This window comes from Artemia sp. Qi Xiang Cuo, chromosome 4 (genome assembly GCF_049724085.1).
Source record: "Artemia sp. Qi Xiang Cuo chromosome 4, ASM4972408v1, whole genome shotgun sequence".
NCBI lineage: Eukaryota > Metazoa > Arthropoda > Branchiopoda > Anostraca > Artemiidae > Artemia > Artemia sp. Qi Xiang Cuo.
In genome coordinates, this window is record NC_142797.1 from 81,917,413 (window position 1) to 81,983,951 (window position 66,539).

At 34.7% G+C, this 66,539-nt stretch overlaps 1 protein-coding gene across 1 annotated transcript; it reads right to left on the reverse strand.

The window, feature by feature from the left end:
• Positions 1 to 1,762: 1,762 nt before the first annotated feature.
• LOC148953511 (putative methyltransferase-like protein 25) lies at positions 1,763 to 54,274 on the reverse strand. Its single transcript, XM_089087718.1, has 6 exons — positions 54,155 to 54,274; positions 43,510 to 44,793; positions 32,255 to 32,543; positions 28,606 to 28,745; positions 4,169 to 4,342; positions 1,763 to 2,001 (listed from the first exon to the last, which is right to left on the reverse strand). The coding sequence occupies exons 2-6, from the start codon at positions 44,071 to 44,073 to the stop codon at positions 1,777 to 1,779; spliced, it is 1,392 nt and encodes a 463-aa protein (XP_088943844.1). The 5' UTR covers positions 44,074 to 44,793; positions 54,155 to 54,274; the 3' UTR covers positions 1,763 to 1,776.
• Between the last annotated feature and the right edge of the window lie 12,265 nt (positions 54,275 to 66,539).

The window sequence follows — 66,539 nt, forward strand, 5'->3', positions numbered from 1 at the left end:
GGTACCCACATGGTGGTAAGATAGATAACCTCTTAATTATTCTGTTATAAATCGAAACCTGACAGGATCGATACAGGGCGCTAGGGTATACAGAAGTACTATTATTGATGTTAAAAGTAGAAATCAAATTTTCGCAATACCTAAAATTAATTTAAAGCTTAGGAAGTGAAACTGCCTTCCAGATAGTTATGAGGTTGATAAACTACAGAATCAATATTTGAGAAAAATTTCCAAGAACAATTAGATGTGAAACTGGAGGGAAAAAATTTGATTATGTAGAAGATGGATGCAATAATAATTGGAAAATAATATGCAAAGTAGAAGAAGATGTTTAGGGAGGAAAGTTAGGAAAACAGCTACGAATATTAGTGAAAACGCTTTTTGCTTACTAGAAGAGAGAGAAGTTTTGTATAAGAAATTTCTAGCTGATAGCTCTTACAAGAACCAAACGAAAATAAGTGAGGTACAGAAGACATTATAGAGTGAATAAAGAAGACACGAAATGGAGGCTATGGATATAATTTTATTAATCTGTATTCTTATATTATAACGTCAGACCAAAGAGCATTTAAAACTGTTAAGAACGAAAAATCCAGCTTATCTCCAAGAAAAGAACACAAAGAAAAGCAATGAACATCAATAACAAATGTCGGTGAAATGGATACATTTTTTGAGATTCTAAGAGTTAAGGGTGCAAGGATTGTTGCAAAAATAAATTAAAATTCGTTTAAATCGGCAATAAATGAGGATGAAGAGGTGATGTTAGATACCGCGAAAATTCACCAACAGCAGCGCTCAAGCAGCGTTATTAGTGGGGAAGCTACATGCAGTGAAAATGTACAACAGCCAAAACAAAGGGAGTTTTTTTTTTTGCAGTGGAAAACAGTTTGGGAGAAAAGGTGTTAAAAATAAGAATAGAATGCTAGAGACCACAATAATGACAGCTGTCAAGTGAAATTGATACTTGTTTGAACTTTGTACATTAATGACATAATGTACAGCAGTAATAATGACAGCTGTCAAGTGAAATTGATACTTGTTTGAACTTTGTACATTAATGACATAATGTACAGCAGTAATAATGACAGCTGTCAAGTGAAATTGATACTTGTTTGAACTTTGTACATTAAAAATTAAGCTTTACGAGAAATATACCTCGATCCCATTGTACAGGGCTGTAATGAAAGATACTTAGGAAGGATGGGTCACACGTTAGGGATGATAGGTTGTCAAAATCGTGTTTTTTGGCAATCTCTACTGGAGCAAAAAAACGATGTCCTTGAATGGGGCGGGAGGAGGTCTTAAGTAGATTTTTAAAGGAAGTACACAGTTCATATCAGGGTAAAGAGCTAAGCTCTGAACAGTGGAATTGAGGATGGGCGTATGCAATGTTACTACCTTCGTGTAGCTGGGTCCTTCAATGAGTTGTGAGACGTCGTAGTTTGCATCATTACCGAAAAATATACTAAAAGCCATCTACGCTTTAAAATTTTCTTTTGTACCAGTGGCAGCAGCCAGTTTTACCAACGCTGCCTGCGGGGTTATTTCTTATAGGCATTTATACTTTTTTAAATTTGCTGGGTAACACCATACTATTTTTGGCACTTCTCGCACTCTTGATACCCATAATTTTTATGCGTCTCAGGGCTGCTTTATTAAAACACCATAAAAGTTGCCGTTTTAATAAAGCAGAAAAATAATCGCATTATATAGTTTCTTTTTCTGCTTTACATGTCTTAATTTTGGACAGTATCATGACAAATTAAGTCAGAAAATTTATTTCTTCCCTAAAACAGCAAAGCATCTTGGAGACATAGCAGGGTCAAATACTTGAACTATAGAAGCAGTTATTCCCTGTTCCAATAGAAATAATAATCGATCCAGTAGTATAACAGTTTCCACAACGGGAGCAAGGCAGTTCCTTAGATAATAGAACTTGAAAAAGTTAGTCTTATCATTTGAGAATCTTTTCAAGTATAGTTCACAGTCTTCCTCTGTAACCTGCAAAATAATAGCTGATCAGTGACCGTTTTGAAGATTTGTCCTGACTATGTTGAGAATCAACGAAATCTGAATTAAGAAGGAAATTGGAATTAAGGAGATTTGAGCATGAGAATAAAGGAGGGAGAGCCAGGGGTCACCATACAGCTAAAAAGATTTTTTTTTTGGGGGGGGGGAGAGTTAGGTCATGGAGGGAGGGCCAGGGGTCAGCTTCCATGATTTTTGGACTAAAATATTGTTACTAATTTTTTTCAGGGGGGGGGGAAGGGTCAGGCCATAGAGGGCCTGTTTTGCAACTGTTTCACGACATTAGTGCTTGTTTTCTATCATTTGCTCCAAGAGGTTTGGTCCTGACTATGTTGAGAATTAAGGAAAACAGAAAAAAAAAGATTACAAGCTAAAGTTCCGTCTTAAAAAGTGTCCTTTAATTAAGTGGGTTTACTTTTGCGGCATCAATCTTCATATTTTTTTTGTCGAGTTATCTTATTCCTTAAGCGTATGTAAGAAAAGTACCGCTATCCGCTTTTTTCCCACTGCAGGATTTACTTCTTGTTGCTATGTCAAATCTTTGAGCTAGTAAAAAGAGCTTAAAGCGTGATTGGTTCTTTTGTATGACAATAAGCGGATAATAAGAATGGAAAGTCTCGATTATCTGAATAAGGTCTGTTCCTACCATCCCCAAATAAAAACTAACACCTGTGTTTTCGTGAGAAAATTGTTTAACAATAATTGCTAATGAAATCCTTCAACAATGTGGAAGTTTGTGAACAAGAGTTACTGATGAATTTTCAGCGCCAAATTCAAGATATCCGAAGAATAAAAATAAAATTTTTAAAATTTTCATTCAAGAAATAACTGTAGACATACTTTGTGTCTTAAAAATTGCGTATTGAATTGTCGTACCTGTTTTTGATTTTGAAATACTGTTTTCAAGCTTTATTTACACATGAAGATCAAATTTTTTTAAATCCAATTCATAGGTTCCGTGAATTGTTACTGGCACCATTATTGAGGCGGGGGGGGGGGGGAAGGGGAGGAATAAATAAATTTTCAAATAATACCCTTTTTATATACCCTTCATAAATACCCATTTTGTATCTTCATTGAAATAAAATAAAAACCATCTTTCTTATAGCGAAGATACAATATTCCCCCATTTTGTAGATGGGAGGTTGAAACCTCTTCATTTTACACATCCTAGGGCTATATATTGGACCATCAGGGTACTCTACCAACAGCTACTTCAACGAATCATGAAAGTAATACATTTTTTACACAAGAAATATTATTTCTGTTTAAAATTAAAATCCCAAGTGCGAATTCCTTCTTGGACAAAACACACCATGTCTTCTTTGTTAACTAGTTTTCTCGCATTTGTGTCAAGGTGAAAAGATTTCCACCAAGAGATGTTAACACAATTCTTGGGAAAAAAAGTATTATTTAAAATTATTCAAAAAATGTGGGTAAAAATGCAGGGAAACATGATAATCTGATTAATAGAAAGACACTGTAGATATAACATAAGAATTTCTTTGTTTTAGCGTTATCTTTTTTTTACATATCCTAGGGTTATATCTTGGACCATCAGGGGGAAGGTTGGGGGGTTGGTCATTGCCAGAAAAAACGACCAAGACATCTGGAAAGACCATAAAATAAGGAATCCAATGGTACTACTTCTATTTTATTAAAATGTTTCCTTTAGATGCGGCCAAACACAGCAAATTTACCCCCCATTCAACCTAACCTGATGCAAGGGTTGAATGAACGCAGGTTGAGTTAAATGGGGTCAAATTAAATGAGGATTGAATTGTGCGGGGTTGGGTTGAATGGGGACTGAATTAAAAGGGGGTTAAGGTAAACAGGGGTTGAGTTTAATGTGGGTTGTGTTAAATGGGTTGAGTAAAACTGGGGAGGGAGGTTGAGGCACATGGGAACTGAGTTTAGTTTCGTTGAATCTAAAGATGGTAGTACAATATTTGTATTCACAACTATTTACCACCTACATTGAGAAACAACTTCTGTACCGTTTTCAAAATAGTAGGCCTTTAGAAAAAAAAACAAAACAAATGTAACTTTTTATGCAACATTTTGTCCAAATTGATGTTTAATTATCGAAAGGCTATAAGTATTTAACGGTATTTGAATAACCTACATTTTCAATACTTACATTAACATCAGGGATTCTGCTGCTAGCTCTTTTGGCGTAATCAAAAAAGTTTGATACTTTCTTTACACGCCCGACCTTAAAGTGGGAACGGGGATCTTCTTCTTTCAACCATCCTGCTTTTTCACAAAGCATCACTTCCAAAACAGCTCGATGAAAAATAATATCTGAACATTCCTAAAACAGAAACAAGTAATCAAAATCTCTTTCTACCCTCTTTGTAGTTAAATACTACTTTTACTACTAGCAACTCTAATAGACTACTAACAATATCTTTATTTTATGCTCTTCCCAACATCATCGTCGCTTTTCTTACAATATATACCCCCCCCCCCCCAAAAAAAAACAACCATGTAATCCCGACGGTTTTACACTCACAAAAATAACTGCTCAATAGAAACTTTTTGCTCACCAACAAAATTTTTCAGATCTATTAGATAGCAAGACAGTTTCTTTTATGCATAAAGGAACATTACTACCCAAAAACATAAGTGCTTCTTGCCTACAAAATGTTCAATAGATTAAAATATCTTTCTCTCCTCTTTGTCGTTAGATACAACTATTACTGCTAATAGTAGCTCTAACAGACTTCTTATTTTATTTTCAATCATGGTCACTTTTCTGACAATGCATAACATAGTAATGGATAAACTTTGGCTTTTCAGCCTCTCACATTATTCTTCCAAAATGTAGTAAGATGCGCCATTCTGATTATACTTCTAACCCTTACAGTCAATTTATAGTTTATTGCATGCATTTTATTTTAATCTACACAATTAAATCAAACCAGATGAAAATTATTTTAAGTGTTTCCAATTAAAAAATTTCCGAAAAATACTACAATTATTAATTAGTCACACTTTAACTGAGTACTATTGACTCACATTCTTAGTAGGGGGCCTCCCCCAGGCCACTCAGCACGGCCCCAGGTGGCGGATAGGGGAACATCCTACAGATATGTAGGATACCTTCATAGAAGGCGCGGACCTAGGGGGGACCTAGTTCCTGGGGGTCCATAATTGAAACTGGGACACCCTCGCCCGGGGGTCTGAAATACAGGCGGAGGAGGAGGGAGGCCCCTCTGATGTACACCATGCAGGACCCACTGGCGTGTGGACATGTCCCGGTGGTTACACACCTTCTCTCAGCAATGGGAAAAATTCCTCGGCGTCGCAGACCACCAAACGGGAGGATCTCTTCCTAGAGGGACTACTGTGAAGGGCAGACGATCCAGCTGCATGGACAATGGCCTCTGCTAAGGGTAGAGAGGAGTGGCTTACCGCCACCCCGACAAATTAGCCCTGAAACTCCTCCTCCTAAATATAAATGATGAAAATGGCGAACAAGAAAGTAAGAACCCGTGCTACCGCGTCCGGGATAACCCACGGTATGAGACCAAGAATTACAAATTGCGAGAATGATATTGTTGATAATGATGATAATGAAATGAATATAAATATAAATGATGATAATGAATAATGATAATGAATATAAATCTTACGTAAAGGTAAAATATAAAACCAGTAAAACATAAAAATGTAAAAATTAAAATGATACGGTAAAAAATGACAAATACCTCAAATTTGAAATACCCCAAAAATAAGATTCAAAGAAAATTATACTGTAAATAAAATTGCAACACACTTTTCTATTATTGTTCTATAACAATATGCTTTGAATGACTTCCATGTGATTGAATCACAATGTCTTATAACGTCACAACATATAGGCACAAATTCCCTTTGTGCTTTTCCTATTGTAAGTCTGTTAGCGACATTGTTGCGCGTAGAGTCAATTTGGACCTTTTTGAAAACTATTTTTTCTGTCAGTGCAAAAAAAAAAAAAAAAAAAAAAAAATAGGTTCAAGTTGTGTTGATTGTAATTTAGCGTCGATACAAAATTGAACTTATTTCTGACCCAAGTCTTAGCTACTAAAAAAAAAGCAATAAAGCAAGTAGTTGAGGCAAGGCGTTTAAAAATTTGGTAGTATTGATATGTGACACCTGGAACTGGGCCACTGAATTTTGTTTTCTCCGATGTTCTTAAACTTGCAGGTTTGTAGGCAGAGACAAAGGACCTCAATGAAGATTTGAGAGTTGAATATTAGATTAAATATTTGAGGTAATACATTGATTAAATATAGACTACAGAACATTATAATTTCAATAAATATTATAATATTATTAAAATATACAATATTATTAGAATTTAACTTACAATTATAATCTAATATTGTAATAATATTATACAATATATGACATTATTATAATTTAAATAAATATTATAATATAGTTAATTGATTGTAATTTAGCGTCGATGCAAAAGCAAACTTATTTCTGACCCAAGTCTTAGCTACTCAAAAAAGCAATAAAGCAAGTAGTTGAGGCAAAGCGTTTAAAAATTTGATAGTATTGATATGTGACACCCGGAACTGGGCCACTAAATTTTGTTTTCTCCGATGTTCTTAAACTTGCAGGCTTGTAGGTAGGGACAAGGGACCTCAATGAAGATTTGAGACTTGAATATTAGATTAAATATTTGAGGTAATACATTGATTAAGTATAGGCTACAGAACATTATAATTTCAATAAATATTATAATATTATTAAAATATATAATGTTATTAGAATTTAATTTTATAATAACATTATATAATATATGACATTATTATAATTTAAATAAATATTTGGTACGATGTTGACACAATGTATTATTTATTTATTTTGGTTTTAGACCAGGTTACTTCGTATCAAAGGAGTTCTCGTAGAAACTTCGAAAAGGGATAATTCGATTGGAAATTGAAAGTGCTAGTGCCCTTTTTAATAGTCGAAAGTTACTGGAAGGCGACTAACCCCTCCCATTCCCCAAAAATATCCAGTCAAAATTTTGAGATATTCATTTTGTTCAACAAAGTTGAAAGGTCTGGAAATCATGCTTTTGAGCATGACAACTCCCCCACAGCCCTCAGGGCACGGGTTTTAAGTTATGCCCTGGGGACAAATAAGGTTTATATAAAAAGGGTGATTGTATAAACTTCGGAGGGGGCTCATTGCATTAGTAATCAGGCATTCTAGTGCCCTTTTTAAGATTCAGAGTGATTGGAGGGCAGCTACCCCCCCCCCACCTCAAACACATGTCATAATGTTCCGAAATGCATCCAATTGAAATTTTAAGATAGCAATTTAATTCAAAAATAGTTCAAAGATCATATAACAAGGCTTTTGGGGTTGAAACAAACCCCCAGAGCCTGGGGGCAAGGGTTGTAGGTTACGCCCCGGGGGCATTTAAGATTTTTATGGATAGGATGGTTGTATAAACTCTGCAGGAGTCTTATTTGATTGAAAATTGGAAGTTATAGTTCCCTTTTAAGAGTCCAAAGCGAAGGAGGGCAACTAGCCCCCCCCCCCCACCGACTACTCTTCTTTTCACCAAACGAATCTAATTGAAATTGTGGGATAGCCATTTATTCAAAATAGTCCAAAGAACATATAACAATGCCTCTAGGATTGAAACAACCCCCTAGAGCCCTAGAGCAAGGGTTGTAAGTTATAACCTGGGGGTTTATAAGGTTTTTATTGATGCTTGTATAAACTTCAGTTGCGGCTTATTTGATTTGAAATCGGAGGTTATAGTGCCCTTTTTAAGAGTCAAAGCGACTTGAGAGCAACTTGCCCTCTACGCCCATCATTTCCCCTAACACCTCTAATCAAAAATTTGAGATGGCAATTTTGTTCAGCGTAGTTGAAGGGTCTGGACATTATGTCTTTGTAGATGACAACCACCCCATAGCCCTCAGGGCAAGGGTTGTAAGTTTTGCCCTAGGGGCATATAAGGTTTTCATACAAAGTGTGGTCGTATATAACTCAGAGGGGTTTCATTGGAAAGGTAATTAGAAGTTTTAGTGCCCTTTTAAGAGTCAAAGTGATCAGAGGGCAGCTACCCCCTCCCCCACACACGTCGTCTTGTCCCGAAATGCAGACAATAGAAATTTTGAGATGGCCATTTTAGTCAAAATAGTCCAAAGATCCTATAACAAGGCTTTTTGGGTCTTTACAAACTACAAGAGCCTGAGGGCAAGGGTTGTAAGTTATACCCCGGGGCATTTAAGGTTTTTATGGAAGGGATGGTTGTATAAACTTTAGAGGGGGCTAATTTTTTTGAAAATTTAAAGTTCTAGTTCCCCTTTAAGAGTCAAAACTGATGGCGGTCAACTAGCCCCCCTCTCTTTCACGAAACGGATCTGATTGAAATTGTGAGATACCCATTCTAAAAAAAATAGTCCAAATAACATATAACAATGCATCCAGGGTTGACACAACCCCCCAGAGGCCTGGGACAAGGACGGTAAGTTATGCCCAGGACATATAAGGTTTTTAAGGAATGGATTGTCGTATAAACTTCAGACGGGGCTCATTTGATCCGAAATTTGAAGTTAAAGTGTCCTTTTTAAGAGTCTAAAGTGATTTGAGAGCAACCAGCCCCCTCCCCACGCACATCATTTCACAAAAACAAACATCCAAGCAAAGTTTTGAGACATCTATTTTTTTCAGCATTATTGAAAGGTTCAATAGTAATGCGTTTGGGGATGTCAACCGCTCCACCCTGAGGCCTCAGGGCAAGGGCTGTAAGTTAGGTAATTTCTTCACTGTTTACATATAGTTTATGTTATTGAGAAAAAATATGCATGTTTGACTACTACTTTCCCAAAATACGAAGGGTATTAAGGCGAGTCTTTCAAGGAATGCCTAAAATAGTGCTGAACCAGATCTAAGCATGTTATGTGTATATGGAATGTCAAAAGGGCGCAACTCAGGAATCACAGGGTATATTATTTGGAGCTTTCAGGAAATGATAAAGGAGATGACCAGTTGACCAAAAAGGCAACATTTGCACGCTACTACTGCTACAACTGCTGCTGGTTCTACTGCAACCACAACTACTACTACCACTACTATCAATAAAACTACTACTTCTGTAGCAGGTACTACTAAGGCTGAGGACATTGAAATAAGCATCTGAGGAAACGTTGAACTAAATCAAAGCATATTATGTGCATACAGATTGATAATACGGACATATCAGCAATTTTTAAAACGGATTATCGTATCAAGAGGAAACTTCAGAGGTATCATGAGTGGGATATTCAGTAGACCAAAAAGTAAAATGAACCTGATACTGATATTAATACTGCTGCTACTACTAATAATAATAATACACTATTACTGCTACCACTGTTCCTACTACTACCACTACTAATATGATAGTAGTACAATTAAGGCTATGCTTATGAAGTTGAAAATTTGACAGAATATTGAGGGGGAGTTTGAACTAAATCAAACCATACTACGGGGATGCAGATTGTCAAAGGGCGTACCTCAAGAATGGATTTGGGTATCGAGTTGGAGCTTTCAAAGAATACTTAAAGGGGAAGATCAATTGACAAAAAGATAATATATGTATGTCACTACTAACACTGCTACCTTTGCTACTTTTACTAATGCTGCTACTGCTGCTAAACTACTCCAATTAATACTTCAATTGCATCAACTTGTAAGGCTTAGAGCGTTAAGATGAAAAAAATGTCAAAAGCGGGTCAAAAGTGCAAATCAGAAATATTTTTGGAATGGCTTACCATGCCAAGGTGAAATTTCCAGGGCATCATGAAAGGGATGTTCAACTGATCAAAAGGCAAGATGTCCATACTACTACTGCTATTAATACTGCTACTACTACTGTTACTACTTTACTAATGGATCATTAACACTGCAACTACTTCTCCTACTGCTACCGCAACAGCCGTGATGCTAGTACTATCAATGTTAAGTCTATGAAGGTAAAATCTGAGAGAAAATAGATGACAAATTCAAACTAACAAAAGACATTATGTGAACTTAAGACTGTCAAAAGAGCGTATCTTAAGAACTGATTTGTGTATTAACTTGGAACATCGGGTGTTGAAGGGGATGTAGAAAAAAAAAACAAAGATGAAAACTAATGCTACTACTGCCACTACAGCTTTTTCTACTCCATAAGATAAGGGTATTAAGGTGAAGCTTTCAAGGAATTATTAGGCAGATGTTGAACTAAATCAAAACGAACTATGATCATGTATATTGTGGCGGATGTTGAACTAGCCAGAAGACATTATGTATACTTTTAATTCTACTTCTACGGTTACTGTAACTAATGACACGAAGGGTAATTTAGGGAATGGTTTAGGGGGAGTTTCAATTAAAAGAAAAACTATTTGCATGCCTGTAGTAAAAGGGCATATAAACAATATTATAGGCAGCACTGCTCTATCATTACTAGTAATATCATTGATGTTTTAAAGGAGCTAATTTGACTGGGAATTAAAAGTTCTAGTGTCCTTTTTAAGAGTCAAAACTGATTTCACCTTTCCAGCTTTCCTGGAAAGGCAATCAGCTTTCCAATCCAGTTTCCCTGAAAAAGACTATGTCAATATAAAACAAACAGAAATTAAGAGAAAATAAACTTTTCTACAAAATAAGTTTTTCAAGGAAAAGTAAAGAACTCCATTTAACCAAAAATAAGCAAAAATAGAATCAAATAATCTACCAAGCGTAAAACCACCACAAATCAGTATCAATAAATAAATGAAACCACAAACGAACAGAAATTACAATAAATAACTGAGTCAAACTCAAAACGAGCAGAAAATAACATGATTAGGGGTAATAACCCATATGCCTTCTCAAGGCCAAAACATAATTTGTACTTTACTGAAAATTTTTTTAATGTTTTCACTTATATCTTTAATAAATAAAAAATTATTAATATTTTAAAGAATAAATATGAGGATATGTATAATTACAGATTTTCGATTTGTGTGAATAGTATAAATAAACAAGTAAAAAAATAGGTTAACAAATATTAAAATATATAGTATAAATTTTATAGTTTTTATTCATCATGGCCACTGGCTGAAAAGTCGTACGACTGATGCGGAGGGCTTAGCTCTGCTAGACATGAGTCTTGCTTACTGCCTAAAAAAAGTTGTTGTTGAATTTGACACTTACATCGGCCCTCATTGAACATCCAGGCTTAGTCTCTTCTTAACTGATCATTCGGATTCCTTTAGTGTTGAAAGCCATCCTTTTGCCAGCGACCATGTGGCAGTTATAGCTCGTGGAAATCTCAAAATACCTCCACCTGTAAAGCACGAGCGGGTCATCACGCAGTATCACCGCACAGACTGGGATGGTCTGCGAAACTTATTATCGACAAAGCCGTGGAGTAAATTTTTAAAAGAAGCCCAACATAAAGCAGCGGCACCTTATGAAAAAGCGATTACAGAGGCTATTGAGCAATTCGTCCCATCAAGAACAGTAAAAGTCTCATCTCGAGATAAGCCATGGTTCAGTTCTGGTTGTAGAGAGGCAATCAGGGCCAGAAAGAAGGCTCACGAGAAATGGCGTTCAACTGAATCCGACGAGGACCGGGTTGCTTTTATTAGCGCTCGAAACGAGTCTGTTAAAGCAGTACGTCAAGCTAGAGCCGATTACAAGCACAAGTCTGTAGACAAACTGAAAAGTGCCCCTGCAAAGCGGTGGTGGGGGGTCGTCAAAGAAGCCCTACCGTCATCTAAATCAACATCAATTTCCTCGCTTCATGTTGAAGGGACGATGATCCAGTCAGGCCAGGAAAAGGCAGATGCTCTTGCACAAGCCTTTTCAAAGAACTCCTAACTTGATGAGGACGGAGTCTCCCCTCCCCCTTTCCACCACGAACAGATTCAAAAATCACCAGCGTTAACATAACTATTAGGAAGGCGCTCAGAACGCTAAGCCAGCTGGATGTCACCAAAGCTTCAGGACCTAAAAGGATTCCCAATCTTATCCTTAAAAGATGTGCCCCTGAACTTGCTGGTTCTCTCGCCTCTCTCTATAGAAGATGCTTTGGAGCGGGATTATTCCCGAAAGCCTGGAAAACTGCTCATGAGGTCCCTGTTCCAAAGGCAGAGCCTGACCTTACTAATGTAGGATCATATCGTCCAATAAGTCTGCTGTCCTGCGTAGGTAAAGTTTATGAAGGCGTCATTAATAAGACCCTTTACCAATACCTTGAGTCACATCTGTTGTTGGCAGACACGCTATACGGTTTTCGCAGAAAACGGTCTACGTTAGACTGTCTGATTGCACAGTATTAAGAGTGGGTTGAGCTCCTTTCCCAGGGGCACGATATTCGCCTTCTTTCCTTTGACATCGCAAAAGCCTTTGATCGTGTATGGCACGAGGGACTTCTTTGTAAACTGAAAGCCTATGGAATTCATGGTCGACTATTTGACGTGCTTGCTGACTTTTTTCGTCAAAGATCGTTGCAATTTATCCTCGATGGCTTCATATCAAAGGACATCCATTTTTATCAGGAGTATCACAAGAAAGTATTCTTGGGCCAACTCTTTTCTTGATGTTCATAAACGACCTAGGGGACAACCTTGTGAAAAACCTCACCACTTTGCGGATGACACAACAACAAAAACATCAATCGCAAAAGACGAAGATCCCAGTGAACCCCACAAGGAGCTTTAGGCTGACCTTGAGAAAACTGAGGCATGGGCAGATGCATGACTTGTAAGTTTTAACACACCGAAAACGAAATAGCTCCTAATTTCTAAGGCGCGTAATATGAGGGCTCATCCTGATTTCGTCTTCAAAGGAGTGGTAATAACGCGAGTGGAGTCACTGCGCCTACTTGGAGTTAATTTCTCTTCGGATATCTTATGGACTGAGCATCTCAGTAAAATTAGATGGATCTTGCAACAAGAAATTAGGAGTTATCCTAAGATGCAAGAGTCTCCTCCCTGATGAGTCTATTCTGCCACTATTCAATTCGTGCATCAGACCTGTCATGGAATATACATGTCCCCTCTTCGTTGGTGCACCAAAAAGCCACATCGCTCCTCTCCAACATTTTCAAAATAGAGCAATGCGTGCAGTAACCTCTGACAACACAAAAGCTAAAACCCCACAGCTGATCCAGGAACGTTTTCGATTTGGCGTCCATGTCGGTTTTCTATAGGTACTTGTATAACCCTCCATCAGAAGAGCTATCGAAGCTCGTTCCTGATAAAACAAAGCCCTTGCGATCAACTCGCCGAAGTACAGCTCGTGAGGACCACCTTGAGCAGGGTACTCCCCGGCAAGAATATCTGAAAACAAGTTTCACTCGGCAGTCAGTTGTCATATAGCATAGACTTCCGGCAGAAATAATATTGGAGAATCCTTCCCTTGACGCGTTCAAGAGAAGGTATAACAAATACCTCAGTGTTAGAAAATGAGGTAACTACCAGGACTAGCGACAAATCATCTCTGTGATTGAGCCGTGAAGCCTGTAATAAAAAAAAAGAAAAAAAAAATAGTGAAGTTATTATTCAAAATTTATTGAACAAAACCTCCTTTGTTTGAAAATTATTGGTAAATATTTTTTTTTTCAAAATTTTATCAGATAAAACTAAAGAGTAATATTAAAAGAGCCTATAAAAGACCAAAAATTACGGATTTTCAATCTCAATTAATAAAAATCCTACTCCCCATCCACAAAAAAAGTTATAGCGAAATTATTATCGAAAATTATTGCATTAACCTACAGCTGATCAGATATTTTTACTGAATATTCAGATTTACACAGCCAGTGTCTCTATATAATGCTTCTATCGAAGCTGAACCATCCTTGGTCTTGAGTATATGTCCAATAACTAATTGAACTAATTTCATAATTTATGAACTAATTTCATAATTTACGGCAGGAAGTCAAATATATGCCCTCGTATTACCCGAGTTACTTCTTCAAAGTATCTATTATCAATATCTCGGGTGAATGTGATAAAGTATCTTGGACTTATGATTGATGAAAGATTATCTTTTAAAACACACATTCATAATATACGCTTAAAGACTTCAGGGAATGTTGGTTTAATGCGGAGGTTGAAGCATTATTTGCCCTACTCTGCTTTACGAAGTATTTATTTTGCTCTGATTCAGTCTAATATTAATTATTGTTCTCTAGTATATTTATCTACATTTAAAAGCCATATTAAACCAATACATATTTTAAAAAATAAAGCAGTAAGAATCCTCAAACTTTTTATTTCATCGCCTATTGCACTTCCAAATAAGTCTTCTACACCATCTTTATATACTTATTTAGATATACTTTCAGCTTCTCAATAATTTACTTTTGGAGCAACTATTTTCAAATTTAATTATGACATTAAGAAATTACCGCAATATTACCTCAATCAAAGTTTGTTCTCCCGATCACAAGACTTACATCGTTATAACACGCGACAAAAAAAGAGTATCTACATTGACAAGTATAGTACTGAGAGATCTTAATTCGCCCCGTTCATGTCAATAGCCCGGTGCTGGGATGCTCACAAGGATTTTATTGATAAATTTTCTTCTATCCCTTTAATAAAAAGGAATATTAAATTTCATTTAGTTCAGGATTATTTTTAATTAAGTGTCTTTTTAATATGATTAAGTTATTTGTTTGGATTTTTGTTCTATGTGAATGTGGGCCTCTCAGCTATCTTTTAGTATGAATTTATATTTAATAATATTGATCTCTCTTTTTTTTTATATATATTTATATTTATATTTGGATCCTGGGCTAGCTGCTACTTTCATATTATTTTTGTATTATTGTATCTTTGCCGTCGTAATTATCTTTGTATTGTATCGTAAAATTTTTTATTGTATCTTTGTCTAGGCCTAGTTTTTCGAGCTTGTCTCCCCATGGGCCTATGTCAATTATATACATGTATATGTTAATAATAAAATGATTGAACTTGAACTTGAACTTGAAGTACTTGTTGTGTTTTTTAATTGTTTTTCCTTGTGTTTACTGTGATTTTTTTTCTCTTTCGTTTATACTCCGTCTTATTATTTTTACATGACAGGTTTACAAGTAAATAATAATAATAATAGTTTTAGCTAACATTTTAATTACAATCCTACATCTCAGTTCTTAAGCAGAAAAACTGAAAAAAACCCCTACATTTAACCAATAGCAAAACTGAGAAGTTTTTCCAAGAACAAGTAAAGACACATTTTCCTTAATAGAAAAGAAAATACTATGAATGGTTTAGTTCTACTCCAAGAGGAGCGCCTTAGCTCCGCCTTCGAGTTCAACTGAGACAGACGCGTGCAATCAATAAATCAATCAATCATTTATTACCCACAACTACAAGACAACAAGTAGTACAAGTGGAGTATAAAGATAATAATAAAAAGAAAAACAAAAAAGAACTCAACAAACACTAGCAATTCAATTAAACTAAGAAAAGAACTGTAAAAAGACCGTGGTCAGCGCCAATATTACAAAATGCATTTGCAGAAAGCTTTTTGTGTAGGTCACCGAGCTTTTGAGTTACATCCGTAACATAAAATTTTTTTAACTAGATACCGATTTCTAGTCCATGGCGGCAGAGACAGAAGAAATTTGCAAAATTTGAAATATGTAACTTTAATCTTTTTTAAATCCTTTAGCTTAAGAACAGAATGAACACCCGAAAAATAAAGCAAAGAATGATCAGAAAATGTCGAGAATAAGCGCCCAAGAGCTCTTCTGTTATGTTTTCCACGGTTTGCTACAATTTTTGAGTAACTGAACTGAATTTTTCTTACTAAGTCAGCAACAATCTGTTTACGAAAGAGAGCTAGAGAATTAGAAACAGTAATAACAAGCCACCGAAAGGAAGAGACAGAAAGTACAGAAAATTCATTACATACCAGAGGAGTAGACGAAGACAGATTATAAGATAAGAATTCACACTTGTCAAGATTCAGGGATAGACCAATATTTAGGAAAGACTGAGAAACTAAGGAAACTATCGCAGAAAGAGCAGACTTAGTACGACTAATCAACAGAATGTCATCAGCATAGGCAATGTAAGAAACATCAGTAGAACCAGAAAAATAAGTGGCTGAGATCTTTTCCAGAACAGTAGAAATACAAATTTTGAACAGGGTTGGTGATAAAACACCTCCCTACCCAACACCACGAAGCACATTAGTAGATGTTTCTGGAGAATATTTAGGGTGGAGGGAAGAGTTAGAATATAGAAACTACAAAGGGTAAATAACTAAAAAATTAACACCAGAAAAAGTCACAAAAAAGAAAAGCTGGTTATGAACAACAGAAACAAAAGCCTTTGAAAGATCAAGTGTACAGAGATATACGCCTTTACCCTTAGAAGAATTAGAAAGTTGAATAGAAGAAAGGACACGATGAGCATGTTGGCACCCCACACCAGGTCTGAAACCAAGTTGATTTTCACCAAAGAAAGAAATATTTCGAGTTAAATTAGGTAAAAGGATATACTCGGAGACCTTGCTAATATTGCAAGAAACAGAAACTGGACGGTAAGAAGAGCAATCTGTTGGCGGTTTACCTCTTTTTAAAATTAAAATTGATTGCCTCTTTTTGGCAATCACCTAGATTGACCAAAACAACACCACTTGACGTTAGCTTTCGCTTTGATTGAGACCAAATTAAATAATGAGTGATAGTGAGATAGTGATTGGATTATTGGACAATTTAGTTGATGAGGATTATGATCGTGAGAGGCGTGGAAGGCAATATAAAGCTCACTCGCGTCGCAGAATACTCTCAAGTGAGAGTGATAGTGATCAAACAAATGGCTCTCGGAGCCCAGAGTTTCAAACTCGTGTTCGATATGGCTCTCGGAGCCCTGAAATTAGTTCTAGGAACGAAAAATATTGCTCTCGGAGCCCCATAAAAATCCATGACACAAAGCGGAAGGATTCTCAGGAAAAGCACAAAGGTAAAAGATTAAAAGAAAACACGTCAAATGACGCTCTATACAAAAAGATTTCTGAAGAACGCTCTGGTACCAAAGAGAGTCCCAAGATCCATAAGAAATTTGCCAAAGTTGCAAATGAGCTTTTTCTGAGCCTTTGGAAATAGAGAAGCTAAAAGATTTATTTGAGCACCATCCTAGGCCTGCGAATACTAAAAAAATTTTGTTCCAAAGGTGAATAGTGAAATTTGGGCTACGCTCTCATCACACGCTTGACAGAGGGATGCGAAGGCACTTCAAGTGCAGCGGAATATTGTTCGCTCAACATTTTGTGTTTTAGAGGCAGCAAATTCGATTCTTGAGCTTAAAAATGAGCATATCAAAGAAAAGGTTGTCAAAAACCTAAAAGATATAGAGTTCACATGCTTGGCCTCACCAATTGTGATCTAAGTCTAAAAAGACGTCATGCGATGAAATTTGAAATGAGTCCAGATCCCATTGTAGTATCAGACTTATGCGCTCCTGAAGTCAAAGTCACGGCATTTTTTTTTTTTTTTGGCAAAGATGTTGCTAAAACAACGTCTAAAGCCAAATCTGTCGCGGATTTGAAAAATCATTTGGAAGACCAAAAACCGTGCAAGGGGAGGCCTACCGTTATCGGCAATGGCAGAACGAGGCCCACCGTCCAAATTATCGCAGAAGGCAGGGCCAGGACCGTCAAGAGAGGTCCAAAATCCAAAAATTCCAGAAAAGGGATCGCAAATAGCTGGTACGTACTATTTAACATACCCCGCCCTTGATTTTTATGATTTTGTTGTGAATTTCAACAGGCAGTCACAATATTTGGCTGATAACTTTAAAGCGGGGAGAATTAGTAAGTACGTCTCGAAATGGCAGTCAATAACCAGTGATTTGAATATTTTGAATATTGTAGCCTCGGGCTATAAGATTGAATTTGAGATAAAACTACTAAAAGCTTTGAAAACAACAAACAAAAGTTTTACGTTTGAAGAAATACAGGCTATAAGAAAAGAAGTTGATAATTTATTGCATAAAGGTGTTATTGTTAAAGTACCCGAGTTCAGAATAAAGGAAATACGTTGTATTTCTCCCGTTCTTACGGTCCCAAAGAAAGATGAGTCTACTCGGTTTATTCTGAATGTTTAAAAATTAAAGGAAAACATTAAATATTACCATTTTAAAATGGAAAGTGTTCATTCTACGGTTCTTTTAATGACAAAAAATTGTTATATGGCCTCTATTGACCTAGTCGATTTTTATTATTCATGCCCTGTTGACTTTGATGATCAAATGCGGCTTTGTTTTGAAGTAGACGTTTGTTATGCGTTCCCTTCAATGCCAAATGGCTTATCATCTGCTCCGAGCTCCAAGGGTTCTTACGAAACTTATGAAATCCGTTTTCTCCCTGCCTCGGAGAAAAGGGTATTTGTCAGTGGTGTATTTAGATGATTCTCTCCTTCTGCGAAGGTCATATTAGAATGTCAAAACAATGTCTATGAAACAGCGAAATTACTGTCAGAGCTGGGGTTTTTGATTCACACGGGAAAGTCAGTTCTTATCCCAAGCCAACAAATAGAATTTCTGGGTTTTATGTTAGATTCACGATCAATGCGTATTTCCCTGCCGGAAAGAAAAATTAAAAAGGTCATAGATTTGGTTTAAAAAATTCTTAGTCAAGAACTGACTACGATTCAAGAAATGGCCGAAACTCTAGGCGTTCTTGTTTCAACATTTCCAGCAGTGGAATTATGACCTTTATAAGACACGAAAGCGGAATCGTTGAAAACTCAAGCACTAAAGTACGCGAGGGTTGATTTTGCGGCAAGGCTAATTTTAACATCTGATGTAAATTCGGAACTTCAATGGTGGTTGGGTATTACCAATCATGCTTCTAAAGAAAATGAGCCTAGACCAACTGACAAATATTTGTGTAGTGATGCATCAAAACTAGGTTGGGCACTCGTGGATGAATATTCCATGAAAACGGCCACAGGTGAATGGTCCTCAGAAGAGAAAAGATTTGATATCAATGTTTTAGAAACGAAGGCTGTTTATCTAGGATTAAAATGTTTTGCTCAGGATATTAAAGGCATGCATGTCCGGCTGCGTTCTGACAATATAACCACAGTAGCTTATATAAATAAAATGGGAGGATGAAAATCTGAGTTCGTAATTATTTCGCAAATAAGGTCTGGCAGCTAGTATTGCAGGGCAAAGGCTGGATATCAACAGAACATGTGCATGGAGTTGCTAATATCGCGGATAAAGCATAACGAAAATTTGATAAGGAAGAAGAATGGAAATTGGATTCTGAAATATAAATTATTTTGAGCTTTTTGGTTTGTCAGTCGATAGCTATTGATTTGTTTGCAATTAGATTAAATTTTCAGATTAAACCATTTGTTTCTTGGAAACCAGATCCAGAATGTTTGTTCGTAGATGCATTTGCAATGAGTTGGAAGTCTCATTTCTTTTATGCATTCCCCCCATTTAGTTTGCTTCTGAGGACCCTTCAGAAGGTGGAAACAGATCAGGCCACTGGTATTTTGATATTTCCAAATTGGACCACACAAGTCTGGTATCCCTTACTTCTGGTATCCCTTAACTTTTAATAGGAAGTCCCATATTTCTACCAAATGATATTTTTATTTTGTCTCTCCCACAGAAACCGACCTTGCACCATCCATTGTCCAAGACGTTACGCCTAGCGGCTTGTGTCGTCTCCGGCAAAGGCTTCACCACCAAGGATAATCTCTTTCCACAGTCGATATTATCATGGATGGATGGCGGGATTCGACAAAGCGCCAGTACAGGGTTTACATTGTAAAATGGATCGACTTTTGTGGAAGAAATACAATTCAGGCCTTGGAGGCAACTCTACCGGAGACTTTGACCTTTCTTACGGAACCTTTTCACTCAGGTGTTGCATACAGTGCTATTGATACTGCGAGGAGTGCTTTATCGGCAATTTTACAAAGCCTTCAGTTAGGCAGTAATAACATCACTAAGAAGTTCATGCGAGGTGTCTTTAATAGAAGGCCTAGTCTACCCAAGATTTCTAGTATTTGGAATATAAAACGATCTCTTTAGACTGCCAGCTTGGGATATCGAAAATCTTCAATTAAAGACACTAACACAAAAATTAGCAGTTTTATTGGTTCTATCAGCTTGTGAAAGAGTTCAGTTTTTGGCCAGTTTATCAATAAGTAATATGATACATAATGCTACTATAATTCTCCATGACCACACTGCCTTTTCCATGACGAAATCAATAAGAATTCCAAATAGGGATAGGTTCTTTCCTTTTATAAGACAGTGAAACGAAAATATAAAACAAAGACTCTAAATATTTCGACGACACAGTCGGTTATCATCATCAGTAGAGTTACTAACTTATCAAAATTAAAACAAACTCCTTTTATACTAAACAAAATAATCACTTCCGGGTCAAAGCAAGTTACCGGTCCATTGACTTAAAAAGTTCACTAGCTGTTCTTGAATTTTTTAATACTGTGTTGAGTAAAGGCGGTACAAGTTTCTTCAAAATTGCAGGTCAAAGCAGGTTACCAGTCCATTGGCTTAGAAAGTTCACTAACTGTTCTTGAATCTTGTAATACTGCGTTGAATATTCTTCTAATTAAAAATGAAATAATGCTGAATTTACAGGTGGTAAATTTATCATTTTATTCTTCTAATAGCAAATGAAACGTTGCTGATCCTGAAGTTGGTCTGTCATCCCCATATATACGACGTTACTATTATTCTCCATGACCAAACTGCAGTGTAGTCATGGAGAATAATAGTAAACGTCGTATATATGGGGATGACAGAGTAACTTCAGAATCAGCAATGTTTCATTTGCTATTAGAAGAATAAAATGATAAATTTAGCACCTGCAAATTCAGCATTATTTCATTTTTACTTAGAAGAATATTCAACGCAGTATTACAAGATTCAAGAACAGCTAGTGAACATTCTAAGTCAATGGACTGGTAACCTGCTTTGACATGCAATTTAGAAGAAACTTGTACCATATTTACTCAACGCAGTATTAAAAAATTCAAGAACAGTTAGTGAACTTTTTAAGTCAATGGACCCGTAACTTGCTTTGACTCGGAAGTGATTATTTTGTTTAGTATAAAAGCAGTTTGTTTTAATTTTGATAAGTTAGTAACTCTACTGATGATGATGACCGATTGTGTCATCGAAATATTTAGAGTCTTTGTTTTATATTTTCGTTTCACTGTCTAATAAAAGGACATATCCCTATTTGGAATTCTTATTGATTTCGTGATACATAATGATGATGGGAGTTTTGATTTTCAAACCAATGTGTTGTTAAAAACAACGAAACCGGGCAACCACAAATCAGTAGTTAAATTTCAGGCCTTTTCAAGAGTCGTCCCCGTGTCCGGTGACGCACCTAGCTAGGTATATTAGAATGACGTCAGATCCGAATAGAAACGACGAACTTTTTCTTACATATCGTAAGCCTCATACTGCTGCGTCCAAGTCATCTATTTCTAGATTGATAAAATAATTTTTATTTTTTGCAGGTATAGATATCAGTGTTTATGGTGCTCATAGCACACGCTCTGCCTCAACGTCCAGCCTTAAAGCAAGAGGAGTTGACGTGGACCAAATCGTAAAATATGTAGGCTGGACAAATGCCAAAACGTTTGCGAGGTTCTATAATAAACCAATTGAAAGTGGTCAGCTGTTATCTGTCTTTTGAATTTACTCATTGTATTTTATTATATTTGAAATATCTTACTATAAATGAAATTTTGTACAACAGCCTCTCTTTATGAATATGGCTATTATTGATCATTAGTGTGGGTTTAGCTCATGCTGAACTTTAAAATCTCAGTTAAACTCGAAGGCGAAGCTAAGGCGCTCCTTTTGAAGTAGAATTGAGAAATTAAACGAAAACTTACCAAGTTTGAGGTTTGATTATAATTCTACCCCAAAAAAGGAACACCGGCGTAGCTGAGAATTCAACTGTCCTCCCAATTTCCCTTCCCGTTGAACTCTGAGCATTTCATCATGAGCTTAACCACCGCATATTATAATGACTTTAAAATACTGCTGTTGTTTTGGTCAATCGAGGCGATTGCACGCGTCTGTCTCGGTTGAACTCGAAGGCGGAGCTAAGGCGCTCCTCTTGGAGTAGAATTACAACCAAACTTCAAACTTGGTAAGTTTTCGTTTAATTTATCAATTAAACCCAAAACGAACACAAACTAAAATCAATAATTATGTCAAACATAAAGAATAATCCAGTCAAACTCGAAACAAAGAGATATCAGCAAAAATAAGAGCAGGGCTACCGCTCTCTCTAACCCCTCTAAAGGCGAGAGTTCATTTGCACTTTAGAGAAAACCATCGAGATTTTGAACAATGTCACTTTTAGCTCTTTGATTAGAAAAAAATAGATGTTTCAGAATCCATGGTTGTGATTAAAATATGCATAATTTGAATCATATTGTATATAATAATTCTCAACGTATAATGGAAACAAGTATGGACCTCAACATATGGACGTCCGGCCAATTGATATTTTTATTATTGGTAAATTTAGCCTTTTTATTTTACAAGACAATAGATATAGATACATTTCAGATACAGATAAATTTTTTTTTCAAAAAATAAAACAACTCAATAACACAATCAGAGATCCCACAAAGACTCTATGGACTGTAAAGTAGGAAACATACGAAACAAAACTTAAACAAATTAAACTATTAATCAATCAAGCACAAAAAATTCAAAAACAAGTACTAACAAAAATAGAAAGAAAAAAGAAAACAAAAGAAAGTACACAAAAAAGAGAAAAAGCAACAAAAACAAAAGAAAGAAAAAAGAAGAAATGACAAAAGGAAAGAGAATTTATTCACAAAAGACAAAATCGACAACGGATATACAAAGTGTATGATGTCATATTTGAGTAACTCATCTTGGGATCGTCCTTTACTACCAGCTAAGAAAAAGTCGACTTCCTGTACGTGATATATGACGCAATTCATTAATTAAATAAATGAAAAATATAGTATCTTCAACATCAATATAACGTCTATATGACACATATAACATCCATAGATATGTTGACTAATAAAAATAAATAAATAAATTTTTAGATAAATGACGCAGCAGGAGAACTAGATTAAATAACGTTGTATGACAACTAATTACAAGTAAGCAGCTCAAATAATTAACAAAAAGATTCAACACAGTAATCGGTCTATGCGCATTGCAAAGGTGAGAAATTTTAGCTCGCTTTATCACGGGTATCAATTTACTTCACAAAAAAAAAATAATTGGCACTATTCCAGAGGAGAATTTCAATTTATACAACAAGCTTAGGTAATTAAGTAGAAAATCAATACTAACATCAAGAGCCACCCCGCAGATACCATCCTTACCAAGGCCGTATCCAGGATTTTTTTTGGGGGGAGGGGGGGGGTAAAAAAACTCAAAAACGCATAACAAATTTATTTATATCTATTTTTATTACGTTTTTACGAGTCGGGCAAACACTTGGGGGGGGGGGGGTTAAAACCACCAAACTCCCCTGTGTAAGGCCTTGATCAGTACCCATACTGAATTACATTTTAAACTTATTTACAACCATACTTCGCGTCACAAAAAGTCGCTATTTATATGCGACTAAAGGCTGAAGTTAAGCTTTTCAACAAAACCAATATTTTCAACAATCTAACGTTTAAATCTACAGCCTAAAAAAAAAATATATATATATATGCATGAAATGTCTTTACCGGGCTTTCTACAAAGGACAAGACTCTTGCGGTCCTGGCAGATTAACATGCTACGCCTTTCTGGATTCAAAAATCATGCAAGGATGTTTAGTCTTTATTGCTTATGGACCTATTGTGAAATGAAAATAATCCAAGGATCATTTAGGAAATAAATTATTAGATTGCAATCGTTTATAGCTTATTGCCCTACTTAAATTGAGTGAAGAAATAAATAAATTCCCTCTTGATATTTGAGAAATTTAGCTATAAAGAGAGAACCTATTACAAGACCACTATTACGACGAAATTTACTATTTCTAAATGAGTTACGATGGTGTATGTGCTCTTCCCTTTAAAATACGTTCGATTAGCTTATTTGTCATATTTGGTTGCCGAAAATGGCTTTCGGTACATCAGCCATCATCCTTATTATGTCTTCTCGTATATGTCACTATTCTGTTGATATCTTCGGCTAATACAACTACTGTTCATTCCACAAGACCATTCTTACAGCGACTATTCTCACTACAAATGCCCTTATGATGGGTTGTAATAAGCTTTATTCGCCGTATTTGGTTGCTTTGCATTTTTTTTTTTTTGCAGAGATATAGCTCCCATTTCTTTTAGAGCAGGTGCCATTTGACTGATCCTTACAATAAAAATATATATCGCGACCAGGGAAAAGCCGAAGGCTGTTTCTTAGCTGAACATAGTAAACAACAAGCCACAGGGTAAGTCACTCAAATATGACATCATACCCTAGGGAAGCAACTTTTTAAAAGATAGGCTATGGGTTCTACATCGTCTTGTATACAGAGATGCAGTTTCTGCCAAAAATTGCATTTGATTAAATATTATCTCTTTTTACTTACAAAAAGCACGTAGATGCAAAAAATAGCTTGCAAATGAGCCCTAAAACGTCTCTCTATGAAGTTTCAGTGCCCCCCTAGCGGCAAAAAAAAGAACCAAAAAAGGAGACAAATCACTGCATTCCATGCAAAAATTCCCCTGAACTGTATTTTCGGCTAATGGGTAAATGGTATTATAAAAATATAAATGTTTTTACTTTCATAACTTTAATAAATCAAATAATATTAACATTTTGATCACTAAATATCAGTACATGTATAGAAAACTGACAATTCATACTCATTTGTATTTTTTCAGTAAAGTGCAAATCATGTTCTGGCCTTGGGAAGGCATAGGTGTTTTGAGCCCCACTCATGTTAATTTCTGCTCGTTTTGAGTTTGTCTCGGTTATTTATTGTAATTTCTGTTCGGTTTGGGTTTTATTTATTTATCGATGCTGATTTGCGGTAGTTTCACGCTTGGTAGATTATTTGATTCTATTTTTTGCTCATTTTTGGCTTAATGGAGTTCCTTACTTTTTTTTGAAAAACTTATTTTGCGGAAAAGAATTTTTAAATTAATTTCTGTTCGTTTTATATTGACATAGTCTTTTCAGAGAAAAAGAAAATGATACTTTAAATCTTTTCTTTTTTTTAAGACTTTATAGTTTGGCCTCTTTATTGTATGCTGGAGAAAAATTTTCAGCAATTTTAACAACATAGGCTACACCCTTTTAAAAATCTGGACCCAAAGAGTAGTGCTTAGTTTAGTTTTATACCTCCTCTAGTTGACCTGAAATGGAAAACTTGATATCATTGGCAAAAAAATCTGTTTACTTTCTTTGATAGCTTGGATACACTTACGCTATTTTAATTTATTTAAATTTTAAGAGCAGAAGTAGCCCCGACAGTTTGAACATAATACCTTCAGTCGTTCTTGTGATGTTGCTGAGATTCCTTATTGGGAATTAGCATTAAAACAATGCATTTTGATTTAATCTTAAAGCAACATTTAGTTTTTAAACATAATAGGCAAATGGGAGGGTGGGCGTGGGAGGGGGACTAGTTGCCCTGCAATCACTTTCGACTATTAAGAAGGGCATTAGTCCTTTTTATTTTCAATTGAATGAGCCCTTTTCGAAGTACCTACGACAACCCCTTCGATACGAAGTGCCCTGGTCTAAAAAAAAAAAAAAAATAATAATACATTGTACCCAGGTCGATTATTACTATGAAAATGCCAAGCCTTCCAATCACTTCCAACAATCAAAAACGGCACTAGTCTTTTCAATTTCCAATCGAATGAGCCTTTTTTGAGTTTCTGCGACAACGCTATCTATAAACACTTTGTATGCCCCCAGGGCATAACCTACAAGCCTTGCCCTGAGGACTGTGAGGGGGTTGTCATCCTCAAAGACCTAGAACTTTGAACTATGTTAAACAAAACGGCTATCTCAAAATTTTGATTGGATATGTTTGGGAAAATGGTGCATGAGAGGGGGGTTAGTTGCCCTTCAATCACTTTCAACTATTAAAAAGGGCACTAGCCCTTTCAATTTCCAATCAAATGAGCCCTTTTGAAGTTTCTACGACAAGACTTTATATAAAAACCTCATAAGCCTCCAGGGCATAACATACAACCCTTGCCCTGAGGGCTGAGGGGGGAGGGGTTGTCATCCACAAAGACATAATTTCCAGAACTTTCAAATACGTAGAAAAAAATGGCTATCTCAAAATTTTGATTGTATGTGTTTGGGGAAATGGTGGGCGTGAGAGGGGTGTTAGTTGCCCTCCAATTACTTTCGACTACTAAAAAGGGCACTAGCCATTTAAATTTTCAATCGAATAAGCGTTTTTTGAAGTTTCTACGACAACGCTTTCTATAAGAACCTTATATACCCCCAGGGCATAACTTACAACCCTTGCCCTGAGGGCTGTGGGGGGGGAGGTCATCCTTAAAGACTTAATTTTCAAAACTTTCAACTACGTAGAACAAAATGACTATCTAAAAATTTTGATTGGATATATATATATATATATATATATATATATATATATATATATATATATATATATATATATATATATATATATATATATATATATATATATATATATATATATATATATATATATATATATATATATATATATATATATATATATATATATATATATATATATATATATATATATATATATATATATATATATATTATATATATATATATTGTGTTTAGGAAAAAGGTGGGCGTGAGAGGGGGGTTAGTTGTCCTCCAGTCACTTTAGACTATTAAAAAGGGCACTAGCCCTTTGAATTTTCAATCGAATGCACCCTTTTTCAAGTTTCTACAACAAAGCTTTCAATAAAAATCTTATATGCCCCCAGGGCATAACTTACAACCCTTGCTCTGAGGGCTCTGAGGGGGAGGGGTTGTCATCCTCAAAGACCCAATTTCCAGAACTTACAACAATGTTGAACAAAATTGCTATCTCAAAATTTTGATTGAATGTGTATGGAAAAATGGTGGGCGTGTGAGGGGGATTAGTTGCCCTCCAATCACTTACGACTATCAAAAATGGCACTAACCCTTTGAATTTCCAATCGAATGAGCCCTTTTTTAAGTTTTTACGACGAAGCTTTCAATGAAAACATTACATGCCCTCAGGGCATAACTTATAGCCCTTGCCCTGAAGACTGTGGGGGGAGTGTCCAGCTCAAAGGTATAATTTCCAGAACTTTCAACTACGTTGAACAAAATGGCTATCTCAAAATTTTGATTGGATGTGTTTGGGGAAAAGGTGGGGGTGAGAGGGGGGTTAGTTGCCCTCCAATCACTTTCGAGCATTAAAAAGGGCACCAGCCCTTTGAATTTCCAATCGAATAAACTTTTTTTAAATTTCTACGACAACGCGTTCTATAAAAACCTGATGTGCCCCCAGGGCATAACTTACAGCCCTTGCCCTGAGGCCTGTGGGAGAGTGTCCTCCTCAAAAACATAATTTCTATTTGGAAATGAACTACGCTGAACAAAATGGCTATTTCAAAATTTTGATTGGATGTTTTTCGGGAAAAAGTGGGCGTGGAAGGGGTTTTAGTTGCCTTCCAATCACTTTCGACTATTAATAAGGGCACAAACCACTCCAATTTCCAATTGAATGAGTCCTTTTCGAAGTTTCTATGACAACTTCTGCGATACAAAGTGCCCTGGTCTAAAGGAAAAAAGAAAAAAAAATACATGACGCCAACATCGTTCTTATATGCCCCCAGGACATAACTTACAACCCTTGCCCTGAGGGCTGTGGGGGAGTGTCCTCACCAAAAACATAATTTCTATCTGAATATCAACTATGCTGAACAAAATGGCTATCTCAAAATTTTGATTGGATGTGTTTGGGGAAATGGTGGGCGTGGAAGGGGTGTTAGTTGCCTTCCAATCATTTTCGACTATTAAAAAAGGCACTAGTCGTTCCAATTTCCAATCAAATGAGCCCTTTTCCAAGTTTATACGACAACTCTTTTGATACGAAGTGCCCTGGTATGGAATAAAAATTAAAATAAAAAAACAAAAATAAATAATACATTGTGCCAACATCGTTCTTTTCTTAGGCAGCGCGATTGCGCTGCCTACGATAAGAAGTTTCACTTCTAGCCAATACAAGAACAAGAATTGATCTTGGATTATGAATAATAAATGCTGAATTTTTAATTATAATGAAATAACTAATAACAATTAACTAAAATTCTCTTCTTTGATAATAAATCTTAGTTTTTTTTTATACCTGTGTTGTCTTGTTTATTTTACTACGATGTTAGGATTTTTCAAGATATCTCTCTCATTGATTCACTTCCTTCCTACGAGGCTTAATTAGGGATAGTTGGGTCTCATGGCTGAGTTATGGAAATATTGAAAAATAGCCTAAAGCTCCTCGGAAATGGCGTTAGATTGAAACGTAAAGTGCAACACTGGAGTCGCCATTGCCGAAAACCCCATACAGGAAATAAAGAAACAAGGCTTCAGTGCTTACCTCTTTAATCAACCGATGAACTGACTGTGACGCCATCATACGAGCATTTCTTCCTAAACTGAACTTCCTATCTTCTAAATATTGACTTAACGGAAATCCAAAGGAAGAAGTCAGGATTTTTCTATTTCGATCCTGAGGGACTGAAAGGATGAAAAACAAAACTTTCTGAAAATTTAACAGACTACTAATTAACTTACTAATTAATGGTATGAAAATTAAGGGCACAACAATATAAAATCACAGTAACACAAACACAGTAGTGTCAACGGGTGGGACCCGCGTATCCCCAAATTTTTTTTACCCCACCGGTAGACTTTGGAAAAAAATCGGATATTTTCATTAAAAAACGCCTTTTTTGTATTTCCATTGAAAAAACGACAAACTTACAGAAAATGTAAAACAAAAGAGAAGAAAACCGAGAATGGTATCTTACCAGGCCAATGAAAATACTGGATGAAACAAAACGGATATTCCAGGAGAATGGCTAGGTTTTGAAAAAAAAATCGGGTATTTTCGTCAAAAAACGCCTTTTTTGGTATTTTTACTGAAAAAACGACAAACTTACAGAAAATATAAAACAAAAGAGAAGGAAAGCGAGATTGGAATCTTAAGACCAATTAAAATACTGGATGAAATAAAATGGTTATTTCGGGAGGACAGCTGCTTCCCTTTTTTAGCAATATTAGAGAAAGTCTCAAAGTATCAAGATCACATTTTTTTAGGGAAAACCCGATCGATAATGACCAGATAAAAATAAAAAGACACGAAAAACGTGGAGATTAAAAGGAAACAGATACCCAAATAAGAGAAATTAAAAATCTAACAGCACGTAAGAAAAAAACAGGTAAAATCAAAATTAAACGAATTAAAAAACGACTAAAAAACACAAAATAATGAAAAAAAAACAGCCACACACCCAAAATCAAACGAATATCAATAAGTTCTCATTTAGAAGCTATACAAGCGACAAGTTAGACAGTTCTTATTGAGAACTTATAGTGAGTAGTTCGATTTTGGGTGAGTGGCTGGCTTTTTTCTAAGCTGTTTTCTTTTTCTTTTTTTTTCAATCCATTTAAATTTGATGTTACGTGTTATTATCTACCATGTTGTTAGCTTTTTAATGATACTAAATTATCAGATCCCTTTAGTCCTTAGCTTTATAGATTATCTGCAAGCGTTTGATTGAGTCAATAAAAGAGCTTTAGCGAAGGTCCTATCCTCGTATGGTATACCAGATAAATATATTAAAGTGATTAGTGCTATGTACGAGAATTGCAGATTCTGTCAAGGAAATTAGGGGATAGCAGAAGCACTGAGCAAGCTATTCGTATATGGTATATTTTCACCCATTTCAGTCTGATCGTATAATTTCTGCAATTGGGAGATACCCAGTGGCAAATCGGAGATACTTCATCTCCGATACGCCCATAAGGTATCTAGGTGGCGTCTAACGACGCCACTGGGGATACCTTATGTTCAGGATAAAAAAAAAAATAATAATAATAATACCAATAATATCAAGACATAAACTAACTTGACACAAGACAAGGCATTGACCCACTAATATTGGCGTTTTTTTTTAGCTGAATTCCATATCGAAAACGGTCATTATGGTTAGCTAAATTGTATGTTCTGGGAGCCCTTTTGCCGGTAGCGCATAAAAGTAAACACACCCTCGACTAGCTAGCGCTAGCGCTATCCCTAGCTAGACCTCTCGCTATCCCTAACCATAGGAGTAACTTTGTTACTTAAAGGCTTTCATTGATAGACAATGTAGCAGCTATCAGCGGGTAAAAATAAAATCATGACATTAAATGAAGATATGACTTAGTTTGATTGAACAAACATACTAAATTATCTTGATACTAAACTTGATACTAAATATCAAGAATTACATAATAATATAAGTTAAACTCATTGAAGATTTTGACAATCCAATATTTCTACCTAAATAATTACGCTATTAAATTTTTCTTTTACAAAAATAGATGTTTCTATTAAACCACCCACCGGCTCATCTACAAACTGCTGAAAACTTGGCGTTCCGTTAAGAAATACAATGAAAAACACTTTTGGTGGTAGGTAGTAAGCTAACAAGATAGTCTCAAGAAAAAAAAATACCCATTCGCAACGAGATTCGACTAGCGCTAACTTAAGCCAATCAGACTTTCTGTTGAATTTTCTATTAAGTCTAAATTTTAGTAGAAAAGGCTTTTTGTGTGAACGGGCACTTAGCATATCAGTAACAGGCACATTACTTTAAACAATATAATAACAAAACCAAGTACAATTAGTGTTTAAGCGTTCATTCTAAAAACAGTCACGAAAGTTAGTTAAACATCTTCTGTGACAAAAATCGTCTGTGGTAAAAGCAGATATACAGTCACATAATAAATAAAATTCAAAACGAGCAGAACAAAATAAGATTGAATAAATGAAATATAAACAAATAGTAACTGAAATCAATAATCAAGTTACCGTCCCTCAAACCCCTCAAAGACTAAAGTGTCATTTGCTCTTTACAGAAAACTATGTATATTTTTAGTGTATTTTCTTCTTTTTGCCAGAATTATTCCTTCTGATTAAATTTGATTCAAAACTATAGAAAATTTATGCTTAAATAAAATCTTTAGAGCCTCAATTGGTAATTTAGAAGCAATCTGTTCAATACAGTTTTTTGAAACCTTATTTTGAAACAGGAATAACTGATTTACCAATCGAAATTCAATGCATTTTAACAGAGGGTATTTAAAAGGAAGAAGGGATCGACGAAGATTTAATATGTTACCTTGAATATCCGAAATCTGGTTAATGTCGACATCCACGGGTGAGTGTCCGAATTTCCTTTTTCTCTGCTTGGATTCAATTAGCTTTGCGAGTCAGTTTTTTCAGTCTTATGCAATCTATGATGGTAAAAGTTAAATTTAAATTAGATTCTGTTAGTTTAGGTTGAATTAGGTTAGATTAGGTTAAATTTGGTTCTAACTACCAGAGATGGGTTAAAACCCTTATCTAACCTAACCTAACCTCACTTAACCAAACCTAATCTAACCGAACCTAACGTGTCATCCTCAAATCTTGCATTAAATTAAAAAAGTTGACTGCCAACACTGACTAAATCCAAGGATAAAAAAAAAAGTATTTAGGACATTCACCGCTGAATGTCGATTCACCATTTGCGGACATTCACGGTAACATATACATACTTGACTAAAGAAACTAGACTGATTATTTAACTAAAACGATATATATATATATATATATATATATATATATATATATATATATATATATATATATATATATATATATATATATATATATATATATATATATATATACATATTATATCACACTTAGCTCTGAAAACTCCTCCGTCTTTGTAAAACTTTTCAACGTATGATCTTAGCTATTGCATGCTACAAAACGATTTTTTCAACTTTAATCATAACTGGACTGCGAAATCCATAAAAATTTTTTTTATAAATACCAAAAAAATTGTAAGTGAAAACTTCGTATTGTTTGCAGGCAGATTTTCATCATATTCAAAAAGTACCAAGGATAACCTTCCTAGCTAAGATACGATGAAGGTAACTAACTATTGCACTTCAAGAAGAGGGGGGGGGGAGAAAATGCTCTATAGTCTTACCAATAGGACCACTCGCAAAAGGATTTGAAGCGAATTTCTCTTCTAGCAGGTGATAGCAGCAAGCCACACTGCAAACATGTGTGAGAAAAGGGTTTGAAGAAAACAACTTCAAAGAGGTGCTAGCTAGGTTTCCACAAGTGTGTAGGCCAGTTACTCCAGTCTTTGATTCGTTTCTAGGATTTTTGGATTGCAAAATCTCTTGTAAATCCATATCCTCAGTTATGTAGCAACTTTGATGACGAAATGAACATTCTTTTTGAGGCACATCGATACTTTTAGGAATAACTCTCTGAAAAAGGGAAGGAAAAGCTTAAAATAATAGAGCACCAAAAACAAAATTAAAACTGAAATAAACCTTCTTCCATGCGTACTTCCTTTGATGGTTGACTGATAAGGGGTAAATAATACTTTTGTAGCTGAGGGGAGCCTCTTTATACCCTGACATTAGTTATAACTTTATGATGTTTCTCCTCTTTAAAAACATTAATGTCTCCTCAGCACATGGGCGCCCATATGGGGGGGGGGGCAGGGGGGCGCTTTGGCCCCCCCCCCCTGGCTGAATGATGCTGCCTTATTTTTATATTTTTGTTCTGAGATTTCTATTATATAGCATTAAAAGTAGCAATTAGACGTAGTTTGCCCCCCCTGGAATTCAGCTTATGGGCGCCCATGCCTCAGCAATGTGTGTTTGGGCAAACAAGTCTAGGTGTCATTAAGTGAGATCGGAGGGTTTCGTCTTGGGCAGTGGGGGAGGGGAGGGGGGTGTCAATAACGCGAAATAAGTGAATTCTTAGGCAATATTTTAAGGGGATTTCTTAGGGTCAATCTTGGGAAGTGATCCTAAAATCCCCAAAACCTCTTCCTGTGTTCTGTTATTTAGAAGTCTAACATTCTTTTTACAGTGGGATTTGAAACAGAAAAATTATTCCAGATGAGACACACACAGTCTGATAAAAAAAAACTCTCAACTAATCACCTTTTTTGTCTTCTCCTATTTTCTCTCTCTGTCCCTTATTTTGTTTTCTTTGTGCATTTACGAAACTTCTCACAAGCTCTGTTATTTAATGGAAATTCTTCATTTCCTCAATTAACTTTATGTAAGTACTTAGTAGGAAAACATAAATCACAAAAATACCCTTTTTTGTCTTCTCCTATTTCCTCTCTCTGCCTCCTATTTTTTTCTTTGTGTATTTACGAGACTTCTCACAAGCTCTGCTATTCGTTTCCTCATTTAATTTTATGTATGTATTCAATAGTGAAACATAAATTTAAAAAAAGAACATCTCAAACTGATTTAAAATGTATGTTATTGACTGAAGTACGAGTAGTTCTTTTTTGTGAAAAGTACCTGGTATCTTTATATAGTATGACACTGCTTTAATTATGTTGCAGGGCAACACTGCTACTTTCATATTTTTCTTTTCTATTTTATTGTTGTCAGTTGTCTGTATCTAGGTAGCAGTAATACATGGAAATTAAATTTGATAATTCTCCAGCAATTTTTCAAAAAAGTATTTTTTCTAGCCTAAATAGTGTAAAACTTAAAAATAGTGTAGAAACTAAACTGTGTAAAAAAAAGAAGTAAAACAAACCTGTCCCAACTCCAAAAGTAAACTTAAGCATCGGATTTGCGAACAGAATCAAATTAGCTCTACAAGCCCCTAGATTGAAAACTCTGCATCTCTTTGATAAAAGTCATTAGGATATCTACAAGAAAGAAATGTTCAGATGTAAGCCCAAATTTGTGAGAGGTAGAAGCCAGTATCTTCGATATTTGTTTTGTGGATCTAGACCTGATACAACCCTTATCATGGAGGGAGAGGTTCCAAAATTCTTGTAAACAGGTGGTCTGGGAGAATGCATTATTGGATCTCACCAACATTTGGTTGGAAGTATGAGTAAGCTCCCTAGCTATATTTTCTCAGGGATCATACCACTTTTGATCAGTGCGGGGGAAGGCATCCCTAAACTCTTGTCCCCATGATATCTCACAGAACAGTTTGTCAAATCTCAATGAAACTTAGTAACCAACCTCTTTAGAAGAGGAGAGAGGAATTTTATCACTAAATTTATTTCATAAGCATATTTACCAGAAGGAGACGCCAGATCCTAACCAAATTTGGCACGAACTAAGAGCTAGGATCATAGTTATGCCTTGGTGCAGTTTGGAGCTAATTCGACCTCTTTGGAAGGGAGGAGGAGTGTCAAAATGTATTTTTACCCGCAAACTGCTAGACAGGATGGTAGCATATATTAAGCAAAACCTTACCAACAGTTGTAGTTACGGTATCGGGTAGCCGTACTTGACGGAACCTCTCTAAGAGAAGGAGTACATTTTGCCATTCGCATCCATAAGAATGACTTATGTGACCTCAAATAAATTTGATAGGATTAGTAGAAAGCAGTTTTTCTGCACCTCTAGCGGATTGAAGTGCAAACTAACGTAATCGTCACTTTTGTTAATCTAAAACTGGCATTCATCGATCACAGTAGCTGCAACACTTCACAGAACCTTGGCACCCAAGCTCTAGCAATGCTAAACTTCTAACTTTGTTGGTTGACTTGCTTTTGAAACAACCTATTCACGGGGTTCGTTCTACCTGCTCCTATGGTATCCCTAATGCCCGTGCCATATCATAGTCACATCTATCGATAAAGAAAGCCAAATATCATGAATGATAAGGCAATTTTCTTGATTTTAGCGTCACACTTGTATTTAAAAAGCAAAAAATTAAAATTGCAAGAAATTAGTTTAAAGAGTTTGCACCAACAGTAATTTGTGTTCAACTGTTTTTTACTAATGCTAAATCTTCTTAACTTTTGTCAGATTCCTCTCCCAGAGAAAAAAAACCGATGTTCTAACTCGAGAAATTATGAACGACGAACGTAATTGAACGTAATTTTGATTTTATCGACAAGCGTGACTATAATGTGGCACGGCCATAATCATTTCAAGTAGTTACTAACTATACCCGTACTATACCGTACCAGCACATTGACAGATTTGACAGAAGCAATTACACACAAACCTCCAGAGAATACTTAGTGACAGCAGGAACCAGATGTTATCCGTTTTTCTTAGCTCTAATGGATGGTCACTTTAGTTAAATTTACAAGGCTCACATTTCAATAGCGTTTTTAAATTAATGGATTTTTATTTTAATGAACTACTACTAATAACGCACGACACCAAAAGCACCTGAGAACAGTAGAGTTGAATCGCTCCTCTTAAAGAGCCTTTCTATTCTGAGACTCAGTTGTTACTCCCTATCAAGAAGTCTGCACTTCCTTAAAACCTTTTTTATAAACTGCTCCCAGACTATTTGGGATGTCCTATTTTCCCTTTGGCCCTAGCTGAATAGCCACAAAACATAATTTTTGGCAGCGTATTATCCTTCAAACGTAAAACATGATTTGATACACAGTCGTTAAAAGGACTACCTGGAATTGTTCTTCGAATAATCTTCTACAAACATCTAGCATATCTTCCTTATTGATCTTATATAATTGCAATATCATATCCTTGTCCTAATATAAGTATGCTAAGTGGGTTCGACTCCAAGTAAGTAAGGTGTAAACCCAAGAGTTCTAAACCTCAGTAAGATTAGAATTTCATTTATTTGACAGCCCGTCATTCGAAAAAAAAATATGAATCTTAGATCTCCAAGAGGAAGAAGAAGGTTAATAGCTATAGGATGTAAAATATACCTTATTGGATCACAAGTATATTTCCTATTTTCTTCTTTTCTGTAGTTCAGTCGTTGTGGCTCAACTTCAATTATACCCTACCTGAATTTTAGGTTTCTTATCTCTTACCCATAATCTACTCGTAAACTTACTCACTTCTAAGCATCAGCACTGTTTCTGTTTTTCAGAAAAACAGAATCAAAAGAAACAATGAAAAAAAAAGAACAGAAACAGGTCCATCAAAAACAGGTGACTTATTTCTCTTTTCTGTTCTGTTTCTTTTTTGGAAAAAAAGAATTAAATACAGGTTAGACAAAAACAGAAACAGAAAAAAACAGATGAAAAAAGAGAACAGAAACAAAAACAGGCCAGTCAAAAACAAGTGACTTGTTTCTACTTTCTGTTCTGTTTTTTTTTTGGAAAAACAGAAACAGGTTAGACAAAAATAGAAACGGAAGTAAAAACAGAAACAGTACCGACGCTTACTCGGTCCCCCCAATGTTTTTGACTAACGATGAATTTTCATTTTGATTTTCTTCGTTTTCGTTTTGGCATAATATCCCAGGTTTTTGTTTATGATATTTTGACTCCAAAATTCGAATTCGGCCCTTCAGGGGTTTTAATATTAATTTTTTCAAATAAATATCTTATCTTACTAAGTGAACTTTTACCATTTTCTATGGTTTTTAGCATGAAGCCTTTCGATTTTACACAGAAAACGATAAAAATTTCGGAACAGGTACAACTAAGTCTCAACAAGATATTTGACAACCAACATAACGTTTTTGCTTTCTTTAAATTACACTAGCATATTTTGCAAGTGGAGAACAAAGACACGTGCAAATACGGTATATTTTGGTCCAAATAATTTTTTTGTAATTGTATAAATTTGGCATTGATTAAGGAACCAGAGACTAAAATTTTGAGATTAAACAAGCGAATTTTTGTCCAGAGCTTTTTTAATATATAAATTTGCCATTGATTAAGGAACTTTACAATTAAAGCAATCTATCAATCTTCTCAAAATAAAACGCAAAAATGGACACATAGCTAAGAAGAATTGGCTGAAGAACTGAAAGAATCTTATAAGTCAGGGGATACAAAGTTGGTGAGCTTAGTCTTTGATGTACCTGGAGCTGGCTCTGGTTCAATGTCTATAAGCCAACTTCTCAACATCCTTAGGTTAGCATATGATGACTCTACTCAGCAACAGTAGTTACGAAACGCTAACCAGAACTCTAGGGTAAAACAGTAACAATAGTAAGTGATTAAGGATTTGAGTTGTGATTAGTAGGTGAGAAGGTGAGTCATTAAGGAGGTGAGTTGTGATTAGGAAGGATAGAACTTTCTAAATAATTTCTTAGACCACACTGCTTTTCCATTTAAAAAAAAAAAAAAATTTTAAACAAGAAAAACGGGTTTTAATTTTCTATAGAGCAGTGAAATATAAAACAATTAATTATACACAAATACTCCGAATATTTCGGCCCCACGTCCGGGAGCCTTTCTCAACGGAAAAAAAAAATATAAAATGAAACAAAAAAAATTTTCTTTTAAAAAAAACTTAACTTACATCAAAATAAAACATACTAAACACATAAAGAGAAAGAAAAAAGCAAAAGAAAAATATAAATAAATAAGAAACAAAACTCACATATTAAATAAACACTTCCATGCACTGAATGTCAATAATGATTCAACTCGCCTCCTCACAGTATATAAATTGAAATCTATCAAAAATAAAGAATACATTTATACTAAGACCAAAACAGTAAAAGGTCAACTAATCCCCCGGCCCATAACCCCTAACTAAATTTCACAAGTTCATCAACCAATTTATGAATTATAAATTGAACGGATTCTTTTGGTTGCAAGCTTAGCTGCAGTTCGTTTACTTTTCCCATCATTTAACCCATTCTGACCTTTGTTCGCAAGGTCATCTTTCGTTTCAGAACTATTATTAAAATCAGTACTGGTTGAATATCTTGCCTGCATTTTAATTAAACTATTATAAATTGAATTGATCCTAAGTTCCCCTTCATCTTTATTGATACTAGTACCCCCATATATTATCTTTTTTATTTCTATAATTTCCCTGAAGCTTTGTAAAAGTCCTACAGACGTATCTACTATTTTTGTTTGATCAAATAAAATACTGTGATGAGGAAAATTATAAAGATGTTCTGCAACAGCTGACTCAAACTTTTCAGGTGTTTTGTTTTGTTTTAGAGCGCAATCTCTTGCATTCTTGTGTTGTTGTAGCCTATTTTCTAAAGTTTGTTGCGTTCTTCCCACATAAAATTTACCACAAGAACATGGAATTTTGTAAACTCCCTTTTGCAAATTTCTCGGTACCTTGTCTTTCCCTTTATTTAACAACGAGCTTAAATTATGTCCTGATTTAAATGCTGTATTTATATTATGTTTTTTTAATTCTCTTCTTAATTTTTGTGATAAAATTGGGATGAAAGGCAAAGTTATGTAATTTGTTTCTTGATTGGACCCATCTTTTTCTAATATTTTTGGTTCCGTCAACTTTTTTTTCATTTTTTCAATTATTTGAGAAATCATATTTTCCGGAGAGCCATTACATATTAGAATATTCTTAATAAAAATTAGTTCATTTCTTATGTATCCTGGTGATACTAATTTTAATACCCTATCAACTAAAGAAATAACCACACCCCTTTTTACCTGGATTGGATGATTTGATGTGAAAGACAAATAACGGTTGTTATTAGTCGGTTTACGGTAAATTGAAAATGCTATTTCGTTATTATTTCTATGGATCAAAATAGCTAGAAACGGTAACTAATTCTCTGTTTCCTTTTCAATTGTAAAAATTAATTCTTCTCCCAAATTATTTAAATGTTCCAAAAAACCTTCAATTTCTGATTCCCCGTAATTCCAAATAACTAAAATATCATCCATATATCTGCCCCAAAATTTAGGTTTTAAAAAATATGTTTCTATAGCTAAATTTTCAACATACTCTACATAAATATTTGCTAACAACGGACTTAAAGGCCCTCCCATTGCTAAACCCCTAATTTGATGGTAAAAACTATCTCTAAACGTGAAATAGTTAGTATATCTGCTAGTTATTCTGACTAAATTTAATATAGTTTCCAGTTCAATTCCCGAAGATAATTCTTCTATATCATTTCTTCGTTCCTCAAGTTTTTTGGATAAAATACTAATCGATTTATCAAAAGGAATATACGTATACATGGATTTTATATCAAAACTGTACAATCTAGATTCTTCTGACATTTCTACACGTATAGGTTTATCTTTTAAAAATTCCGAGTTTTTTATATACGAATTTTGGAGATATAATAATGGTTTAAGTGTCATTGCTGCCCAGTTCTCCATTTTTACCGTTTGTGAATTGGTTGTTGAAACAATAGGTCTTAAGGGGATGCCTGTTTTATGTATTTTTGGCAAACCATATATTCTAGGGCTAACTGATCCCCTTGGAAAAAACTTGTGATACATCTGGGGTGTGATACTTCCATTTATTTTAAGGTCTTCTAAATCTTTTCTTAATCTTTTAGCATACAATTCAGTTGGGTCCGAGTTAAGTTTTTTATATGTTGAAGTATCACTTAGAATTGTTTCTATTTTACTATCATAATCATCTTTTTCTAGGATTACTACTGTATTGTTCTTATCCGCTTTCGTTATTATTAGAGAATCATCTTTTTGTAAATCTTTTAAAACTTTAATATCTTTTTTCTTAACTTTTTCTTGATAACAACCAAAATCTGTTAAAATATTCACTACCCTTAGTCTTAACTCATCTACATTATTTATATCTTTTGGAAACTTATGAATCCCTGTTTCAATCTTTGAAATAATTTCCTCTATCCGTTGTTAGCAAATATTTATGTAGAGTATGTTGAAAATTTAGCTATAGAAACATATTTTTTAAAACCTAAATTTTGGGGCAGATATATGGATGATATTTTAGTTATTTGGAATTTACGGGGAATCAGAAATTGAAGGTTTTTTGGAACATTTAAATAATTTGGGAGGAGAATTAATTTTTACAATTGAAAAGGAAACAGAGAATAAGTTACCGTTTCTAGATATTTTGATCCATAGAAATAATAACGAACTAGCATTTTCAATTTACCGTAAACCGACTAATAACAACTGTTATTTGTCTTTCACATCAAATCATCCGATCCAGGTAAACAGGGGTGTGGTTATTTCTTTAGTTGATAGGGTATTAAAATGAGTATCACCAGGATACATAAGAAATGAACTAATTTTTATTAAGGATATTCTAATAGGTAATGGCTATCCGGAAAATATGATTTTTCAAATAATTGAAAAAAGGAAAAAAAAGTTGACGGAACCAAAAATATTAGAAGAAGATGGCTCAAATCAAGAAACAAATTACATAACTTTGCCTTTCATCCCAATTTTATCACAAAAATTAAGAAGAGAATTAAAAAAACATAATATAAATACAGCATTTAAATCAGGACATAATATAAGCTCGTTGTTAAATAAAGGGAAAGACAAGGTACCGAGAAATTTGCAAAAGGGAGCGTACAAAATTCCATGTTCTTGTGGTAAATTTTATCTGGGAAGAACTCAACAAACTTTAGAAAATAGGCTACAACAACACAAGAATGCACTATATTGCGCTCTAAAACAAAACAAAGCTACAGAAACGTTTGAGTCAGCTGTTGCAGAGAATCTTTATAATTTTCTTCATCACAGTATTTTATTTCATCAAAAAAAAATAGTAGATAGGTCTGTAGGACTTTTACAAGGCTTCAGGGAAATTATAGAAATAAAAAATATAATATTTGGGGGTACTAGTATCAATAAAGATGAAGGAGACTTTAGGATCAATTAAATTTATAATAGTTTAATTAAAATGAAGGCAAGATATTCAACCAGTACTGATTTTAATAATAGTTCTGAAACGAAAGATGACCTTGCAAACAAAGGTCAGAATGGGTTAAATGATGGGAAAAGTAAACGAACTGCAGCTAAGCTTGCAACCAAAAGAATCCGTTCAATTTATAATTCATAAATTGGTTGATGAACTTGTGAAATTTAATTAGGGGTTATGGGCCGGGGGGTTAGTTGACCTTTTATTGTTTTGGTCTAAGTATAAATATATTCTTCATTTTTGATAGATTTCAATTTATATACTGTGAGGAGGCGAGTTGAATCATTATTGACATTCAGTGCATGGAAGTGTTTATTTAATGTGAGTTTTGTTTCTTATTTATTTATATTTTTCTTTTGTTTTTTTTCTTTCTCTTAATGTGTTTAGTATGTTTTATTTTGATGTATGTTAAGTTTTTTTTAAAAGAAAATTTTTTTTTGTTTCATTTTATATTTTTTTTTCCGTTGAGAAAGGCTCCCGGACGTGGGGCCGAAATATTCGGAGTATTTGTGTATAATTAATTGTTTTATATTTCACTGCTTTATAGAAAATTAAAACCCGTTTTTCTTGTTTAAAATTTTTTTTTTTTTTATATATAACTTTCTAATTTGAAGATCTGAACTAACTCTTAGATAATGTACTGTATCAATGCCAAAGACCAAGGATGATTCAGGCTTAAATCAAATTAAATAAAAAAAACAAGTTTTTTTAACTGAAAGTAAGGAGCGACATTAAAACTTAAAACGAACAGAAATTATTCCGTATATGAAAGGGGCTGTCCCCACCGCAACGCCACGCTCTTTACGCTAAAGTTTTTTTATTGTTTTAAAAAATAGAGTTGTGAGAAAGAGCCATAGCCCCTTTCATATACGGAATAATTTCTGTTCGTTTTAAGTTTTAATGTAGTTCCTTACTTTCAGTTAAAAAAGCTTGTTTTTTTTTATTTTGTTTTTGAACGTTTTTGAATTAATGCAGGTTTTTATTTTGGCTCACCGTACATGAATAATAATAAAAAAAAAACATATTAATTTTACTTTTATTTGGTTTAATGGCTTTCTCGAAGGTTGTTTAATTTTATTTGCGAACGTTTTTATGCGTAACTTACGAATTAAATTACGTAACGAACTTCTATAGTCATATATTTTTAATGCATATATTAGGGGGTTCGCCCCCTAGTCAATACCTCGCTCTTTACGCTAAAGTTCGAATTTTGTTCCAATTCTTTAAAAATGACCCCTTAATCAAAAAGGCTGTTAATTAGAATAAATAGCTCTTATGAAAGTGCTAAAAAATCTTTGGCTTAAAGAGCGAGGTATTGATTAGGGGGGAACCCAATCATATACGTAATAATTTCTGTTCGCTTTAAGTTTTGATGTCGCTCCTTACTTTCTGCTGAAAAACTTGTTTTTTTTTAAATTTAATTTCTGATCGTTTTTTTAAATAATGCTGGGAAATCCGGCGCCCTCTTTATAGCAATGTCCCTTCGCCCATGAAAACTTTCTCCAAGAAAAGATCCTCCCACATAATTCCTGATCCCCCCCCACTACCAGAAAAAAATCCCCCCTGAAAACGTCTGTATACTTCCCAATAACCAATATTATATGTAAACATTGGGTAAAGTTGATAACTTTCAGTCCTCCCCCCGGCGACTCCGGAGGATTAAGTCATCCTAAAAGACATAGTTAATATATTTTCGACCATGCTGAACAAAATGGCTATTTCCAAATTTTGATCGGGTGACTTTGGGAAAAAATGAGAGTGGGAGGGGGCCTAGTTGCCCTCCATTTTTTTGGTTAATTAAAAAGGGCACTAGAACTTTTAATTTCCGTTCGAATGAGCCCTCCCACGATATTCTAGGACCACTGGGTCAATACGATCACCCCTGGAAAAAAAACAAACCAAATAAACACACATCCCTGATCTTTCTTCTGGCAAAAACTACAAAATTCCACATGTTTGCAGATAGGAGCTTGAAACCTCTAGAGTGGGGTTCTCTGATACGCTGAATCTGATGATGGGATTTTCATTAAGGCTCTATAGTTTTTAGGGGGTGTATCCCCTTTTTTCGAAACTCAGGCAAATTTTCTAAGGCCCTTAACTTTTGATGGGTAAGACTGAACTTGATGGAACATATATATTTCAAATCAGCATTAAAATCTGATTCTTTTTATGTGTCTATTGGTATCAAAATTCTATTTTATAGAGTTTCGGACCTTACTTACAGTTCGTGACCACGAACTGTTTGTGATCACGATATTATGCACAGAAACTTAATTTTTTTCGGAAATAATGGAAGCAGAAATGCGGAACTTTTTTTAAGAAGATAGGAGTTGCGGGTCCAAGTGGGGAAGCAAAGAAGATAATTCGTGACGCAGAATAAGACTGATCAGAGCTTTGATTTATCAGAAACCTAAGAATTTTCCAAAACAGTGTTACACATAAATAATATGGCAGCACAACAGAGCTAAGAAGCTTCAAAAGAAAATTTACGGTAAGGAGCCGATAAGGACACAAAGGTAAGTATTATTGAATCCTATAATTCGGAATGGTAATAATCATTACTTCCAGTGCTATAAAAAATCTAATTCTATTCCAAGAGTGTTCTTAAGTTTTACTGAACCTTCAAATATTCACACAAGAAGAAACACTAACTAACCTTCACATATTTTTCTCTTGTCGTATTTTCTGTTTCATTCAAATTCATAACATCAAGTCCCACAACTCTCCAACCACTAATAGCAGAAAGTGTTTGTCCTAAAAATCCTTTTCCTGATCCAACGTCCAGAACAGTATCCAAATCTTCAATTTTCCAATTTGAAAGTAGAAAGCTACACATATGCTGGATCTCGTAGGATTTCTTGTCACCAACTGTATTAAACGCAAAAGCTCTTTCTAAAGGTTCAACCTGGAATATCTTTGAAAGAGACAAAAACGAATTATTTCTAATATCTGATAAAAAGTTTTCAAGATAGTTTCTATTAAAAGTTTTCACGTTAGAAAATTGACATTCACTCTCGAATGATGCTTGCTTCATTAAAAACAAAGGAATGTCTCCCGGCTTATGGATACAGTCTAAAGATAATTTCATTTCATCCGTTAATACCGTGTTATGATATTCATGGCTGAAATAATGAACCATATGGCAATTCGCCAAAATCGAGTGGTTTTCGAGAAAATCAGCAACATTTTCCAAAGCAGCTTTTACTTCTTTCACTGACATGTTCAGAGAAAAGAGCTTTAGAAAGGATTATTGTCTAACAACTGATCTTAGTAGGCTGTGGACAGCGTAGGCGGTGGGACCTCGCACTTGTACTATGATGAACTGTGTAATATGCTGAAATGTATCCCTGTTTTACACAAAACTTAGCACATAGTAGTCAGCAATTAAAATGCATTAGTTAACTAACAGAAATGTTTTTTTAGGGTTGGCAAATTAAAGAACCAATATTAAAATAATTGTAACTTCATTAAGAAAGCAAAATTTTAATCCTTGGTTAACGAATAGTATTCTTAATATGAATCTTGCCTTTATTTTATTTCATTAGCAATAGAATCTACCCTGGAAACTATGTTCCTCAATTTTGATCTGCTTAGTTGGGATTTTAGCATATCTTGATACATCAAAAGTCACGATCAGAACTATTGCTCGTACTAACACACTTAAAGCCCATAAAAACTGAAAGTTTTTTAAACTTGCTTCGCACCAAAGCTAACACTTCACTATCTTCGGAAAATTCTAAAACATTGACTTTATCTAATAATGCTATTATATCACTGGCAACTTTTTTGGCACTTCGACTACAATCTTGGGAGAGACAAACTGAAGCCACTCCTTTGTAGTAACCAAATTCAGCACCAATATCGAAACCATGAACAAGACCTATTTTTTCACCAGCCACTGTGCCTTTAGCTTCACCGTCGTGGAAACCTTCTACATAACCTAGAAAAAAGAAGTTACAAGACACTTCTTTAAAAGAGTTGACTTCAGAAATCGTTCTTTATAATTAATAGAAGAAACTGAGGATAACGTAGTGGTCACGTACACACCTCTTACGTCAAGAGGTGTTGATTTACAAAATAAACGAGATGAATCGCAGCATGACTAATTGAGTATCCTTCCCAGAATTTAGGTTAACTTAGTAGGCACCGAAATTGAACTTGCTTAGAAATAAACTGCAAAAGACAAGTTAAGCACTGTCGTTCATAAATGCCTGTAAAATATTTAGCTCACAGGTGTTAAGAATAAGAGTAATTAAATATGAAATAAAACTGAGTCAGAACAGAGCAGATCTGAGTTAACCCGGGTCCCTAACTGGTGATGAGCAGTAGTATACAATGCAGGTATAGATGAGGTAAGATGAGCAGGTATACAATGTTATTGTAACAGCTCATGCATTCTTCGTGATTTTTTTCATAGTTGCGGGTTTGGTAACTAACTAGTGACCCTAGGAATGAGAGTGTTGCAGAAATAGTTTTACTTTCAGCAAAGCACAAACAATATTCTAGCAATAACAAAGTCAAGAGGGTGGCAACACCTTTACATTTACAATAATTGCTGTCAGATTTTAGGCTCTTCTTGGAAATAGGAATCTATATTAGCCTATTTTGGGCTTTCTCACAATTTCTCTACCTTCTTAGAAAAAACATCTCATTTCACAGACCTCTCCTGCTCACCCATCTAATTAAATCCAAGAAAAATATTAACAAAAAAGTTGAGATTATCAATTGTAACGTTTTTGCCTGTATTTTTCATATAATTTACATTGAGGAATTTTTATCCCCTGAATTTGTTTCCCTATGTTTGTGGGTAACACAATAAAATTTTGAGGATTAAAAGCCGACAAAAAAAAAGAGAGCCTAACCTATCACCCAACCCTCCTCCTTTCCTGGCTTGGGACAGGCTGCTCACTTAAACCCCAAAAGGCAAGGATCCTCACAGGCGGAGTTAAATCAGCTGCGACAATTGTATTTTATTAATATTGGTGGTGGTTTTATTTCTCTTTGGTTTATTTTAGTTTTTTTCTTGTCTTTGTTTCTTTTGTGCTGATGACGCCTAGTTTACATACAGGCGAAATATCCGCATTGTTTTAGTCTGTCATCTTTACACTCTACTGGGCACAGTCTCGTTTGTCTCTCTTTAAGTCTTATCTCTCTTTGTTGTTTTCAGGTAAGCATTATAAAACTACTCTTGGCTAGACTGCAAGGCCGTGCCCAGGATTTGTTTTCGGAGGGGGTTTTAGTCAAAAAAATAATTTCGGGGGGGGGGGGATTACACAAAAAAAGTCATATAACTTTAGCTTAAGTTCTCCATATAAAACCGAGGAATTCTCCTTTGAACACGTTCAAACAACTCTGACAAATGTTCACAAAGCAATTTTATTTTTTAACTCTTCCTGCAAAAAAAAAAAAAAATATGTATAAGATTCTTTTGAGATGCCTGTAGTATTAGCTATTTCATGGTCTTACAACCCGGTAATTAGCCGAAACTAAATAAATTACTTAAACCATTTTTGGCAACAATACAGTACATACAGACATGCAACATATGGAGTATCTTCACTGCTTGTGCGACCACGTTTAAATTCAATTATGTAATTTTGTATTGTTGCATATCAAGAGGCAAACTAACACACCGTGTTGACATAAGTTGGATAAATCATTAGATGATATATATTTGAAGGATAGTCCAATTGTAAAATTTGCTCCTTAATAAACAGGGGCGAATCTAGAGCAAAAGCTTGGGGGAGGCCCAATGTGACAAGGGCGCCAATGAGCAAAATCTTGGGGGATAGGGGGGGGGGGAATGCGACAAAAATATCAATAATTCACCAAATTGACAAATTTAATTAAAAAAAAAGTAAAAAAAGAAAAAAAACAGGATAAGAGGGCGCCAGAAAAAATCTTAGGGGTGCTGGGGTCCCTCGCCCCCTGGATCCGCCAGTGTTAATAAGTATCAATATTAGATAAACTTTGAGAATTGTAATTATTGTTTTTTGCGTTTTTTCGTATTCATATGACAGAAGGCATTTTCTTGGAAATCTGCATTTTTACCACTTCTTATGTCATCTATAAACTATGATAAAAACTGTAAAAGTAACCCCTTTACTGTAATATTAAATAAAAAGACAAACAAGTTTTTTCAACTGAAAGTATGGAGCAACATTAAAACTTAAATGAAAAGAAAATATTCCGCATATGAGGGGGTGGCCCCTCCTAAATACCTCGCTCTTTACACTAAAGTTTTATAGTACTTAAAAAAATTATTATTCTAATTAAACGGTCCTTGTGTTTCAAGAGTCTTTCTTAAAGAATTGGGACAAATAGCCAAACTTTAGTGTGAAGAGCAAGGTATTTAGGAGGGGACCAACCCCCCCCCCCTCATATAAGGAATATTCTTTTTTTAGTTTTAATGTTGCTCCTCACTTTCAGTGAAAAACAATTTTCTTTTTTTTTTTAATATTTTATTTCATTTCTGATTGTTATTCACATAATGCCGAGAAATCAGGCTCCCCTTCCATGGAAAACTTCCTCACCCAAGGAAATCCTCCATGGAGACTTTCTCCTACGGAAAATCCCCCCCACCTGAAAAATTCTACCCTTGCAGAAAATTCCCACCAGGAAATTTCTTGCATACAATTCCGCCTGAAAACTTCTCCCTGGCATACTTTCATTCGAAAAAGACTTTGATTTCTGATCGTTTTTCAAATTTTGGTATACCAGAAATTGGTGTTAAAAGGAAAACTTTAATTAAACCCTTTTACAAGAAAGGCGATAGGAATGAGTATGGTAGTTATAAAGGCATTAGCTTGGGTTCTGTAGGAAGCAAATTTCTGAATATGATGATACTGATTAAACTTAGAGGTGCTACAGATAAAGCTTTAATAGAATAACAGTGTGAATTTGGGGAGGGAAGATGCACCAGCAAACTTTTCACTCATAGATTAGTGATTCAGAGGTACATGAATCATCAGTCCCCTTTAGTCCTTAGATTTACAAATTCTGAGCAAGCATTTGATTCAGCTGATAGAAGAGCTTTACTGGAAGTTTTATCCTTATATTGCATACTAGATAAATATACTAAATGTTCACTGTTGTGTATGAGAACAACATTACTGTGGTTAAGGTAGGAAATGAGGTTAGTAGCTGGTTTTACATTGAATCTTGAGTTAAGCAGGGTTGCATTCTATCACCATTCAGATGGATCATTTTGATAGACTTTGTCCTAAGGAACACAGCAAAGACTATGGAAGAGCATGGAATTAAATGAGAAGATGAGACTATCCTAGACTTAGATTATGCTGATGTTTTGAGTTTCCTAGATGAATATGTTAGCAAAATGAATGATTTTTGGAGGTTTTGAGAATTCAGGGTACAAGAATAGGTTTGAAAATTGATTTTATAAAGACTATGCTAATTCTCTAGGAATAAGTGAAGGTGAAGAGGTGATATTGGGTACCAAAAAGATTAATCAAGTGCAAAGCTTAACTTACCTGGGTAGTGTTATAAGTAAAGGTTGTCGATGCAGTGAAGATGTTAAAAGTGGAATAGCCATGACCCAGGGTGTTTATTCACAGTTGGAAAAAGTTTGAAAGAATAGGAAGATAGGTCTGTGAACCAAGATTAGAATATTGGAAGCTATAGTGATGACAGTGGTCAAGTATGGTTCTGAGACATGGGTGCTTTTGAAGATAGAAGAACATTGGTTAGATGTTTTTAGAGGAAGTGGGTTTTTTTGGGTACCTGTTTCATTAACTGTATTTCAAACAGTAAGTAGCAAAAAAATCTGGTTCAATTCTGCTTTCTTGGGCTATAATGAGAGGAAGGTTGAGATGGCTAGTAGATGTTTTGCAGATGAAGGATGCCATATTACTAAAGATTGTCCTTTTTGACCATCCATTAAGTACTAAACAAAAAGCAAGTCATCCCTGAATGGGGTGGGATGAGGTTGTAAGATAAAATCTACATGGAACTGGAATTTCTTGGGAGGGTGTAAAGAGGGAAGCTTTGAATGATGCTTGTATGCTCAATGTTCCTGATTTATGACATTCACCCACTTTTTACTGCTTTTGCATACTGTGCCTTTCCAAAGGGGTTTGGTTTGTCACAGTTGCTGCATATCTTTTCCTTTGAAGGACATTTGCGGGAAAGTGAGTACTCTCCTCCACAGAAATAGCATTGTCTTACTGGTAGGGCATGGTTTGATTTCTTTGCTCTCCAGACAAATCCATTTCATGCTTTATGAGTGTTTCTTCATAAGCTAGGCTGCCACATGTATTGGGTATGGTAATGACATTGTCCTGAGCTGCACTTGGGTTTCTATATGTGTCTGCATAATAGTAACTGCTTGTGACAGAGTTAGATTGGAACCTGCTTGGAGGAGTTTCTCTCTCATTGATCATGTTTATGAAAGAGGTACCTTGCAAACACAGTAGTACACTGAGGGAAGATATATTCACTGAACTTGTTCATGTATGGTTCAATTTTGTCCTGTTCTTCAGCTGCAATTGTAAAGGAACTAAAAATGTCTTGCCCTTTATCTCCAAGCCAGAACAGCAGAAAGGTGCATTGCTCTTTTTCTGGTTTTCCACTAAGGAGTTCTTGAAACATCAGCTTTGCATGATTCTTGAATCTTGTCCATGCCTCTTTGAGGGGTATCACTTGTCCAATCCATTGCAGGATATGGGATGTTGGCTTCCATGTTGTTTTAGAGCATTTATGACACCATGCAGAAAGTCTCAGTGTTTATTCCTTAGACATAGAGACCCAGGTCATCTAGAACAGAAAGGTAAGAATATTAAACTATCACTAGCCAGGCTTATGGCTTCTTCCACTAAGATGTGGGCTTGGGCCAGAAGTTTGTTGACTGTGTCTTACCACAGGGTGGGGGGGGTCATCTGGGTCATTTTCATCAATGCAGGGTTGGGTTGAAGTTAAACACAACCCATGCCAGGGCATCATATAGCATACAAAAATGAATGTATCAGCGAACAGTGTGCTATATGAGCTACATCAAGAGAGGAGTTTACAAAGTACATGGCAGAGGGGACAATAAAGTACAGTAACAGGGTTGAAGCCAAAATCCATCCCTGGAAGCCCATAGTCAATTAGTAGTATATAGTGCCATGCTGCTTATTGATGTATTTTAGTTTTGTATATTGTTTATCTCTTGTTTTCATTTTGATTCATTTGTCTCTCTTATTTTTTTATGTATGATGGGTTTTCAAATAAATTTAATTTCATTACACAATAGATCTTCAAAGGTAAAACATGGTAAGCAGCCTATATAAATCCATGAATGGTGTTTAAACTTTATCAAAGTTGGAATTTAATAGTTTATGGAGTCAATAAATAAACTAAAACTGGTAATCTGAGTATCTTAGACAATACATATTAAGTAGCCTTTTCTGCCAGCTGGCTTCTGTTTTTTTAGCCACTGTTTCTTTTTTATATCAAAGGTTTTTTATGTTTAATTTTTGATGATATACCTGAGGCTGATACTACAGTGTAGATGTCCAAAATCAATACATAGTAAGTATATATTTTGTATCTAGAGTTGATTTCCACTAAAGTTGAAATTCAAGGGTTTTCTATAAATCAAAAGATACACATGTGATGATTACTGTAAAACAAACCCCATTATCAGTGGTGTCAATTGGGGTAGAGTGATTCTCCCCAGGTATTTTTGGTACCCTCCCTCTCCCTAGGCTTTGTAAAATACCTTTTTTGGTACTTTTATTAAAAAATGGCTTTTTTGGGTAATTTCATGGCAGAGAGAGAAATAAACAACTGATTTGTTGAATATCTTACATTTTTTCAAACATATTTTTGCCCATTCCCATTTCCTGTGGATTCATGCCACTGGACATTTCACAGAAGGTTTGAGCAACATTATAATACAAGATGCAAATGGTGTATAGGGGTGTTTTATAAGCTATATTTAGTTTTAAATAAATAAGAAAATGGTTGTGACTCCTCCTAAAACCATTACTCTTAGCACAATAACTCCCACCAAGACTGCTCATATATTGTCTTTACTCCTAACTAACATTATTTGTATTATCAATTAAACTTTATGCCAACAATACTAATATTATTGTATACAAAAATAAAAAACCTAAAAAAATAAAAAAATTATCCTGAATAAATAGAGTTTTTCCAAGATAAGTAAAGAGCAAAGTTTCATGCCTAGATTGAATTAATGGATAAATTAATTATTAGGGCCATATATGAGATCACCAGGAGGGGGGTGCATTTGAAAGTGAAGTGAATCATAATTTGGAAGAGAATCAAAAAAGGAATCAAATAGTGTGTTCACCTTCTCACTATGTCAGTTATTGGATACAAGATTCTATGGTAAATATTTTACTGTTCATATTACTGACTAATGAAAAAAGGAAATGTACTACTCAATGCCTTTTTGATGCTTTTTACAAATACAATGCCACTTCTCTTGCAAATTCAAATTTAAACCCTTGAAAATGACCAAAAAATTCTAGTTTTTGGGTATAAAAAAGGCTTAAACCATGGATTTCAAACTTACTGTTTGATTATAAATCCATTTTTAAAGTTATATAATCCATAAGCATTGATTTATCACAATTAAGTTGAATAAAATATTCAAAACAATATCTCCATTTTTCTATCCTTCATGTTTCTTCTGTTGGCTTTGATATTTTATGACATATAAGTGAAACAACAGTTTTTAAGCAGCCTAACAGAGCAAGAAGAAAACATGGTGGATTTGCTTTGAATTGTTTTTCATCACTTTAATCTTGACAAACCAATGTTTGTAAATTAAACAGCTTTGTGCATAATTTACATAAAGCTTTGATGACAGCTTTCACATAAATGATAGGTAAGTTTAAACTTCCACCCCACCCCCCTAATGTGCAAATATATACCCTGAATTGGTTTCTATAGGGGTGGGGGTAAAATTCATTTCCAAAAAAAACTATTATTATATTTGGAAAGAGCATAATATGAATAACAAAAAATTTACCTGCAAATCCTTTTTTATGCTCTTTCTCCATATAATAATCAGTTTTATTGCTAATGTATCCTCTCCCCTAATATCATATATATATATAGATATATATATGTCCAATGTACTAATGTCTAATATATGTATCCTCCTCCTAAGGAAATAAAAAAACTAAAAAAAAAACAACCACTAAAACAATTAAATTCTTACTTTATAATATTCAGGGTGTTTTTATTATTCAGATTATCATGATTCTTTCTATTATTATCCATTTTAAACATCATTTCAAATAATATTTTAGTATATATTAAATACTTGGTTAAGGTCTTGATTAGGGGCTATTGAGTAGGAAACATGTTCAAAATAATTCTTAATTCATAGGCTAATATGCAGAATAACTGGGTAAAGTTCTACCAAATCATATTATTGAGTTAGGAATAAAGTGAATACACCATTTGATGCCTTTTTTTATGCTGATTACAAATATAATAATAATAAGCCTAATACATTTTGCATGCAGCTCCACTACACTTTACCCTCCCTCCCCCAACTCCCTTAACCTGCAAATATATAGCCCAACTATATATTTTCCATGCATTCTTCCAATGTATCTCTCTTGTTTCAACTCATGTACATTAAAAAAAGGAATTGAGTAGCCTAGGGCTAGTTTGGGTCAATATATACCAAATCATATTATTGAGTTAGGACTAAAGTGAATACACCATTCGATGCCTTTTTTTTATGCTGATTACGAATATAATAAGCATTTCTATCGGAAATGAATTTCAGCCCCCCCTATATAGGCTATACCTAACCTAACCCATCCTAACCTAACCTAACCGGTCAATATATACCAAATCATGTCATTGAGTTAGGATTAAAGTGAATACACCATTCGATGCCTTTTTTATGCTGATTATGAATATAATAAGCATATGTATCAGAAATGAATTTCAGCCCTGGTATTTGTTTAGCCTTGTGTCGCATGATAAGGAGACATGTTAAGAAGACAATACTTACTTTTAAATATGTATAATGATCCTAGTTCTTACATTATCCAACGGGAGAACCTTTATCATCAAGTCTTTCCTCTAAAAATCCTCAAAAGAGAAAAAGTTTCCAAATATCACCATGTTGAAAATTCAATGCTTAAGTCTTTTAAAATTGTCGCTTTAAATTGCTGCCTAATAAGTTCTTTTATAGATACCGTTCATGCCGGTCTTTTTAATATTTTTTTTTAAAGAGCAGTGGCGAAGGGCGAATAGCAGTAGCGTAAATACAAAATATTAATAGCAGTGGCGAAAATCAAAATGTTGTATTTTCGGCGAAAAACCGAAAATACAAAATATGCACAGCATTGAAAAGAAATGAAATAATATAAAAAAAATTATATAAAAAAAACATAACCTAACCTAAAAAGATGCATGGAATTTTTTTTTCACTGCTTTTTCTTTAAACACATTTTTTGACACACGTACTAAATGCTATCTATAAAACAACTTATTTGGCGGCAGTTTACAGCAGCAATTTTAAAAGACTTAAGCAATGTGGTACTTTTAGCATGGGTTTTGGAAACATTTTCTTTTAAGCTTGAAAAGGAAGGATTTTTAGAGGACAGACTTGAGGATAAAGATTCTCCCGTTGGATAATATAAGAACTAGGATCATTATACATATTTTAAAGTAAGAATTGTTTTCTTAACATGACTCCTTATCATGCAACACAAGGCTAAACAAATACCTCAGCCCCCCCTATATAGGCTATACCTAACCTAACCCTAAATTGGCCTATATAGGGGGGGGCTGAAATTCATTTCCAATATAAATGCTTATTATATTCGTAATCAGAATAAAAAAGGCATCGAATGGTGTATTCACTTTAGTCCTAACTCAATAATATGATTTGGTATATATTGACCACCTAACCCTAAATTGGCCTATATAGGGGGGGGGGGGGCTGAAATTCATTTCCGATAGAAATGCTTATTATATTCGTAATCAGCATAAAAAAAGGCATCGAATGGTGTATTTGCTTTAGTCCTAACTCAATAATATGATTTGGTATATATTGACCCTAGTTTGTCCACCTTGTCCCTTTATCAGTTATGGAATCTTGAATATGCTTACCTTCTGTTTCTACAAAGTGCCAGTATAATTGGGATTGCAGAAGTAGCCTATAAGTTATCTCATTGTTGTGTTGGGCTATGCCTAGCCTAATCTAGGTGACAATGCCTGATAGCCTAAGAACATTTAAACTGTTATTGCTAACAGATGGAACTCGGGAGTACCTAATTTTCTATTTGAATAGATGAAAATTTAACCTTTTTGACGAACTAATTCTTCAGAAAACAAAGCAGCATCAAATGCATCATCAAAGTCCTCAAGCTCAGAGGCCATATCATGCAATTTTAAATATTTTGCTTAATTAATGTCATTTTCGCGCATTGCTACCACTCGACCGATACCAAAAAGCGCTGCTGGTCGATGAAGAAAGCGGTCTTTTTGCGGTATCCTTTTTACCGAAACACGGTATAATTTATGGTATATTTTGATTCCCGTAATGCAAATACGTCGCCACTAGTTTCAACCAAAAATTGCTTTTTTAAAGTAATTAATTCCTTGCTACTTTTCTAGCAAATGGATACTATTCTTTATTATTTTTTAAAGTGGTAGATTTAGCCATGAACTTTGAACAAGAAAGGTAGAATAAAAATGAAAAAAGACATCCCCCAGATACGCACTCCATATATAAAAGGGAAAAATTGTCCCCACTGATAAATTCTTATCTTTTTCCCACTTTCTGGCACTCTCACCCGTTCTTCATCGCTAATAGTTCGTCCATACCATCAGTTCTCTAGAAAATTGAAAGCAGGATAATCTGCTCTTTTCTGTTTTAAAATATATCAAAAGTTTATTTATCAATTTTTGTTTCGTTTTCAGCACTTTCTCCAGAAATACTGTGTTTGCTCTCGTTTTTGCCCATTTTCTATTTTTGGATCCTCTGATATACCTGCCTTGAAAAAAAAACAAAAAAAAAGAGACAGATGTGCCAGTCTACACTTCCAGTCTTCCGCTACATTTTTTTTTAAAGAAAGTAGACAATTTGACGCACACCAAAAGACGAGAATGTAGATTGAAAAGTTTTTATTGGCTCAGAAATATATTGGCTCAGAACCCGAGTATCAAGTATTTCATTTTTCCGACAGGGTGGTACAGCCTTCCCATTTGTTTTATGGGTCGGTCCACCTCCCCGCCTTGTCAACGAAGTATTATGTTTTCCCGTAAAAGTCTTTAATGTCTGGTAATTTTCTTTTTCTCGCGATTGATTCTTAGACAAATTATTATGGCTATCTGACAGCCTAGAAGTTAGTTGTGATAAAATCTCATTTTCTGGAATTCCCCAGCGGGCTTCTACTAGGCCTATCAGGGTTCTTTGAAACTCTTGGTGATATCTTTCTTTTTTCTCTCTAGCTATTTTATCATTCTGCTTTCTTCGTTCTTTGGCTATTCCATCAGCCTCTTCTTTTCTTTCTCTTGCTTGTCTATCTTCCTTCTCTCTTTGTTCCCTTTCTTTTCTATCTCTTTCGTCTTCTCGTTCTCTGGCTATTCTCACTTCCTTCATGAAATTTAATATTTGTTGTCTCATATCTTTCTCCCTTTCTTTTCTATCTCTCTCTCTTTTTTTTCTATGGGCTTCACTCGCCCTTTTCGGTCTTGAGTTAATCTCATCTCTGTCCGACATAATTTCAAAATTCCATGTGTCATTATTTCTTCTTAATTCGTTTTCTGAATTCATTTGTTCCATATTTGCACTATCTCTATCCTGCAATTCCCCTTTATTTGGTACAGCCTCTGAGGGATGAGTTCGTCTTGTTTTTTCACATATTATTTCTTCCTTGTTTATTTCGTACCCATTCATTTTACCACGTATACTTCTCTCTGATTATATTATCTCTTATTCAATTAGTCAATCTTGGTAAGTTCAAAAACTGTCACGCAAAAATTATGGTACGCAATTACTATTGTGAATTATCAGCTCCGTGTAATGAGACTCAACAATTTTTCAAATAACCGGAATGTCTAGACTTCATTAGGGAATAACGACTTCTTTCACAAGAAGCAGTTTTACGCGAGTGAATTATATCCCCGAAAAACGAATTAACAGGGGTTGGACGAGAAAATAATCAGAAAAACCACCCGAATATTCCACTAGTGAATTAGCTGGACTAAACACAAACAGGGAAACTACCCTGTAAAACAAATCACGTATCCTCCCTCGATACTCGTATTCCAAATATAATCTCCTCCTGGTCAGATTACTCAATAGGACAGGTGCCTCCCACCTTCCTTGTCTAATATGCGCACAAACTGACAAATTCTTCTAATTTGCCGTCCTCAATACTCTTATAACCTTCGTCGTCACTGAAGATTATATCTAAGTCCGCCAATTCACTCAAATAATAACCCAACTTTCAAATTTTCTTATCTGCCCTTAAACCCTGTAATGCTTTTAAATACGGAGATTCCCCCACTGTAAACTCAACTCATTAATTTCACGTTATTCTTTTTTATTTTTGTCTAACAAGGCCCACAGCCCATTATAGACTTTCATAATTCTATTAATTAAATGCGTAATTTTGTCTTTTTATATGTCACCACAATAGGCTACTTTCTAGGCCAAATTAATCGTCTCTTCGAAAACGTGGAATTCTTTTATTAGCAACGCTGTTAATAATTCCTGTTCTTGCTGCCACCACTTATTGTGGGGGGTGTGGCGCTGGTACCACTTATTGGAGGTTTAAACGTGCGGGGGTCACCACTTTTAAAGGCAAAAATGGCGCAAAGAGTTGCTATGCCACTTACTGGAGGTGGAGATCCCTCGTCGGCCCCTAATTAGTGGGATTTCCGCGGTTACTCCAACGGTTCCGTATACTAACGTGATCAGATGGTCTATGGCCACATTTGAAGCCAAAGTTTACCGATAATGTTTTCTAACTATCTCTTTAGTTTCGACCTAAGCTGAAAAGTTAAAAGAGTACATAAAAAACCTTACTGTATTCACAACACGTTGCATAAGAGAACTGAACTAAAAAGGCCTCTTTCTCCCAGCCCGCTAGCCGCGTGCTTCGACAGGAGTTACGAGGGTGGTAAATGAATCTTTCCAGCCAATCCTAGGACTTACTAATTTACTGGCCAACCTCCCTAACTGCACAATTCCTTACCTCGTGGTCTATTAAACACGTACGCAATTAAGAAGACCCAAAATGGCGTCAAAAAAAAGGAAAATTAATATTTATTACTCGGGGAAGGAAATTAATTAAGGGGCCAAAAGAAATGAATCTGGGAGGGACATTTATCTGAAAAAACTGGGACCAAGGGTTCCAACACTCGTCTTCTTAATATAGTATGTCCCTCCAACTAACTGACTGAAAATAACAGATTCTGATCCATGGTTGAACTCTAACAGAGCAAGTAAACCTGCCAGTAAATCCATTATGACATTACAGAAACTGACACAAACAGGGTTGTTTGGCTACAGACTGATCTATTGTCTCGTCAATATCCACTAAGAAAAGGTTAGTTTTTAGGTTGACAAGAAGCTTTTCATGAAAATGAAAAGCCAGAGCCTGTTTAGCAATGTTGGTTGCTTTTATTCTAATCAGACTAGCATGGCTCAGCAAATCCGGCCATGGCATACTATTCAAGAGCTTTAGCAAGTTTTCAGTAGACGAATAGGATATATATTGTTCAACGAGAAATGAGAAAAGCCTTTCTTCAATAGTAGTCTCCTTTTCGTTTTTGGAAAAAGTGATGAACAAGTGGTAGAGTCTGAGAAGACGAAGTAATTCATTTATTTTCATTAACCCTGACAATAAAGGTTACAGATGGGCTTCCCAATGGAACCATGAAACAGCCTAGGCTACAAGAAGGAATAAGTAGTTTATAACCTGCTTAATCTGGACAGCACCTCTGCAACTTTTCATTCACATTTGATTTGAATGAATAATATGCAAAAAGAAATCAGGTAGAAAATAAAACAATAGATACTTTTCTACATTTTGGAATGCCTGTTCTACAGGAAATGAGTGCTAGCCTATGTTTGTATACAGTATTAAGTTCTAAATGAAACATCATTTTTATTTCTTAACCAATGTTCTGCTTTCTGAATTTCACACTAATTTACAAGAACTTCTTTTACTGTACACTATTCAGTCTATTGGGCTGTAAAAGTGGAAAGGTAATGCCCGAAAGAAGCAAGTTAGAATAGCCCGGGACTACTTATTTACTCAATTCTAGTAAAGTATTCCTTTGCAGTGTCTGTACACCTATACCATATTAATGGTTGAAAATTACTTTCATTCATGCACCTAACTGATATGTAAGATATTTGCTCTTGGAAGCACGTTAATTACTACTTAGAGTGCTCGCGAGTTCTGCAGTAGCCTGTCCAGCCATATATCATTAGAAGTAGAGAGCCAACATTAGTCCCTTTTCCCGTACGGTGACATTACTTAGTATAAATTCAGGGATAAGAGTCATTTCGCGGTATAAATAAGCTGATGTATGATCAGAAAAAAGTGCGGCATTTCTCTCGAAATTGCGGTATTAAAGGTTCGATCAGACGCGTAGGATTTTATCAAAATCCTTTGAGGGTGATAGGATTCCTATGAGGTTTTCCTCATAGGCCGATAGGATTTTCGAGTTGAAATTTTTTCAACTCGACCCTATGAGGGTGATAGGATTTCTGATTTTACAAAGGGAAAAACCGATTTTACCTTCAAGAGGAATGAGAAGATTATAAAAATGACAGATCAAATGAAAGAGTTAATGTGAAAGTAGAAGCATATATGGACTTGATTGCTTTTGTCCAAAACCATCCTTGTCTGTATGATACAAGCAATAATAGTTATAAAAATGCAAAATTTTAAAATGACCGATGGAATCAAATAGCTGTTGAAATTGGACAGCCAGGTAGCCTACTGTCTTATATACTCCCTTTTCCACATAGATAGGATTTATGGGCTTGCCTTTGCTTTTTATTTGTTTTTTTTTATGAATAGTTGGCTCATTATACAAATTTAACCTTTAGGAAGGGTTTGAATGCAATTACAACTACAGCATTTGTTGTAGGCTACTGTTGTGATTGCCCAAATTTGCAGTTTTTAACATATATTGGTAAATATGGAATAATCTACATAGCCTATCTGACCAATGAACATACAACTTAATGCCTAGCCTAGGCTATTTATGCTTTTTCCAAATATAATAGGCTAGTTTAATTCCTATTGTTGCTAATTAAATTCAGTATAGATGCAGGGTTGGTCCTCCACATAAGGAAACTTGTTAAAAAAACAGTTCTTACTTCAGAATATGCAGAGTAATCCCAGTTAACATTTATTGCAGGGGGAGAATCTTTATCTTCACTTCTTTTTCCAGTTTTCCTAATGAATTCATGAATTTCTTAGAACCTATATACTAACAAAGTATATACCCCAACCCCTGTAAGATGCAAATGTATTCCCAGAATTGCATCCTGAATTTAAATATATTCTTCATTTGCATCACAGATCAACTTTACCCCCACCCCCATGACCTGCAAATATATAATCTGATTTTGATCCATTTAGGTGTGGGCATAAAGTTTATCTGTGATGCAAATGAAGGTTGTATTTAGATCCAGAATGCAATTCTGGGTATATGTTTACACATTAAGGGGGTGGGGTATGTACTTTGTCAATATGTATTCATGGTCATACCCAGGGGGAGGATTAAACCCCCCCCCCAGAAAAAAAATCCGGCGTGCAGCCTTATACATATGTTCTAATAAATTAATGGAGTTATTAGAAAAACAAGAAAAGAATGAAAGATGCAGGTTCTTCCCCTTCAGAATATGTTAACGATGATTATTCTTCATATTATGAAGTATTATTTTCTTAACATGTTTTCTTATGTAGAGGATCAACCATGCATCTATACCTTCAATTTTAACCCAACCTTTCCCAAATGTATAGTCCATATTATATATTTACCATTTGTATCTTTGCCAGTATAGAGCTGCATGATTTCCCCCTATGTATGTAGACTAAGAAGAAGGTTAATTGTACCTGATGCTGCCCCTACTGTTTTTAGTTGGATGGAAAAGAATCCAAAGAAAGTACCCTTTGAAAAGGAGCCAAAACTAATATTGGATTTGTCAAAGCTTGAAGGTTTGACCCTTCAGTCTGTGTAAAGAAAACAGATACATCAATGCAGCTTTGTACATTTCCTTCCTTTCTTTGATCTCATTATACAAATAAAGACAAAATAATAAGCAATAATTTTATTTAGATACTCACACAAAGTCAGACAATAGAGTTTCAGTAAATAATTGGGCAAAAATGGCATAAATTCAGTCTGGTTACTCAAACAACACTGTTTAAAAATCATTTTCCATTTTGTATATATTTTCAAAATTTTGACATTGCTATATTGACGTTTTGCTCTTAGTCCAAATAAGAATGCCAAAAGACAGGTGGTTCCCAACTAACTTTTTTGTCTCCTTTTAATTCTTTGTCTTGCATGCATTTTTTTTTGCATGCTAGCTAGTAGCAAATACTTGGGTGTGTCTTGCAATTTACATGTATCTAGAATGTTTGGGTTGCAAAATAGAAGATTATTGTGATTCTATTCTTTTGAGTACAGGTTGCAAAGTAATAAATTTTTTCAAGAAGCCCAATTTTTCAAACTGTAGAGGAATTCAAGTGTTTCTTAGTTTTGCTTTATGTTACATTTGCAGTTGATTAGAGATGTGTTGCATCTGATGATTTTATCAAATCCTTGAATGATTATTGTGATTGGAAAGTATTTTTCCTATAGATGATGACTGCATGTTATCCTAAAATATTTTATTGAAACCTTATTGATCATTTTCATATAGATGATGACTGTATTTTATCCTAAAATATTTTGTTGAAATTTTACTGTTAATAGTTATGTGCAGTCACCTCTAATTATTAAAGATTTACTCATCCGTCATGCCCCTTTATGTGTAGTAGACCTTAGTACTTTTTATTAGTGCCAACTTCAGTAATGTATTAACAATCTACTAAGGACCTTCAATTTATTATAACATTTTTGTTTTCAGTTGAATAGTGCAAAAATACCTGGAGGTATCTGAGAAATGAATTTTTCAAGAAGCTTAATGCTCAACAAAACAAAAGAGGTGGGGATGGTGGTGAAGATTGGGGATTTTCAAAGTGGCATCACTTTAGGTCAATGCAATTTCTCTTGAAGCATCATAATCCCCGATGGTAAGATTTATGGTTTTCATTTATTGTTTATACACATTAAGTGTGTATATGTATCTAGAAAGAAAACTTTTCGTTACCTTTCAAAACGTTCATTTATATATATGTCATGGAATGTTTTCCTTAAATTTATTATTGAGCAAAATAAATAATTCACCCTAAAAGCAGAGAATTTCCATGTGGTGGAGAAGACATAACTAAAATAACATAAAATAAAAAAGTTAAAAAAGATGGGTAATTCATTACTCCAGTCCAAACATGAAACCTAATCATAAATCCACCAAAAAATAAAGGGATAGTATTTGCTTGCGTTTTGTTAAGTCCATCATTTCAATATGCATATTGAGGATATTTTCAATGAATTTCATAACCCCAGATACTTTTCCCCTGCATAGCCACCTCACCCATACTAACTTAATCACTAATCAGTGCTCTTACTGAGAGGTTTCAAAATAGTTTGTTGCCTTTTTTCATGGTTCCTGATATATGTCCTGAACTAAACAGGGCTCCTTTGTCTATTTTCATTTGTTTGTATGTTGCTATAGCCATTTTCCTTTAAATTTTACTGCTTTGTGATGCACCTTGTCCCTGTAAGTTTTTATTTTTCTCCCTGGAATAATTGAAATACAACCTCCCCCCTCTTTGTGTTTTTTTCATGTTGCATGTATTTATATTTCTTTCTTAATTAGTTTTTAACTTTTTTATAGTTTTATTCATGCTTTACATTACCAAATTATTAAATTTGAATCCGTTATACAATCTAATAGTATTTTGTAAATACATATATTTATACTTTCAAGAAAAACAAGTAGTTTAAAAATATGTTGTGGGCTTTTTATTAAACCGCAGTTATAGGGATAAACAATTACACCCCCTCCGGGGAATATCGGGGGGGGGGGTGCCCCTCCCATAGTCTAAATTATTTTAATTTACTTAATTAACTAAAGTTTAAATTAACTAAATTTGCTCTTAATGCAACTTTATTGGATCAACCGATTTTACCCCCCCCCCCTAAATTTTTTTTATCGGATCAACCTATTTTGCCCCACCCCCCTCGACACAAAAAAAAATCCTGGATTCGCCCCTGACCAAGCTTTAAAAGAAAGTTCAGAAGGAAATGGCGTCAAAATAGATTGTTACATCGTTTCAAAATATTTGACAGTGACAATTTTTTAGTATAAAATATTTAATAAATGGTGGCCAAAGCTCTGCATTTAAGATTATGGAAATTGGATTCAAGTAATGCTGATTACAAGGCTATTAAGGAATAGTAATCGTTGACAAACTACCAACCATTTGCATCTTTCTTCTGTTCTGTTTACTTTCTGTGAAAAAAATTAGACTGTTTAATTTTCTGGTTTTCAAAGATAGCTACAGATAGGGTTAAAAACTAAAAATATATGTGCTTTGTAGTGTAAATGGAAATATTTTCAACTTACTTTGTCTTGCACGACATCAGGGAATCTGGCATATACTGAAGAGACAGTCATTATTCAGCTCTCTGGAGATGATGGACTCGCAGACCTACCCACTACCACTTCAAGTGATGAAAGCTCAACATCAAACCTCTACTCAGATATTCCTCAATCCTCCAAATATCAAACTCAAACTCCTCATGTGGAATCTTTCCCCATCCCCCAATCCTCCAAATATCAAACTCCTCATGTGAAATCTTTCCCCATCCCCCAATCCTCCAAACATCAAACTCAAACTCCTCATGTGAAATCTTCCCCCATCCCCCAAATATCAAATTCAAACTCCTCATGTGAAATTTTTACCCATCCCCCAATTCCTCCTTCATAATCCCAAATCCCAACCGCAAATCCCAAGTGTGTCAAATCCTTCACCAACCCCAATTTATTCTCCTATTCCAACGACTTTAGTTCACCTAGAATCTACTCCAACCTCTTCATCTACTTCCACCTCCAACACTCCCAATACCGCTTTAACCTCCCAATAACCCAAGAACCTTCACTCCAACCTCTTCATCTACTTCCACCTCCAACTCTCACAATAAAAGAAAAAGACTCCCCACTGCACCAGAAGAATTACAACAGACAGCAGATGTACAACATACCATGTCTGTTGTCAAGCAGTTTCTTGAAACTAGGATCAATAAAAAGGACAAGTGGGAAGGGACAAGAAACTATGGATTTTGTTGCATGCTTGCAAAAAAATTGGATGGCCTTCCCTTGAATAGCCAAATCCGTATTCAGAAAGCTATTCTGGAGGTTTTTGAACAAGAGCTTGATAAGCTTGAGTAATTGTGCTTTTTTTATTTTTTTAAAATAAACTATTATGCTTATCAAAACTAAATTATAAGCGTTATATGTCGTAAGTTACTTCTACAAAAATTTTTGTTGATTAATTCGAATATGGCTTCCTCAAATGGATGTGGTTGGATTTGATCAAGTCTAGGTCCTAATAAATCATGTATGGTAGGTAATCTTATTGTTGGTTTTGGCGCTTAAGATACATAGATAAGATAGATAACTTTTTTATTTGTTTTGATATTGTAGTATAATCAGTACACATGTTTTTATAAATTAAAGGGCAGTTATGCCAAAAACAATTACATTTAGTAATTAAAATTAATTAAAGTAAACAAAAAAAAAAAAAAAAAACAAAGGACAAAAAGAAGAAAAAAAACTGAATTAAAATCAACTTGATGGAAGTGATGAAAAACTGGAAAGCCATGGCTAATTAGAGTAAAGCCAAGACAGATTGTCTCTGTGAGATGCAAAGCTAGCATACCTTTTTAAGAAACATACAACAATGGTTGATAGATAGTCTATCATCCATCCTAAGGGAGAACTAAGGTGTAAGGGATTGAAAAAAGGCAATTCAAATTGTCTATCAACTCTGTGATCCATTTGAAGGTAATTGGAGACCCCAAAAAATTAGACCCCAAATGAACAAATAATCATTAAAGCAAACCAAACAAGACAAAAATTAAATAACATTAATAGGAGGAACGCTCCTGCCTAGTCCGTTATATTTGTTATGTTACCAAATCACTAATTAAAATAGTACCAAAAACTACGGAATACAAGACTAAAGTAGACACTGAAGACATGTAGATTACTCGCACAAATAGAATAGCTATTGTTGAAAAAAATATTTGGATAATTTTTTCTTTCTTGCCGAATTTGTAAAATAAATATTGTAATTTTGATACCTTTCTGTGCATGTTTTAGTACTGGAAAAAAAGGGGCTTAAAAAAGAAACACCTTGAGGTTTGTACTTTATGGGGTTTAGGAAGTGTCCTGGGTTAAGCAAGTAAATAAAAACAAAAAAGGAAAAAAAATTGTCTTGCTTAAGAAACATTACAAATTCAGTGGCAAATAGCTTCAATTTCAAAATGAAGCCAAAACAGGCTTTGAATCTGATTGGAGAGTTGGGGTTGAACAAAACGTTCTATTTAAAAAACTTCTTAAATATATTTGATAAATAATAACAAAAAAATTAGTTTTTAAGATAAATGCAAAATTGCCACAAGGAACCCATGAAAAAAATAAAAAAAAATTAATAAATAAATGGGTTTTTTCTACAAAATAGTTTGAGTTCTAGAAAGACAATTTTCATCTAATATTTTTTTTCTATTCCTCAAGATTATCTAGCACTATTCTCTTTGAAGATTGCTAATCATTAAAAACTAAATTGTACTAATATGCTATTCAAGTATTTACCCCAATCCCAGAACAATACCATGTTAATAACTTTGATTTAACCTACATGTTTTATAGAAATAGCCTCAATTGCAAACTGGAAAGAGAAAAAAAATTTGACTGACTGAATCTAATATATCCCATTTTGCCCAGACTGATCCTGCCACGGAATAAATCCAGGACCAGTAAAATATTCCTTAAAGGTATTTCTTACTAGGATAGCATTTCTAGATGAGAAATCGCTGGATAAATTTCCGGCTGACGCTAGGCTAGAGCTGTTGCGCCAAGAGCCTGGAATAATTTGCCCATTTACTTCCCGGTCAACAAGGGTGGTGAAGTTATGTCTTGACAAATCAGATCCTGAAAGAAAGTTATGCAAGATGCAAGTGGTTTTCAGTATCAGATCCATTGTTTCCAGCTTGCAATTGACACTACTTTTGAGGATTCTAAATTTCATGGACATTATCCCAAATGCATTTTCCACCACCCTTCTAGCCCGTGACAGACAGTAATTAAATATCTTCTGTTGTTGGGTGAGGCTGCCATACTTTGGATACGGCCGCATTAAGTTTTTTTGAAGAGGAAAAACTTCATCCCCAACAAAAACAAATGGGAAAACATCCTCTGAGTTTGGCAACAAAGATGGGTAGGATGGGTAGGGTGGCATTGTGCAAAGCAGTACCAAAGCTTGACCTAGAAAAGACAGTACTGTCATTTTTCTTTCCTTTAGTGCCTACGTCAATATAAATAAAATTGTAGCGAGCATCTACAGCAACCATCAAAACTAAGCTGTAAAATTGATGAAAATTGAAAAAATCAGAACCAGACTTAGAAGGACACTGAATTTGACAGTGTTTTCCATCAATTGTCCCAATGCAATGTGGAAAGTCCCAAAGTTCAGAAAATCTCTGGCTATTGCATAAAAATCTTCCTTGGAAGGTGGCTTCATATAAATAGGTTGTAGGTTTTTCCAAATTGCTTTGCATGTTTTTTTATGATGCCTGAAATTGTGGATTGTCCCATTCTGTAACACAATGATAATGTTGCCATAGAATTCCCACTTGCAAGATACCTGAAAATAAAATATTTATGTAATATGTACATATAAAAGGGAACTTCCACAAAGATGGTATAGTTGTCATATTTTCAAAATAAAAATTGATTCGTATAAATTCAGTTGCAAAAGAGAATACAAAAAAAAAACTGGGGCCACAAGTTTGAAATAAACAAACATTCAAGTTTGAATTTGTTCTCCATCTAAGAAAACAAGTGAAAGGAGATACACTCAATAGTTCAAATCCATTTATATCACACTTATATGCTTTCTAAAATTGGGCATAAAATCAAAACCTTACACTGACTTAATTTCTGCAAAGTACAAAGGGTAGAAAACTTTCAATTTATCTTAATGACCTAGCCTCTGAGAAAAATTCTATTGACTGTTATATATAAAATATTTTAACAGTCAAGAAAATCCAAATAAGGTATTTTACATTCTATCACAAAGAATTTCATCAAGGCGATTTTTTCCTCATTTAAATGTGGCAGTGTCGATCACGTAGCTTAATCAAGTGTTTGTAGTAATAAATATTTCAAAAAATTATTTAATATTTCTCAACAGATAAATACATTTCCTGAGGGTAAATATGGTGAGGCAAAAAAAAAAATCTGTGTTTGTCAGACAAAATATCTAAGGTAATCAAACCATTATACTGGCAGTTTTTTTCAATCTCAATGTAATTCCTCTATAA

Coding starts and splice junctions, on each gene's coding strand:
- LOC148953511 (XM_089087718.1), bottom strand. CDS start 44,073: ATGTCAGTGAAAGAAGTAAAAGCTGCTTTGGAAAATGTTGCTGATTTT. Junction 28,746..32,254: donor TTTTGCGAGTGGTCCTATTG/GTAAGACTATAG, acceptor TCATCCTTTCAG/TCCCTCAGGATCGAAATAGA. Junction 4,343..28,605: donor TTCATCGGTTGATTAAAGAG/GTAAGCACTGAA, acceptor TTTCTGTTTTAG/GAATGTTCAGATATTATTTT.